Here is a 60,948-nt window from a genome sequence, read left to right on the forward strand (position 1 = left end):
ATGAACTGATCTGTTCTTCCAGCTCATGTTTATTATGCTTGATTCTGTAGCACGTAGGTGAGGTGCAGCAAAACCTTGATTGATATTGTTATGTTATATTCTGGGAATTGGAAGGAGCAGGGTTTCTACATAATAGAAGATACGAGAAAGACACAAACACTAGCAAAAATGCTCCTAATGCACGGGAAGGCTCACAATACTTGCAAAAGCCACAATACCTACTAAGCACATATTTTCAGCCCTTCGCAAAACGTGACCAAAAAAGGCACACTCCTGCTTGCAAGCTGTTCACTTTGCGAGAGGCAATGTTGTTGTTGATGGGTTACATACAAAGTTCATATTTGATTAAGCACTTCTGCAGAAGTTACTCATTTCAGTTGATATTTTCTTTCCTTTGCCCTCCTGTCATAACTGAGACCCCATATCTCTTTTTTTATCCCCAGTCCTTACCAACTATGGTGTTGCTATTTATAGCGTTATTGCTCTCTTATTATTAAATGCTTGAATCGCAAGACCACAAAAAGGCTTTGCAGCATTCTCACCCACAAATATGCTCAGTCCATGTGAGTTACTGACACGAGAGACAGCTTTTAATAGACCCTGCACCCTGTGTCCATGGATGGCATCCGAGCTCTTCTCAGCTCCTTAAGGTTGGCCTTCCCCCTTCATTAAGCCCTGTGCTCAGCTTGGGCTTTTCTGTTTTATTTTTTTTTCCACCCAACAGTCACTTACTTGTGGCACTGAAGCAAAACTTCATTCACAGTAAATGGTGCAAGAAAAAACAATGACATCTTCTAATCTGTATGAGGATTGCAAAACCATCAACGTGGTTGACAGTTAACTCATCATTGCCAAGGTTGTTGGCAGAGTTAATATGCCTAAGAGTTTACGAATTCTTTGCCAATTTCTACCTACACATATCTGAAGTGTGGATCCCTGATGGCACAGTTCCACGTTACCATCAAGTCAATTCAAACTGTGAGCATTTACCTTCCCTCCTCGCCTTGGCTGCACTACCCTGATCCTCCGTGGCACACTGCTTGTGCTTCTCTGAGAACCAGGGACTCCATTCAAGAATTAAAAGCAAAATGTAGCACAAAATGAATTACCTTTCCACAGGGTTAATTCTCTGCTGCTTTATCTCTATGAGTCTTCGTACCATGAAGTCAACAAGTGCAACTACCAGGGTGAAAGGGGAAGGGGGGGACAGCAGGAATATGCAGTTTAGGGCAGGATTGCAGGAATTCCTTCCTGGCAGCATGCCAGCCCTTAGAGCAACTGCGACCAGGGTCAGTTTAGAAAACATTACTGCAGAATAACGTTGGTTTGGCTTCTGAAAAGTAGTTCTGGATAAGTACTTTGAGTTTATGCAGCAAAAAGAGTGAGAAAAAACAAGTCTTCAAGCTTTTGTTTCTTCCTCCTTTTTCTCCCTTACTGCTAAGCCTCTTTTACTCAACTGCCCCCCAATCTTTACCAAAAGTGAAGTTCTTATTTTGTAAGAAACCATTTTCAATAAAGCTTTAGCAGCCTTCAAGTTTCATAAGAAAAATTATTCTGAAAAATAAGATATCAGCAGTCATATTAATATTGTGGTGTAAATCTGCATTAGCTACAGTCAATTAATTGCCATCAAAACTCTCTTATCTATTTCCAGAGTAAAATTTTGAGAGAAACATTTGTCCACCTGAAACATAAAAAAGTGCATAAGACTTCACCATCTTCACCTCTGATTCTGTGCTGCCCTGCATTTTATTAAGATAACTGTCATTGAAGCGTCCTCCGAAAACCTAAGAACCAAGTTTGTGCTGAGATTATAGATTTTTGTAGTAACATCACAAAAGTATCCCATATGACTTCTGTAGAAAAAAATGCCAGAAGACTAATAGCAACATTTTGTTCCAGTCATGTGCAAAGAAGAAAACTGTGGCAAGCATCGATCAGATTTACTCTACACTTTGTAGCTAAATATGTACTTTAATATTATTTTGAAACCATGTATTTTAAAATACACCCGCAAGTACTTTCTATGACATGTTTCTTAAATCTGGGTGGTTTCTTTATATCATTAGATGCTAAGAAAATGAATTTCCCTTCAATCTTCCCTGGTCTATTTTGGAAGGAAAAATAGCTTGAAATAGACACAATACCTTTTTTTAAAATGATAGAATTACACTGATAAAAATAATAGGAAACTATCAGCTTTTAAAATGATGTAGCTATTAAAAACCAACAGCTAATGCATTGGCAGCCAAGCCTCTGACACCCAGGACATTACAAATCAAACAATGCTGTCCTACCCGTGCTGGGTAGCGCAGGAGCTGCTGCTCCTGGTGCAAGCTGTGGTGAGACACGTCCACGTCTGCTCTTGGATTAGTGTCCTGAACAGGTATTCTGCCAGCAAGACCTTAACACTAGATATGAGGAGAGCAGATTTCAGGCTGCTCAGAGAAGTACTTAGTAAGATTCCCTGGGAAGAAGCTTTTGAAGGTGTTGGGGTCCATCAGTGCTGGTCATTTTTTAAGTACCACCTACTAAAAGCAAAGGACCAGGCAATTCCAAAATGCCAAAAATCTAGTAGGTGAGGCAAAAAGCCAGCTTGGTTGAGCAGGGATATTCTTGTTGAAATACAGTGAAAAAAGAAATTACATAGTCAGTGAAAGCAAGGTCAGGCAACATGGGAGGAGTACAGAGATACTGCTTACCACTGTAGGAAAGAAATTTGCGCTGCCAAACCTCAATTAGAATTGAAGCTGACCAGTACTGTGAAGGACAATAAAAAAGGCTTTTTAAAATATATTAATGGCAAAAGGCAAACTAGAAATAACATTGGCCAATGATTTGATGAGCTTGGTCACCTTATTAACAGGGAAATAGACAAAGCTGAGACATTTAATGCTTTCTTCGCCTCTGTCTTCAACACTGATGATGGACTTCGGGGGTCTCATAACCCTGGATTATAAGACCATGGCTGCGAGAACAATAAACTCCCAATCAATTTGCAACTCGTACAGGATTTGCTACTCCAGCTAGATCCCTACAATTCAATGGGGCCTGATGGGATTCATCCAAGGGTGCTTAAAGAGCTGGCTGACGTCATGGCCAGACCTCTCTCCATGATTTTTCAACACTCCTGGGAATCTAGAGAAGTTCCAGATGATTGGAAGCTGACAAATGTTGTCCCAATCTACAAGAAAGGCAACAGTGATGACTGGAAACTACAGGGTGTCAGCCTCACTTCTGTGCGTGGCAAAATCATGGAGAAGATTGTTCTGGGAGTTATCAAAAAAGATCTGAATGACAACGCAGTCTTTGGTCCCAGCCAGCATGGGTTCATGAGAGGAAAGTCCTGCTTAAGAAACTTAATTTGGTTCTATGACAAAGTTACCCAGCTGGTTGACCAAGGGAAGCCTGTGGATGTGATCTTTTTGGATTTCAGTAAAGCCTTTGATACTGTCTCTCACAGTATCCTCCTGGACAAGATGTCCAGCACACAGCTGGGTAAACACACAGTGCAGTGGGTGAGCAATTGGCTGACGGGCCAGGTTCAAAGGGTTCTAGTAAATGGGGCTATGTCGGGCTGGTGACCAGTCACTAGCGGGGTTCTGCAGGGATCCATCTTAAGGCCAGCACTTTTCAATGTCTTTATAAATGACTTAGACACAGGACTTGAGGGATTGCTTAGTAAGTTTTCTGATGACACAAAATTGGGAGGAGCTGTTGACACTCTTGAAGGCAGAGAGGCCCTGCAGAGGGATCTGGACATATTGGAGAGCTGAGTAATCACCAACCACATGAAGTTCAACAAGGGCAAGTGCCAGATATTGCACGTGGGACACAGCAACCCTGGCTGTACATACAGACTGGGGGACGAGATGCTGGAGAGCAGCTCCACGGAGAGGGATCTGGGGGTTGTGGTTGATGGCAAGTTGAACATGAGCCAACAGTGCCCTGGCAGCCAAGAAGGCAACCGTGTCCTGGGTGCATCAAGCACAGCATCGCCAGCCGGGCGAGGGAGGTGGTTGTCCCACTCTGCTCTGCACTGGTGCGGCCTCACCTGGAGCACTGTGTGCAGTTCTGGGCAACACAGGATAAAAAGGACATACTGAGTGTCCAGAAGGGGACTACAAAGTTGGTGAAGGGTTGGAGAGGAAACTGTATGAGGAGTCGCTAAAGTCACTGGGTTTGTTCAGCCTGGAGGAGACTGAGGGGAGACCTCATAACAGTCTACAGCTTCCTCACAAGGGGAGGAGGAAGGGCAGCCACTGGTCTCTTCTCTTTGACCAATGACAGAACCGAAGGGAATGGCAGGAAGATGTGCCAGGGGAGGTTGAGGTTGGATGTTAGGAAAAGGTTCTCCACCCAGAGGGTGGTGGAGCACTGGAACAGGCTCCCCAGGGAGGTGTCACAGCCCCAAGCCTGACAGTGTTCAAGAAGAGACTGGACAACGCCCTCAGACACATGATGTGAACTGTGGAGCTGTCATATGCAGGGACAGGAGTTATACTCCATGATCCTTGTGGGTGCCTTCCAACTCAGGACATTCTATGATTCTATGATTTCTGAAAAAGGCAGCAAAGTACAATAATGATGAAGCATTGTTCTTTCAAAAGAGGGAATGTCAGGCCATCAGTGATCTCACAAAGCATCCCATGAAAAAAACCTGAACCTTTTATTTTACTTAAAACAATCTCTTAATATGAAATCTGAACAAGTCTTGCTTTTTCTTGCAGCCTTTGTTAAATTCCTTGGTCACCGAAGACACATGTTAGTGACAGACTGAATCAACTTCAGTGTGCTATCCGACGTCTGCCCAGGTTAATTCAATAGGCAGAGGCAGCTCCATGGCAACAAATACTAGAGAAGCAGCCTGGTAGCCAGAGACCTAATTCCCCAAAGATATGTGGAGCATATTCTAGCACAACAGGAAGAAAAATATGTTTCAGACAGTGATAATTAGCAAAGCCTTAAAAAATTTCCTCCTCAATAATGGAAGCTGATCGTGGTCTTTGGTATCTAGTAATTTTTATGTACATTAGATGATTTTTTCTGAGAACAAAATAAATTCATGATGAGATTTTACAGCCTTCGGTCAATATTCAAACCAATTTCACTCCATTGTGGTTTTTTTTGCTCGTTTTGTTTTGGGGTTTTTTGATGTCATTTTTTTGTTTTGTTTTTAAATATAATCAGTGTGTGTCTATTTATTCATTCACAGCTCATGAAATCTTGAACCAGAAGTTACTATAAGAACAAGAATATTGAAGCCATTTATCATTAGGCTAGTACCTGTGGGCTGTTTCTATATAAGGAGTCAATGAGGATAGAAAAAATATTTTTGAGTGTCATATTAACCAATGTGAACATTAAAACAACCAAAAAAACCCCCAACTGTAAAATAACCATTGTTGCAGCTTTCACAGTAACATACATGAATACGTTTCCCCATGAGTGAATCAATGCAGAGTTCACTAAAGCAGGGAAACTCCATCATCAAAGTCTCTTATTTTCTTCTAACAATGTGGTTTTCATGAAATGGGTTTATTTCAGGCTCCCAAAATAACTAGTGAGAGGCAATTTTAAAGCATGGCTTGCTTAAGGGATTGTTGACATCGATAATATGTAAATTAACTTAGTTTTAGAGTTACATCAAAGGCATATGTGAAGGTTTGCTGAAATCATATAGTGTTTTCCAAATTAACCTTTAATCTTGTTGGCTTCCTAGCTGAGACATCTCTCAGTAGGATCACCTGTTCATTTGCTGACATCTAGATTTGGCTAGAGAAACTGGGTGCAATTTAGTCATGTCCTAGTGGTAAGAAAAGCAATTTTACATGCAACCCTGAAGCCCAGCTGTCGCTCCTAGTCCTACTGACTGCAGTGCAATCTTACATGCCCATGGGAAGACAGAAGCATCGAAAAAGAGAACAATTCATGTTCATCTGTTACTTAAGCCCTAGTTTTCCTAGATTTGTGAATGAGCTGTATGTAAAGACACCAAAAGGAGTCCTGCAAATTATTAACGTAAGTGGCTTCATTAGCTTCACAGAACCTTTCACGAGTTATGAGGTGCTCTACACTAGTTTTTAACTGGATACCAGTATCCCAAACAATAACTTTTCTTTTTCATTGGATATATTTCAGTATGGCTTATAAACACTAACGCAATTCTTCATGCAAGCGTTCCAAAGCACTTTACACAAACTAATTCAATATTTACTGCAGTAAATGCTTTTATATCTTCCAAATGCTCATCTACTATTCAACACATAGTGAAAAACATGTTTTCATTTCTACAGGCTGACACAAAATGTTTAGAATAGATCAAACACATATGAAAAAAGCCAACACTGTTTACTAGACTAAGTATAATATACTTATATAATTTTATATCTATATATACTTAAATAATTATAATATAATATTACATTGGTCAATGGCTACTTGCATAAGTAATATGGCCAACGTCATAGGAATTACTTATCAGTGTAAATCTCATTATTAACTGCTAAGGGATTTGCAGTTTTGTCCACTGTGAGGTTGTTTTCTTTGAGTAAAATCTCTACTGCATGCCTTTAACAAAAACAATACTGTTTTATTCAGTTTTGCTTTATATGTCACCCAGCATAAAGGAAACAATGACAGTAAACACAGTGAGATAGTCAGGACCATAATTTCGGCTGTTTGCAGCCAAACTATTGTTCATGAATCAGCTCCTGAACTCCTGCTGTTTCAAATCCAGTATGCAAATTTAAAACAAGATTAATTCTTAGTTCTCACTGATATGTTGAGTGCAATAGTTCTCCAACCAGTAAAATAATCGTTTGGCCATCATTATTGCTGACGCAGCAATGTCCTGAAGCAGCACAGTGGCCAGCTGAGAGTGGTCACCCATTCAGCGATTCCAACTTCATTTGCTTTATAGTTCCTTCTGGAAGAAACATTAATTTGACTGTAGTGTTTGTTCAGCCATTAGTGTAAACTAAAAGGGCTTTTACTAGGAACTTTTGCCAGTATAAGTATACCAGTTAATCCTCCTCCTTTTTTTTTTTTTTTTTTTTTTTCCCCTCTAAATAAACAAGGTTAAAGTGGGTTGAAGTTGTAATAAGGGCTTTCGTATGCCTTTCTTACCAATTAACAATGCAGAGTGCACACTGAAGGATCAGGCAGAACATGATCATGTAGGACAAATAAACTTCTCATATCCTTCTTGCCCTGAGACTTCAGAAACAGAAGATTAGGTTGTTGCTTGTAAGTGCTCCTCACAAAGTGCTGCTTTCGGAACGCATGCTACTCCACACTGCGCCCTCAGCTCACAACGTGGCTGAGTTTCTGTTCTCTTTTTCTGGGATTGCACATGTGCTGTTGTGCAATAAGTCTATAAACTCCATTCAATTAGCATTCATGTTGCTGTTTGCAGCTGCAATAAAAGTTTATTTTCCACAAACTAGTATAGTGTGTATATATAATTGCTTCCTTTACGTAGCTGAATTCTGTATATTGCAAGAAAATTCAGCAGATTCTACATTTGCTACCACACTTCAATTAGAAAGGGAAAACCAATTTCAAGATAGGTGTCTTTCATGCACAACAAGTATATGTTCTAGTACATTTACTGCTTTCATTATTCTTAAGGTCTGATAGAATTAGTAATTTCTCTAATTGTCTTGCACCATATAATTTAAATGCAATCTTTTTTATTTATGGTTTCTCGCACAGAAATAGACCATCTACAGATCCCAAATGTTGATTAGAAATAATAGTATAATAAGTCAGTGAAATTATAACTTACAGGTCAGGAAACAGAAGTACAGAATAGTTAAATATTTCCAAGGTGAGACTACTCTGGCTTTTTAACTAAAGTAGGCATTGGATAAATTAAAATGTCCTTTAAGAAATCAAATCTCAGGATTTTCCCATCTTCTCGTAATATTCAGCCATCAGATTAAAAACCAATATTTACTTTTCCCTTCATTCCTAGTCCCAAGGAATCTTGTTTTCAGAACAGACCATTCCTGATGGTTACAGGAACCTCCTAACAGATAAAGAACGTACATGTTTCTTAGGGAAAAAAGTTACCTGGTCTTTGCTCACAGGTGCAGCTCTAAAAGGAAATAACATGTCCATTCAGCTGAGTACCTCTGAGATCGCTTGGCATCCTAGGAGTGCTTTTTGGTTTTGCTCTTTGCTACTGCAGAACCTCAATTCAGATCACATTTTATGAGACTGATCCTAGTTTTAGATCAGACTTTATGTTTTAGAAGTAGCTTCAATTCCAGACACCATCTTTCAGAGGAAATCCAATTTGTTGTCAAATCAAAAAATATTCAGCTCAAAAAGAAAAATATGACAAATGGTGTTAAAAACACAAGCAGTAAACAAGGCTGATATTACTTGTCTAAGTATGTCCCTTTGTGGTTTTTAGGTAATAAACCAGACATTAGATTAGAAACCAAAATAGCCTTAAAAATACAAACCAAAACTCTTTCAGCACAGTTACTATAGGTCCAATTTGTCTATGCACATATATATTTTTACTGATAAGCAACACAAATATTAAAAGATAGAATGCTTGTAAATGAGCATACTAATACAAAAAATCTGTAACTGAAAAATGTTTGAAGAGTAATTCTTTTTCCAAAAACAATTCTAAAAAAAAAAAATAAAAAAAGAAACCAAACAAAAACAAAAAAACCCAAGTAAAATGTGAACAAAAACCAAATCAATCAACCAAAAAAAAACAAACCACAAAAAAACAGAACAAAACAAAAAAAGCACAATCACTTTGTCCAGGAGATAAAATTATATACTACAACTTATCAGTGCAAAGAAACTTAAAGCATTTACTAACATTTCCACATCTTCCTTAGTAAGTATAAGTTTCACTAAGGAAAGTACTTAAGAATAAACCTACTTAACAGATGCAATATTATGAAAGAGTAGTTTGGTTAGATTTTCAGAGCTTAGAGAGGTAGAAGTAGCATTGTTTTACATTGAAAGTTAACGATCAGATTGGGAACCATATGCACCAAGAGCATAGGATCAGTTTTATACAAAAGCAAACACACCCCCCTTCCAAAACGAAAAGATTGTCTTTCGAGGTTTAGTATCTTAAAATCGTCACTGTCATCAATGAAACAACTGGTATCAAACCTCTTTAGAATAATTAGATGCAAGTACTTGATAACAGTGTTTATCATTCATACAAAAAAGAGGAGGGCAAGATTTGACTGGCCAACTTTATTGACAAAAGCATATAGCAAACCCCACTTGTAATCCTTAGCTTAGATTGAGCTCTCTGTGATCCAAGGGCAAGTTTGGTGAAAAAAAAAATAAAGGAAAACTGCCAGTACAGTGAGTAAAAATAAAGGTCTTGCAAGACTTGAAAAGTGAAAGCACAGACAGAATTGTTATTTGACGAAAAGCTATTGTTTTCTATAGAACATAAAATATTTTCCAAACAGTTTTAGTATTTCCTTAGCCATCCAGTCAAGCAATAGTAAAATCACATTATTAACATGTGAAGTGATCTCAGCCTGACAGGCTGTGAACTCTACCAGGTCGTCTCATTTCTCTGGCATCGGAGCAGTACCGTAAGTCCTCAGAAAGTGTGAATCCCTGAGGCTGTGCTGCTGCAGAAGTACAATCAGCTCCTTCATTGTTCGTTAGATGTTTTGGACAAGGACCACACGATCTCTGAATTTTCTTCATTTCTTAGCCAATAAGAAATTACACTTCTCCATGGGACCTCTGATTAACAAGTATCAGCTTTGTCAAGAAGAATTTTCATAACCTCTGTATCAATTTACATTGCTCTCTGTAAAAATACCTTAAGAGGTTATTAATATTGTGAAAAAATTACACCTGCAGCTAAGTCGCATCTTCACATTTCTAGCAAAAAAAAGAATGAATTGTTAAATATTTGTCAGTCAGTGGCTTTGCTGAGAGCGAATTGCTGCAAATTGGAAATCCAAATTATTTCATCACCTTCTGTCCTGCTTCAAAATGCTTTTCAAACACCACTGCTGATCCACAAAGGTTTATGATGCCAACGCGAAATGAAAGCCTTCTGTGGAACAGCAACTGGTCTGTGACCACAGGGTTTAGGTAAGCGTGTGAGGGTGTCTCAGGTGTCTGTACTGCCAGTGGCCGAGGTGAGCCAGCTGGGCTCAAAGGAAAGCAGCAGGATTCAGTGAGGGCTGTATATTCAAGCGTGAGCAAGCTGGTGGTACTCAGGTAGCTGGCATGTATTTCACTCTGTCCTGCTCCACAGTATGCTGCTTCTGTGCTGGCCAGCTATTGTGAAACTAGCTCTGATTTATGGGTGCAGCCTGTGTGATCCGTGGCTATAGTGGGACACATGCTGAAACTCACAGGTAAGCTATGTGCAGGGCTCTCAGGGCACCTCTAACATTTCTGGTGTTTATTTTCCTTATTGTTTTAGAGGGGAGATGGTTTAACTAAAAATTGCTCCATGTGACTATGACTACATTCATGGAAACTATGAGGCCAAAATGCCCTAAGATTAACACAGCAGGATTTAATGAATGGGAAGTGATGCTTGGCTACCCTCTGGATACTGAGTGAATCTCACATGCAACGTCTGTGTGTGGTAAAATCCGTTCACGCAAAAGGCCATGTAACTGCAGCCCTTGAAGCTCTCCAGGAAATAATATACAGTGCCAAAAAGGCAACTACCATGTATACCACAAAGCAAGGACATCAGGACTGACTGGACTGATGATAAAGTTCCTGGAACATCTGGTAATTAATCTTAGTCTGGAAGGATTTTAAAATCTTGGCTTATATGACTAATTCCCTTTCACTCTAGTAAGTATATATACACCAAGAGACCTTTGTTTCTACAGCTCCTCAGTTGCTTTTCATGAAGTTGAAAAGAAAAATATGGTTAGAGCTGTACATCCCACTTAGAAAAAAAGGTCAAAATGTCAAAAAAACTACACAATGGTGATAGGTACCAAGGAAAAAGTTTTAACTATAAGGGGAACAGAATCAAAAAACAAGGTTCATTGACACAGATTAAGCATGATTCTCCATTTCAGAGTTTGAAATTTATCTGACGGCTGCTTATACATATCCAGCAGGTTGGCATATGAAGTACCAACCAATCAAATATATGTGGTTTTGAAACACTGTGGTTTGATGCAATCACAATTGAAGCCATCATACAGAATGAAATGAAAATGCATCACTTGTTGCCTAATAAACCTGGTCACTTTCTTGAGGCTAAAATTCCACAGTCTGCTCCCTAGTGGCTTCTACCTTTTCATCAAAGCAGCAATTGCTTTTTTACTCCATGTTGTTCCATGTTATTCCTCATTATTCCATGTTGTTCCATGCCCTTGTACTCTGGTATTTATTCTGACTTTAACTTCTGATATCAATACACTTCCACCTGGGAATTTTATTACTAGAGCCCTACAGAACTTGTATCCTGGTTATTTTAAACATATATGGGTTGTAGCAGTCATGGAAGCTTCTCAGATTAACAGTGATGTACTTCTAACTGCACTCGTCTCATGTGCAGGAGTGCTGCTGGTAAAAATGCTGAATATGAGAACATTTCCAAACACAACATTTCACCAGTGTTACTCATGAGCATAAAACCTTCCCTGAGAGACTTGTCAACACCATGCCCATGTTACCAGTGGCATGACAGAAAATCACATCATACTGCACCGGGTCTAGGCACAACTTTTTGAAAAGTTGGTATTTTATTTCAGCTCCAAACATGCAAATCAAGTCTAATAAAGGATATCTTATCGAGCAGACTAGAAGAATAACAACAACAACAACAACTCCTCTCTGTGACATCAGCTGTCCTAGAATGTCTACACCTTTACCAGCAGGCCAGCTGAATATAATCCAGTTGGGATAACTTATTTGTTATTTTGACTGATAAACTCCTATAGAAGAGCTCTGAATTGAGGCAGAGACCATGCATGCTTTACCTATTTTAGTAATAATTTAAAACAATCTTTCCTGACAAAAATCTTATATATTTTATATGGATGAACTATTTTGGAATAATTATCATAAATCTTTTAGAGAAAAGCAAAATATTAAGAATATAAATATGTGCTTTTACTTATAAACAATCATCTCCTTTACAGGCCACAGGGAATGTTTCAAGCTGCTATAGAATGCATGCTTTAAATCTATGCTAGCATCGTAATTGTCTTTAGAGTGATGAGTCACTTGGATTCCAGCTAAGACAGCTCAGTTTTTATAGCTGCCTGCTGGCATAATGAGAGAGGAAACAGACACAAGCCACCCTTTGCCCCCGAGATTTTATCAGGAATAGTTTTTAAGTGCTTTTGTCACATTTCATATTAGCATGAGTGCAAGAAGGGTTGCTGAAATTGGGTCAGGTTCTCCGAGCATTGCCAGATAAGTCACTCTGGAGAGGAGATCAGATTTTTCTAGTTTGATTGTTCCAGTGCTCTGGGCTTCTATCAAGTATTAAAACTGCCATAAGGTGAAGCTGGTTTATTGCAGTTCTCTGAAGTTGCTAGAACTATTGCTCCTCAGAGAATTTATAACACTGACAGCTATTAGATAGACCTTTTTGCACAGCAGCCTGAAAAACAGGTTTGGATACTGAATGGATATCTCTTCCCTATATGGATGCAATAATGTCATACCGTAATACTAAAGAATCAAAATTTGGCTCATAATTCACAAACATGAGTGACACATTTATCTAGTTCGCGTCCTCACGCAACTCCCCTGTACAGTCACATCTGGTGGAAACGTCAAAGCCGGGGCTGTAACGTAGCCGTGCGCTCCCCAGCCCTGAGCTGGGAACTCTGGGCAAGCCCATTGCGCTCACCCTGATATGCTGTTATCCTGCGTGCTGATGAAAAAAGCAGGAAATGCTACAGCTACGTTTGCTGCCATCTTCTCCATTCCTCAGTAGTAACTTCACATGAAAGCAGCTTAGCTTACTTTCTTTGTCAACCTTCTTAATAAATGAATAAATAAATACAAATCTCACTTTAAGATTTTGTACTAGCCACTGTTTAAAATCCTCAAACCCTTGAAATGAGATCAATTCAGATAGATATTATTATTTCCTGACAAAATAGCCTCACTGAAGATACCAGAAATATCAACCTAGTTTTCTAAACCTCTATATAATATTGGGTAGAAAACAAGTTCACAGGAAAATAACCTGTTTTCAATGGCACCTTCCAAATTTTCTCTTCCATTATGTTAAAAACCTCAGACAATCTGATCTTGCTAGGAATTCCCAAACAAGAAGCACAAATACAGTTAAAAGAAAGGAATGCTTTCAAATGAGAAAAGCTAAATATTACTTCAACATTTTTGAAGGTTTAAAGCCTTTTTCTCATTTGGTCTTGGCACAGTGCTTTGTATAAAACAACAAATGTAAATATTTATTAAGCCTGGTTTTGTATATCCAAAAATTTTAAGGATGACAGCCAAATGTCTTGTCAATTCACTGGAAGAACCCAAATAGAAACAGCTCTTCTTTGTTGTGATACCCAGTACCTAACAATGGAGTAAACTCTCCTGCCAGAAAATAGCTATTGATTTTCTTTTCTGCTATCTTGGATCTGGCCCACATGGGTAGCATGAAGTATACAGTATTCCTAAGAATGCATTTACTACCACTTTCATTATCTCCAGATTTTCTTCAGACCATAAATGTGTTCTGAGGGCAAACATGCAACACACAGGTAGGGGTCACTTGTCTAAAAATGTTAGTATTTTTACATCACTTGTGATATGAACTGTTATTTGCTATGATTTTATGAGCAATATGTACCTGACCCAGAAAAAATTACAGCATTTAGGAAACAGAGACTATTTCTTTACAGAAGCCATATCATCAGCTTCTGTTTTATATTGTTTATACCTAAAACATGTCAAGAAACAATATCTAAAAAATTCCATGGTGAAATCAGACTGGATTACAAACCAATGAGATTACAGTGGATTTTACACTAGACCCACTAAACCATGCCATGGAAAGGACGGGAATTACACTTCCTAAGGAAATTGCATTTTAGAGATTTCACATTAAATAAATTCCTTAATCTATTTATTTGGGAATAAATATTATTGAAAAATAGCATTCCTTGGGTGAATTTGGGTTCTCTGCAATTCCATAGCTCTTTATAGCACAAGAAAGAGATTGTCTTTTGTTTTACCACAGTAAAATATGAGTCTTAAGGCAAATAAAAGAGCTTTTTCTAGAAAAAAAAGTCAACGGGAACAAATATTGCTGCAATAAACTCACTGAATATATTCCACTTCATCTTGTAGCACCTTTGTGAAGTGTTAACTAGTTGTAGTCACCTGATAAACTTCTGAGAAAGCATGTGATCAAAGCACAAAGTATTTGAAACAGCACAGAAATGTATGTCTGTGAACTTCCAAAGAACTCATTTCACTGTTAAAGAAATCATTTAATTTTGTTTTTCTACAGAGGAAATGTTGGACAGGTAACTACGTTTACATCTACAAATGCTGATAAATTTTTGATAGCAAGTAATAAGCAATTCCATTTTTGTGGTGAAAGGATAAATATATGAACTGGCTGCTACACTTAGAAAGAGGCAATGTTTTCTCTCTGTCTTTTAAAATAATCTTACCATTTCATTAGCCTCATAATTTTCTGGACCAAAGCAAAACACCTTTTATTTTCCTGCCTGTATAATTATGAGGTTACCTAGAGACATATAGCTCCACTGAGAAGACGGGAGACTAACAGCACTTCATAAAGCAAAAGCAGTCTAAACTTACTTAGTGTTTAGCCCTCAGTCTACAAAATACAAACACTTACAGCATCAACACAGCACAAATCTTCACCAAAGGTTCAGCAAACACTTGATATTGTTATCATATTTTAGACAGCATGTCCCCTTTATGTTTTAGCCCGACTAGAAGTGCTCAATTTGATTTCTTTTAAATTTGAATTTTGATAATTTGAGTGTTGGTTTGGATACTGGTATGTTTGAATAGCATTTTAGAAGCCTGACTTACCTTTAAAAAAGGAAGACAGTAGTCTGGAAATGCTTGTTGAAACTCAAACTGTTGTTAAAGCTTTGAACACCAGAGTGAACTACATCCTACAGTGATTCTTTTAGCTTACTTTTCATAGGGTATAAAAGCTGTATGATCAAATGACCTATTAATCAATCTGTTCCCTGCTTCCTCTCTCAACCAAAGTTGACAGACTAAGTTGTAAAACCCCTTATGGAAAGACTGGATGGAGGAGCATGACCCAGGTGATTGCCATCCCAGAAAAGAGCAGGCTGCACCTGGTTGCTACAACACAGGCTGAAGAAGCCAGTGGACCAAAACCTGGTGACAATTTTCTCTCTCTGCTTTTGGAGGTAAGAGAGTCATCATGTATTCAGGAGATAAAGAAGATGTTGCTTGTGGGAGAACCATTTTCTTATGTACAGTCTGCCTTGTTTAACAGCTTTAGTCTTCTCACGTCCCATATTTTACCTGATTACTGTTTATCTTCTGTTCTGTTGAAATACTAAACAAGGCAAAAATCCTGCTTTCATTCTACCAATAAATGTCTGCGATCTTCTGAAGAAACCACAGGTCTGCATATTAACCATTTCTACTTCACCAATTTCCTCTTAGATAGGTACATATTTTTCTTATATTTGGACCCTTGAGGATACCAGAGGGAGCCCTGACATCTGACAGCTGATGTTTCTTTTAAAATGACTCCTTTGCATCCCTGCAAGGGTGCAGAACTCTTCTGTGTAGATGAATTTCAATTACTTCACGCAGGAGTCAAGCCTGAAACTGCTATAGAAATTAAGCAGAAGCTCTGAAAACTATTCTAACCAAAGGGTATATGACTTATAAAATTTGCATTAAATTAAATTATACAACTAAAATGGATTGAGATCACCTTTGAGATACATTTGGTTCATTATTGTAAGTCACTACTCATTTTCATCTTTAATTTCTTTCTGGTTTCTGTCAAGATGATCTCTGAAATGCAGGTGACTATCACTTTAACTGAGGACGCATTCACTCACATAAAGAGACATCTTAGTAACTTGGCGTTTTAAAGCTTATGTTCCAGAGTTATGAACAACTTTGGAAAGGCAAGAAGTGCTATCCAAAGATAAAATCATTATCTGATGGGCACATTTTGGGATTAGCAAAAGCACGGAAAGCTCCTAGTACAGTCAGGACTGTGCAGTGCAGGAAACCAAAGAAGTTTATTGATAGCAGTTAAACTGTTAACTTATGAAAATAAGATGTTATTCTTTGAATTTCAGATTTCCAAACAAGCTTATTGATGAACTGGTATTTGGGTATTTCGCATATTCACATAGCTTTGGCAGAAGTGGAGATGTCTGGAGATGATAGGTAGTAAGTACAATTTGCAATTTTTATTTTTCAAAAATGCTCACTTGTTTAAACTTTCAAACATAAAAATCTGTAGCTCTAAGACTCTTTGTACAGCAGAAGCTGTACTAATTTTCAGGGAGGTGGACGGGCTGGGAGTGTTAGGATGACATAACTATGTAATGTCTGTCTTGTCTCTCATTCTCCTCCTTTCTCTAGAGTCTATAGCAGTAGTTTGACAGTGAGTATTGTACACTGTGGGGGCAGTGCAGCTGGATGGAAAGCACAAAGTCAGGGTAAGGTTGCTATATGTCATATCCTTGGACCAAAAACTTGTGACATTTGCTTTCCCTCTTAACTCTAGACCCCATAGACTATGAAGAAGTTTGGAGCAGATGTCAAGCAGGACCTAAGCACCTAGTTTAAAAGTTTCAGTCCTGAGGCATCTACTCATTTGATGCATAATTTTTAGAGGTATATAAGCCCACTGAGTAACTCCTCTTTGACTTGTAAGCTCCCTAAAGTTCAGTTTCTGTCACATGAGCAAATCAGAATTTATCTCTTAAGGATTCAGGATCTACAAACTCTAGCACTCTAAATGAACTAATTTATGGTAGTAGGTCAAAGATAAAGCAAAGAAGGAGCATGCCTTGCAGGTGGTACAAAACTGGAAGGAGTGTCTGATACACCTTGGGGTTGTGCTGCCACTCAGAGGGACCTTGATAAGCTGGAGAAATGTGCAAACAGGAATCTCATGAAGCTCAACAAGTATAAGTGCCAAGTCCCGCCCCTGTGGAAGAATAACCCCATTCAGCAGTACAGGCTGAGGATCAGCTGGAAAGCAGCTTTGCAGAAAAGGCTCTGGGAAATTTGGTGGGCAAACTGGACATGAACCAGCAGTGTGTCCTTGCAGCAAAGAAGGTCAAAAGCATCCTGGGCTGAATTAGGCAGAGCATTGCCAGCAGGCTGAGAGGGGTGACCTTTCCCCCTGCTCAGCCCTGGTGAGACACATCTGGAGTACTCTGCCAAGTGGTGGGCTCTCCAGGACAAGAGACACATGGACATACAAGGTCAGTGAAGATCCACAATGATGGTTAAGGGTTTGGAGCATTTGCTGCATGAGGAGAAGCTGAGAGAACTGGGACTGTTCAGCCTGGAGAAAAGAATGCTCGAACGCATCTTATCCATGAATATGGATAGCTGAAGTAAAATAGTAAAGAAAATGGAGCTAGACTCTTCTCAGTGGTGTCTAGCAATAGGAGGTGATGTGCACAAATTGAAATAAAATAAATTCTACTTAAACATAATTTAAAAGGTTTGGGTTTTTTTGTGTTGTTTTTTTTTTTTTTTCAGTGAGAGTAACCAAGCAGTGGCATAGGTTACCCAGAAAGGTTCTGCAGTCTCCATCCTTGGAGGTTCTCAAAACCTAGGCTGACATGGCCATGGGCAACTAGCTGAGCCTGCTCTGAATAAGAGTGGTTGGAATAGACAATGTCCAGAGGTGACTTCCCACCTCAGCTCTTCTGTGATTCTGTTACAGTTCAGCCTGGTGACCAGTTTATCACTTCTGGACTCTAGTCTTTGCTCCAAGGACTGTTTCTGTATTTCCATTTCATAGGCCATGGGGAAAATATATAACAGTCTCTGGAATTGGGACTAGGTAGTTCTGGACTAGATTTTGAGTATTCTTATTTGCCATGCTCTTTTATAAAATTTGGCAGAACAACCTCCTGGTAGCTAACCTCCAGTTAGCCAGATCCAGATAAAGGATTGTCCCTGCAGTCTCAAAGGCCTCTAGAGAGAATGGCTAGATTAAAATACCTTACCACCTTTTGCATTAGCCAGCCTGAGAAACGTCTGGCTTCTGCACAGGATATTTGGGGCTTTTCACTGACAATTCCATTCTTTTCTACTGTCCTTGTGCTCTCTTTCAAAGTCTAGTGCAGAGATAAGACGATGTACCTAAGCAAGTGTCTTTTGTTGTATCTAACTACTGACAGACAAATTGAGAAATTTACCAAGCCCTGAGGTTTACTTTAAGCATCCACAGATGCTGCTTAAAACTGCTGGGAAATCCTGGATTTTGAATTTTCTATTGAACTCTTGTAGAAGTCTTGCCATTTTCTTACCTTTCTGCACAGCTCAACTGATGAGATAATGTGACAGACAAGGCATAGAAAAATCTCATCTCGGAATGAGCTTTCTTCTTCATTAGATTTTCCCTGAGAAAGCTTGATCAATTGTTTTCTCATTTAAGTAGCTAATATGAAACACTGTATAACTGGAACGGAAACAGTAGATGACTATGTAGGCAAGAGGCAGAATTGGAGAGAAGCAACCTAGTGCCAAAACTGTTACGTTGTCACTGATGATTATTATCTAGCAGTCACAGATATACTGAACACTTCATGGAGTTTTGCTCTGTCTTATTTGTCTTATCTTCACAAGGACCCATTTACACTATAAGGTGCAGTATTATGTCATTTAGAAGTTTACTTTCAACTCTTTTTTTTTTTTTTTCCTTCCCTCTTGGAGCAGGTTAATTATGGTGGAAGTATTTGCATCAGCCTATCTGTCACCAGAAAACAATAACATAAGGCAGCCAGAACTGTTGTGGCAGACTTATTGCAAGTGTATTACATGATCAGGTTAAACTTAAGAAATTAATTTGCTTCTGTTTTGCTAAAAATCAGTTCCACAATGGACTAGCTAACGAAATGTCATTGTGGTGACTGAAGGATGTAAACCAGATACAGGTTTGTCCAGTTTGTTTGTAGAAGAGATGTTTATATCTCACATTTTAAATAGATGTGGAGGATAAATGAACATGCAATGTGTTTTTCATCAAACATACTGCCTAGGAACTTTCAGTACTTGAGAAATGATGCTGGTTGCCAGCTGTATTTCAGATGATCTCCTTATCATGTAGATCTCAGCAACAGAGGCACTGTGCAGAGTTGGGTTTTTTGTTACAAAGAATGTAAAAGCCCGTCTGTTGATGTTATTGTTAATACAGTATAAAGGAGAAATTATTGCTTTTAGTAAAATTTCACCAGTATAAAACTAACCTGAGAATTCAGAAGTCGTTTATATATTTACATGCTATGAAGCAAGTCTCATTGATTAGAAGAGCATAAGAGAGCAAAGTCTTAATCTGAGATCTGACACTATTTTGTAAAATGAATATAGTGAACATGAACAGCTCTTCTGCCAAGACTGTTTGTTACCAGGTGAACCACCAGCTTCACTGGGAACAAGCTTGACAGGTAGCCATTTCTGAAATAAGTAGTGCAGAAGAGATGAAAGGGCCTCTTTACTATTCAAATAGCCATTTTGAACATACAAAAAAGTGATTCTTGGGAAAGCTAGGGACCTGTAGGTTTTTTTCTTACTGTCCTGAGTCTGGGATATGTTTTGCGTTGTGAGTTCTGGAGGAAGAGGGAATTATATGAAATATGCAGTATATGACACAGATACGAGAGAATCAAAAGTGACTCTTGTTAAGGCTGTGATTTATCTTCATACCAGAACTGTAAACTGCAAGAGCAAATTGCAAGTTGATTAGTATCTACTTCAAGTCACCAGAGATTTTCAGTTTATATTCCCTAAATCAAGTAACTATCCATTATTAGAAACTGTTTTTCTATGTCTTTGCATGTAATACTAACAGGCTGTAAAAGTGCAAGTGGTTAGGAATTGTTTTACTGAGAATTTGCAAAAGATTAGGCACATGCCCAGTGTCAGCTAACATGTCTCAGCTGGGAAAGAGTAACTTCAAAAAAGTGTGATTGAAGAGGTGCAGGGGATCTGTTCACTTGGAGTCTGATGTAAACAGACTGGTGAATACCAGTGTTGGTATTTGCACTGTGCCATTTAATTTTTTTTTTTCTTTAAAGCTGGAGCATGCTTCCTGATACCAACAAAAAGTGGGTAGGAACTGCTCTTACTCTAGTTATGCTTCGTTAGAATTCAGACAATCCTTTCTGAGGTCCGTCTTGTGCATAATCCAATATCTGCTATAATTATGAAATGTCTGGAAAAAGATCTTCTGACAAATTAGGTTTTCTCCACCAATACTGAAATTTAATACATAGCAGAAATTATATTGGGGGAGAAATGAAGGGAGAGGAAGAGAAGGAAACAAAAAACCCCACTTCACTCAAGTGAAGTACATTATAATTACTTCTGAAAAACATGATTCCGTGAAGGAGAATCAACGTCGAGAATGGAGGATTAATTAAGTGCAATCAGACCTAAGAATTTTGATGGCATATTAAAATATTACATACTAGAGAAGAATTTACAACAGTCATGTGCTTTCCTAGTCCACTCCAATAATACCAGAAACACTATGCCAGACAGTCAGCTATTCTGTTGTCTAGACAAATGGCATATTCTTGCTAATTGCAAGTACAAAAAGCCAAATTAAAAAGTAGGTTTTATGGCAGTAGGAAATGATAAAAAATGGACTATGATCTCATAAGCTTTTTTCCTTCTCATTACTTGAGATGAAATTGAAATCCTACACACAAAATTATACAGATTTCATCAACTATGAATATGTATTTTCCAAAATATATGGCTATGAACATATGGATCATATTTTCAATGCATGTCTCAAGCTTAAGAGTTGTTAAAACTCATCTGTTTTTTAATATTTAAACTATTCCCAGTGTTAAAGCTCAATTTCTTAGACATGATATTTTCCAGCAACATTTGCATAGAATTGTGTGGGTTCTGTGTTTACTAATGAGAATGAACCACAAGGAGGAGGAGGTAATATTCTTTACATATTTGTTGTTTGTTTTGGTATTTGCACAGTCATCTACAAGAACTTTCTGCTGGACACTTCCTTGTTCTGGCTTTCCTGTTAGATAGCTGTTTTGCCCTTTTTGTCTTGAAGTGGGAAGGGTGATGCTTTGTATTTGTGCAGGATGATGAATCGCTATGCCATTTAGAGTATGGTGCACTTGTATTCATATTCATTTTTCTTTACCGAATTACAGAATATGCCTTATTCTCCATCACATCTTTTCCTCTGAAGCTTGTGCAAAAGTGCACAAAAAAATTTCATAAGTGAGGTCCCGGAGTATGACAGAACGATTTTAATATTTATGGGACTCCTTATGTGGACAGTACCTGGGAAAAGAACTGCATTCACAGCTATAGCTCAGTTCTGAATGTCATGTTTTCTATGCTGTCCTGGGCATACAAAACCACCATATGTATATTGTCCACTTACACCTTTCTAAACTTGCTGGTAGTTACAGCTACTTGCTACTGAGCTGCTGTACCATGTGTATAGATGACTTTAGTTTGTATACTTAAGAAGTACAGTACTCACCCTCTTCTGGATTGGGATGTTAGCCATAAAGTAGGTGCATCTTTGCTCCAGAGCTCATAAAAAACCTTTGCACGGGAATATGAGGATGGCCTTTGAAATCCTGAAATTAGGACACGTGACCAGTTGCTAGTGACAAAACCATCCAAGGCCACCAATGCAACATCAACACACTTCAGTGTGGAATATGAAATAATTACTTGCTTGCACTTGTGTTCAGTACTCGTAGCAGTGTCTCTCAAACAAGAAGCGTAAAATTGCTGGTACCAGAGTGTAGATAGTAGTATCTCCTGTGTGGTTCTCAGTGAAAATTCCAAATCTCTGTTGCCCTTTCTGAAAATCAGAAGTCACAAATAGTTGCAACAAATTGCTCCAAACCCATCAGTATGCATGGTGGAGGAAAACAGTTAAGAGCCCATACCATATTTGTGTAGTGCGGACAAACAGGACAAATGCTAGAAAGTCCTTGTGCAATTGTCAGGCCTGAGATATGGCTGCTGTTCACCCACCACGTACCCTGGGGAGGACAACTGGGGCAGCTACCCAACAGACCAGTACAGATGTTGTCGTGGTGCCTTCCTTGCAGTATAAGAGTCCGTGGAGACACCGCAGAATTTGGTGTAGTCTTAAATTAAGACTGGAATGTGTTGTAATAATTGACTAGTCTACTCCCCTATGCATATCTATTGTCATCTCTCTGGTCAAGTTAGTTTCTGCTGGCCTCTGGGAAAAGGATTGAGGGAGGGTTCCCCAGCCAGCCACAGTGGGACAAAATGATGTCACATCTAGACACACCTGTAGCAGTAGATTAGCGGTTGGTCAGCATTATCTTGGATCAATACGTAAATAGTTGCTAGGCAGATTTAGGTTGCCAGTTAATCCTGTGTTTAATGCTCTGTGGCAATGTCTGAGCTGAGACCCTGGGGAGGAGGAACTGCCACACCACGCTCCATTTGGGTGCCCTGCGGCTGAAATGTGGAGGTGGACCTCCCTGGTCATGAATACAGGCCTTCTCCTTTATTTCTGAGAGTATCATGGGAGGTTCTTCTGCAGAGAAGGGGCATTCCCTTGGGTCACCCTGCCTGCTGTGGATTATTGCACTGTGGGAGACCGCATCCACAGGGTTATCAGCCAGATCACTTTCCCCATATCCTTCACGTCCAAAGCCACGACAGTGTGAACCGTCTGAGAATTTGCCCTGAAAAGAGCTCCTGCAGGATGCTACGGAGACAACTATAAAACCTTTGATCCTCCTGCTGCAACTGTTGAAGTGCTGCACTGCAGTACGCCCCACCAGCGTCCCCCTGCCTGCTCTGTCTCTTGTCATCTCTGCAAAAGGAAGCAGCGCCAGCCCTCTGCGATTCCTGCACCAGGAGGCTGCTCTGTGCTGCCGATGACGGGAGCTTGGCAGCGACCTCAACGCAGCCAGACGTCTACGCAGGGTCTCCCATTGTGCTCCGTCCCGTTATCAGAGACATAAAAGGAAGAAGGCACTTCTTACATTCTCCTATGTGACCCAGAGCAACAGCTCCGTGGTGTGGATTTTTTTGTTCTTCTGGGGAGAAGGGAATGAAGGTGGGTCTAGTAAAATAAATTGCAGAACTTTTTGTTTTGATTAAAGGCATTGTGTAACTACCACTTGTATTTTCTGCAGTCGCATTCCTATGGCTACGCTCACAATAGAACACAGCTTATTTTTAAGATGAGATGAAGAGTTGACAAAAGGTTACAGTAAAGCAAGAAAAGCTGACCCTTAGTATAAAATTATCAGCCCTAATCCTCACTTTGGTATAAACCTGGTTATGGTTTCTGGCTGCAGGCTCTAAATTGTTACAATGATAATGTGCTTTCTCAAATGCAATGGCAAGGTAAAAGAAAAACAATCCACAGATATGTATCCAAAGTAGCCATTCTTTCTTATATGAAAAAGACATTTTTTGTTTCTGGAGAAATGCCATATTCATGCCTAAAGCATAAAATACAGTGAAGGAATAGATGGCAGTATTTAAAACATGCAGATGAGCTCCAGAAACTTCTAAGGGCATTAGCATAGCTGGCTGCAAGGAAGGCACTATTTATCTTAGGAGTCACTGGGTAATGTGTAACATATACAGAAAAGAGAGGTACAAGGTCAGCTGTCTTATGCTTAGGAGCCCTGCTAGTTTGGAATTGGAGGTATTTTTTATGAGGCCGTCTGCCATTTAACTTCCAGGGAAAAATACTGTAGCAAACAAATCGTTTCAATCTTTCCTTTTCTCTCTCATTTTCTGTGTAGAAAAGCAAGATTTTTTTTTTCTTTTTCATCATGAGAGTGCCTGAAAACAGAATAGATGAAAGAGAGAAATACTAACCAGCTTCTTCCAGAAAAATTCCCATATCTATAGTTTCATATATTTTAGGGTTTCAAAGGAACATTATGATTATCTAGTCAGAACTTCCTGACAGGCTGTAAAACCTCACAAGGTAATCTTTCCATCAAGCACATAACATCTGTTTGAGTAATTGCATACCTCTTAGAGAGATACCCAGTCATGATTTAAGGGCTGCAATTGATGAAGTTCTGCAGTCCTTACTCAGGATTTGACTCAATGAAAACATTGGCATACTATGCTCTCTGTCTGTTAGCTTTGGAGGAACAGAAAGAAATACCTGGCTTTAAATAGAGCCTTGTTTGAAATCTGTATAAATAAATCCTACAGAATTTAAAACAAACAAAAAGAGAAGGCATCATAAGAATACTTGTGCATCACCTTCTCTTTTCTAAGGATGCAAACCCATATTTATCTCTCCTTCTTGGGCTTTTCAGGGATCATCAACAAAACAGATGAATCCTGTAGGTGGATATCTTTGGGTTTAAACTGATTTAGTTTTCTAATTCGGTGACCTACAGGAATAGTTTCCAGCCCCCTGTATGATGCATTGCTCCTAATACACAGTCTAGTCTTGTTTTACATATGGTAAGGCTCCACCTTCAGTATCATTTTAAAGATATTAATGTCAAGAGAATTACAGCAGAGGCACCAACTTTAGGTAGTGAAATAAGTTCTCTCATGGGTTCCATAGAAATCCAATCTTCTGTATGCTAACGAGACTTCAGGTGCTCAGACTTGACACCAGGGCAAAATCATGTTGAACTGTTCACTTACTGACAAATACTGCAAAAGCATCCAAATTCTGTGGCAGAAATAAAGACTAGCTGGCACCCAACATATTTGTGCCAGCGGTGGAAGCTTTATAAATATACTTGGTTGTTAAATGTGATCAAGAAACCTGGTAAATATATATAGCCAAAAGATGGCATTTTCTGAACAGATGAGGATGCAATATGTTCACAGATCATGTCAGGATCTGAACCTATGTTCATATGCAACTCTAAAGTACATACTGCCAGAAATTACTTGCCCTCTTTCAGATACATTAAAAAATAATAGGAAAACATTTCAGAATACATTAAATTGCTGAAACATGACCATATTGGTAATCCTGTTTTTTGTAGTAGTGAACATTATGCACACATAAACATTCAAATTGTGGTAGCTCTGTGAAATAACGAATGTTTCCAATATTCATTTGTACCGTCCAATACAGGAATAGATTTTGCTTACGTCCAGTGGTGTCCTGCTATTGCTTGAATTGACTGTCACAGCTGAAGGTCATGAAGTGACTCAGTGCCAATACAAACAGATGAAATACCAGGAAACCTCTTTTAAAAAAGCCTTACCTTACTAAAAGCAAGCACAAACTCCTTAAAAATCTAAACTTTGAAAAATGAAGCTTCAGTCATAGCTTCTCAGCTCATCTTTCAAAGCTAAATCAACAGAAAAAGCAGTCGTAATATTTGCACACCTAAATAAAACAAGCCAGGATTTTACTTTGGGACTTAAAACAGCTCAGTTCATTTCCCTAGTTAGATAGAGACTTCCTGCGTGACCTTGGATAAGTAGTTTGGGACAAGGTTTTTGAAGTATGTAAATGCCTAGATGTACATTTAGATGTGTACTGGAATATTTGCTACAGATTTTCATAATTAACGGGTGCTGAAAATCAGTGCATATCTGCCTTTAAAATTACCTTTTTTCCCAAGGGTAGTCTCTGGATGACTAGGGGTCCACAAGCCCATGAGAACTGACAGCCTTTGAGAACTGACAGTGCTCTAGGAGAGTAGACTCTATTCCCCTCTGTAATATGAGAATAATTGTACCTTCACTAGGAGCTGTCAAATAAACACAGGACACATTGCGAGACAGTCATATTGTGTCGTAATGTTGCCATATTTCACGCTTGAGTTAAGACAAGGAAAAGAAAATATCCACTTGCTGCATAAAGTATATGTCTTTGTTCTGTAACTTTCTCTGTTTCTACAGTTCATCAGAGGAAGGAGAAAGAATCCATCTCAATTCCCATATAAAAATATCAATTAGGTCGGGGAGAGTCTTTACACCAAAAATTGATAGCATGTAAGTAATAGAAATCACACAACTGAGTGTTGCTCAGTACCTCCTGCAAATTGCTCAGCATCTCAGAATCAGGGCAGAATTTATACATTTGTTTCAGGCTTGATTCAGCAATACTAAATTAAATGAGTCATCTTTAACTTATGCAGAATTCCCTCGAAATCAAGAGGACTAATTACACAAACATCACTCAAGATAGTAATGGGGCCCTAGGAAAGCGTGATTACATGCACTTTAGACAATTGAAAAAGCTCTTTCCACAATGCACATCACATTTGTATGAATAAGCTAATTGCCGACAGGAAGGCACTATTGCTGTTCATTAAACATGATGGCTCAGAAGCAACATCTGGCTCAAGGAATCCCTTGATTTGAGGAGCCTGGAAGGGATGTCAGGGAAAAATATTTAAACACATTTTTTATAATCGTTCATAAGCATTTGCTATGAGCAACCGTCAGAAGTGGGGTAAAGCAGAAGTGGGTTACTATAGTCCAATGCTTGACTGCACAGATTCCATCACACATTTGAGAAATGATATTACGGCCAGAAAAGTGCATTCTCAGATTTCAAGATCATAAACTTCAACATTTACACTCGTCATTTTTTACCTACCACAGTGGACCAATGACATATGACTATTTAGGATCTTTATGCTGGCAAAGTAGATAATGCAGATATTATAATGAGATTGTTGTATGTCATTTAACAGTTCAGTTTTACTATACTTTTCAGTTATAAAAATACGTTTATTCTTTGTACTAAGAGGCAGCAAACACTTCTGCTTCAAATTATTCAACTACAGTTAGTCCACTTTAATTATGGCGTATGAAAGTGTTTTATTCTTTTCTTCAATCACACTGGCAGAGATCACTTAGAGCAGGGGTGTCAAACTCATTTTCGCCAGGGACCACATCAGCCTTGCAGTTCCCTTCAAAGGGACAAATGTAATTTTAGAACTATATAAATGAGCTTGACACCCCTGACTTAGAGCATTTAACTAGAACAGTCTCAATAAAAACTACTCTAAAGCTCCTGTGAGTTTGAGCATGGGATCTGGTAAACTCAGTAACAAATAAAACATAATTCTAAACATTCATGTTTACAAAAAAAATATTACAAAATCTGAAGAATAAGTTAATAAAGTGAAATAGTTATCTACTATTCAGATACAAAAATTTCAGCAACTTAATTTATATATCACTATAGCAGACACGACAAAATTGTGAATAATCCTGTCCACTGTCATAAGTGGTACTTCGAGATTTCCAACAGAAAGCTTATATTTTAATTTTCTGTTCATATATAGCCAAAAGTAAGAGGCAAAGCCAGCCTAATAGTAATCCAAGGTTCTGTAGGAGAAACATCAACCAGGGTCGCTGTGTCTGAATATGAGTCATTTCAGGAAGCTAAAAAAAGAATAAGACACCAGAATGAGAGCCAGATATATTCATCTCTGGGAAAAAAAGTCTTATGGGAAAATGAGACAAACTTCATTAAAAAAAGACTTTCAAAATGACGGGTTTCTGAATATAGCTATTAATCTGTAGCATGTTTTGTACATTGTAAAAACACAGATCTTGACAGTGAAATATTCAAATGAATGAAATTCTACCCGTTTTCATTCTTTTACTAGCACTGACAAGAATTATAAATTAGATTCCAAAATTTGTTAACTTCTCAATAGTTTTTAGTAATTTTATACAGCTGTCTGTAAGGAAATGCTTGTTTAGTAAAATTAGTGATTTCCTTTTGTGGGAATAAACTAGTTTGAATTTTTTGTTTCAGTACTATATATAGGGTCAATCCTGCTCTTGCTGAAATAACTGGCAACACTCCTATTTACTTGGGCTTTAGTAAACATACAAGTAGAAAACACGATTTTTTAAATACACTTGAAAAATGACCTTTAATATTTTTCTCTGTGAGTTTTAAATCAAGTAAAGGAGCAGCAGCTGTTTATAATATTAAAAGCTCTCTACATTGATCTTCTGTTGTACATGGTCCTCTTTTATCAAAGGCTTAAAGAAAATGTATGTCGCAATAAAACCTGTGAAAATAACACCTCAGGCTCAGACTCTCTTAGTACTTATGCTGTATGTATTATAAAAACCAGGGGAGACACTAATGGCTGCTGATACTTTCATATCAACTTCAGAAATAAATATAGAGCAATGGCCTGGTACTGACTGTTGGTTTTGCTTAGGCTTTTTTTGTCTCTTTGTTGTGAACTTCAAAATGAGAGCGAGTGCTCCTGGTACTTTCCATCGTCCTCTCCTGCTCCACTCACAGCCCACACTTGAATGAAGCTAGTTAATTATATTCCCTCTGCTCCAAGAGCCTCAGCCACTGGGAGTCGGGGGAATGGTGCTGAGCGAGGTGGTGAGCTGGGGATGCTCATAGAGATTTGCTGTGCCTTGTCCTGCCCTCTGTCAGAAGGGATCTGCTTCTTCTGCACTCCTCTTTCTCTGGAGGTTGGCATAGCTCCAAAAAAAACTATAGAGAAAAACCTGCCTCCATGGTAAAGTTTTGCATAAAAACAACAGGCAATCCCAAACGTCCTGGATCTTCATAACAGCTAGGGAGAGGTTTAAATTATGGTACTAATTCACATCTTAGAAACTCATGTAGTTGTATTCAATTTGTATTTCAAGATCATCAGAAACTTTTAATCTAAAGCAAGTATAAACATCTCAAAGTTCGGATGTAAACCAGAATCTGAACTGACAGCTTGTAAGAGTTCAGAGGATGTGGGTTTGGTTTTGTATATAAGTAAAACCTTCTATGTAAGACCTAGGCCTGAATTCAGGTTTCCAGGTGAGACCATAGTTCTTTCTAGTTTATCCATATGATCAGTCTCTTTTGTCCTCTTCCCCAGCACGTGGGTAAACAAGTTCTCTAAACATGTACAATAGGAAATGTTTTTCCCCTCCCACTGCAAAAGCTAGTATTTTCTCTTACTGGTACCAGTGCCAATTTTTGTGTTACGCACATGCACAGTTGGTTGCTAAGAAAGTTTTAAAAAGGAATTCTCAGCAGGTAGTACCCTTCCTATGTCCAATGCAGATCTCTGCTCCCTCCGCCTAACCTATGTGCAGGATATCAAGTGCACAGATCATTTTTATAGCTTTACCTATTATGACATCCCTGATTATATATTTGAATATTAATGCAGAAACCAGTGAAGCTGTTCAGTTTTATTTAACTGCCACTTTCTTATTTAACTGCTGCTCTGACAAAGCCATGAATATGCGAAAGCCCATAAAACAAATACTGAAAATTATAGTTAAGCTTTGTACACCATTAAGTATGTGTACACTGTTGCCAGGAGCACTGGTGATTACTGTTTGTAGATGAGAATGCAGCAGAGAATAGAAGTTATTTTTGTGCAGAAAGCTGAAAAATATATAAAGCGTGGCTGATTTCCTTTGAGAGGTACTACACAAACATACGAAACTTCAGATCTATAGATCCTGTAGTGCTACAGGAATATTTTTAAAATAAAATAACCTCTGTGATATTCAACACTTGCACTTCTGACAAACATAGGTGAGCAACCCAATGCCAACTTTTTTGACAAAATGCAGAGAAAGGCTGAATGGAATCTCTATCAATAAAAGGGAGGTGAGAGAAATAAGATCCTCTCCTAACTCTCCCTTCTTTCTCCTCTTCACATCAAGAACGAGATTGTGGTGACAAGCTGAGAACAAGGGAAAACATGTTCCTGTCTCTGCCTGAAACTGTGTCATCTCTTGGGATTTACAGCTGACGCATTGCTTTAAAGACTCAGGGAAAAACGTCGTGTTGTTCTGGGACCTTGTGGATGGACCCTGGGACCCTGATGGATGCTGATCCTACACTGAAGGAGAAATATGCCTAAACCATTCTTAGACCCATTAACAAAAACATGCCTATTGAGGAGGTAGACAGCCTCACTTCCAGAATTCTCTGTGTCAGAACAAGATGCAACTTGGTACACAGTGTTCTTGCCTCTCATTTACCACATCAGTCAGGACACAGCCACAATCCTTACGCAGTTTCTTCATAAGCTCTTAGGAGCACTTTATGTTCACTTTACTTTTGTTAAAGTAGCAAAGGTAGACTAAAATACACTCAAGGTCTAAAATCAATTATTGTAAATAGATTATTAAAAAAGTTATAATACCTGTCAGGTTTCAAGTATTATGCTTGAACCTATTACATGATATCCCAGGCATGAAGTAGAGGTTGGTAGTGAACACCACAGAGAGATAGCCAGGCTTGGGAAAACCACAGTAATAATTTATGAAGAGCTAGACCTCCTTTCCCCCTGACCCCCTTGGTCTAATTACTCACAGTATTCCATCTTTATTCAGAAGCTTGCAAGCGAGTTTACATTGACACATGTTGGTTAAAGAGCCATGTGACAAGGCTGGCAAGGTAAAATAGTTGTGTGTTCTTACAAGTGTAAAAGTTAGCCATGTCTTCAATAAATAATGTGGCATGAGGCATCCGCATGAGTTATGATTCCACCACATTCTTCCACAGTCCTTAGACCTTCCTCCTAATGTATATCTTCACACTTTATTTTTCTATAGTCAGATCATTGCTATTGAACTGGGAGTATGAAAAACATAGGGCAAATATGAAAAAGGTTGAGGCAATCTGATGGGTTTTGAACTGCTTAAGAGCTCATTCAAACCTCTCTGAGAGAGAAAGGCTGGCCAGGAAGAGCACAGGATAAGTATCTTGCATTTTAGTTCAGAAATGCAAATTCATGTTGAAACAATGGATGAAAAACATATAAAGAAAAGGGCAGTAAAAAGAAAGAAGTAACAAACTTCTTCAAAATTTTGAAAAACCCCACAGATTTGAATGTTTCTTTGTGTTCTATTAAGTAACCCTATCTGACCTAAAAATATATATTGTTTACCTTTCCCCCTTTAAAAGTTCTTTATGCCTTTCTCATGTATTAACCTCTTTATTTCACCTTTTTATTACTTAGCACACCTAGTATGGCGGTGGCACAAAACAACAGCAGACTATTGTTCTAAGCACTGTACCCACACAGGGCAGACAACACGCTCTTCCCAAGAAGGCTACGAATTCTTTTTCTTTCCAGGTTCATCTATGTACTTTTGCCTGACACTCATCTGTGATATGGCTATGTTAAAAGAAAATATAAAAATAAACAGAAGTCCTCACCATTTCCGCTAAAGATAAATACAAGAACATTCCAGCTGTAACAGTAAAAATCCAGTTCTGAATGCACAGGTCAGTTGATACAGAAAGGCCAATATAAAGTCCTAAGAAGGCTGTTAGTGCACTTATAAAATTCATCAAAATTGCAATCTTTGTGGGGAGCCCCGTACTTAGCAGCACAGCAAAATCCCCTGCATAGAGAAAAAGACAGAAATTTTATTATTTAGCTGATAAATGTATTTGTAAGTCTCTTGGTAATAAAACATGAGGGAAAATAACTAAGATATGCACAAAGATAGTGAATGATGGAGGACCGCCCTTAGATTTCTGTAGAATTAGTTATAAACTTATCCTGTGGGGGGAAAAAAACCAAAAAACAAACCAAAACCAAAACCTACCAACCAACCAACCAAAAACCAAAACAAGACAAAAAACCAAAAACCCACAAAACCCATCAAAAACCAACCAAACAACCAAAATCAAAACAACACCCCAAAAAACTAAACCAAAACCAAACCAAACAAACCAAACAAACAAAAAAACCCCCCAAAACATAAAGCAACCATATTGACTTGTATTTGTTTAGCTGTTCCTAAAGATAGCATGCAGTATACAGGAGTGGCTTTCTGTTAGTTCTTGATGTTCTGTGACATTTCCAGCTTGGATACATGCAAAAGTGAATTCAGATGCTTTCCCAGAGTTTCTAAATCTTTCTTGGTTGGGAACTTGCCAATTTAAATCATGTGAGTATATTTGCAGCACGGTCTTCGACTGTTTTACAGGTGCTGCAAGTCAGAAAAACCTATGCCAGTCTGATTCCAGTTTGAGTTTAATCCCACTGATTTCATACCTAATTAACTCTGGTAAATTGCACATCAGAATCCCATGACAGATTTTCCTTCTAAAATAAACAATGTCATAACATGTCCACACTAAAAGACTTTGAAAATTCTTCTCCGTGAGTGTAGAAATGCCACTTTGACACTGAGGCACTACTGCCCCAGAATTAAGAAGGTCTGCTTTGGAGTTAGCTGTTCAGTACTTTGGTAATTTCTTTGCTATGCAAACAGGAGTTACCAGTTTTACAGCAATTCTCCATCCCACCTTTTTGTTTGGGGAAGTTTACTACGTAGACAGTACATGAAATCTCCAGTCCTTTAAGAACAGAAATGAGAATCCGCAGTTCTCATCTCATTTGTCAGCCTATATAAGTTCATCAACACAATGTATAGAGCAACTTCTTCCACACTGAAAGATTTACCACAAGGAGATAATTGAGGACTACGTTCAATAGAATTGTCTTCCTGTCCTCTCTGCTAGTAAAATGAGTCATATATCTTCTTTTGTTATCTCATTATTCTTGATTAGCAGCAGGAATGAGGGTAGCATGAGGAATACATTGTTAAATGGCTCTGCTGCATATTAAAGCTTTTGGATAGCCCATTGTGTCAGGCACAGGTGGCTCTTGCTCAAAGCTTACTATTTTTTGTTTCTGTACACATGAGAATAAAGGGCCACTCTGTCCTGATGGCATTTACATTTGGAGAAGGTGAGATGGGATGGTATCCAATAATGAGGGCAGAAGCTTCCTCTCCTTTTTGTGAAGGGAAAGAGAAGAGCATAACATCTTTACATATCCGTCTCATGCATTGATGTTATATTTCATAACGCTATAAGCAAGATTTCCCACTAACATCATACAGGAAAGAATTATTCGAAAAAGCTGGAAATACAAAGTCAATAAGGAAAAATACACATATATATTTCTTACCCATTTCATGAGGAATTTCATGGCATAAAATAGCAATAGTCGTGGTCACACCTGTTTCTGTGGAGGATGAGAATGCTGCTCCTATTACCAAGCCATCAGCAAAATTGTGAAGACTGTCACCCACCAGAACCATTATTGCTAACAAGCTAATTTTCTTACCTAGGAAAAAACAAACAAACAAACAACGAAAAAGCCCCAAAGTTTTAACACAAAGAGATCTTGTAACTTTTCCTATGGTACAAATGGTTTGCTGTTTCTGTGACTTCACATATAACATTATTGAAAGTCATAATAATCAGAGGACAATAGTGTTTATCTATTATATCCTTTTTATTACACTTCCTTCAATACATTTGAAACAAAAAAGTAGGTTGTAGAAGAAGTCAGAGATGGAAATACCAGGAAGTGTCTTCCTTGTTTTTACTAGGTAAACTATTAGACAAAAAATTAGAATCAGGTTTGAGTCCAGTCATATATCCTAAGGGTTTCTCTAATTGCTGAAATTCACACACATTTTCCTAGATGTTATTTTCTTCCTTTAAAGATGGGAGTTTTTCTACTGTTGCTCACAGAATTGCACAGCTATAGTGAACATGAATATTTGGTTTCATGCAGCTATCATTTTAACACTGTAAAGCATTCTGCTACTAGGTAATATTTTCAGGGTCTATTTTTTATGAGACTGTATTACAGTGAAAGACAGAGATGAAAGGCAACAGGCCTCCAAGTATCACTATTAGTCCAGCGTTACAGCATGCTTATTTCCAACTTCTGTTCCAATCAATTAATGCCCATTATGCTCATTGTACTTCTGTCTGCAGCATCACTCATGGATGCAGATGGCTGCTTTTCTTTCCCACACTGTTCTGTGACCTTGCTTTAGTGTGGAACAGTATATTGGATGTTCATGACCAGGCATCTGACATGAGTGGAAAGGTGCTACTAGTGAGACTAGTGAGTACTGAAATCAAGCTGGAGAATTAGGAACAGTCTCTCCCCGCAGCTCGTAACCCAGCCAGCCATGTAGGGTGCTGAACGGATTAATGGGGAGGTATTTTATCTCTCTACTACAAGTAGCAGTGAGACTCCATATTTGGGCTCAACATGTAGGTTTAGCAACATAAAATTGGCTCCCCTATCCTATACTTTGTTTCACCCATTTTATCCACAGTCTTTCAAGCAGGACCTCACGACACCTTTCAGGAAACTCATCCAGCTTTCCTCTACACAGCATAGACAGAACACTTTGCAAAGGGTTGCTTTTATGCCTGAAGAAGCAGGGTCATGATTTGGACCCTTAACATTATGTATTTTCCTGACTTTTGATGGCCCCACACAGACATAGTATAACCGTCTAAGGAGCTAACGTGGAGCTGCATAAAACTGTTTGAATACAGTTATTACAAGGTTTCATATCAGTAATGTTTTTCGAGAGCTGACCATTTTATAGAGATGGGGGAGATGTTTTTCTTACAGAAACTGGCTAGAACTGAAGTCTTCAGACTATTATAAAAAAACACACAGCACATAAAAGCCTAACAGCTGTATTCAGAAAATCCTCCCTAGTTGCCTGAGAGCTCTGCGGGTTCAGAAATTGGCAGGCTTGTTAAATTTTCCTGCCAGTTTACAGAGCCAGACGTGGATGTCCCCAGTTTGTACAGTTCTTTCTAAACATTATGGGCACTTTATGATCAATAGTGCAGAGCTTGAGTTACGCAGAAATAATAAATTGCTGCATTACATTAAGATTGTGATTTTTAATGAGCACTGGCTTATTCAAGTATCTGATTGTTAAAGATGTACCATGGTTACTAGAGCTCACTCCAGTGTATTGTCAGTAATATAACATAGGAATCAGGTTAACATTATGGAGCAATTGCAAATATAAGTTCTGTGAACTTACTTGACTGAAAGTTAAGAAGATGCATATATGAACAAATCTGAATATTTATTTCAATTTACCTTTAGCCTATTTTAAAGCAACTTTGTTACTAGCTATTATCTCACTTCATTATATTGCTGCAACAGGAACTACTCGCTACTAGCTTATTACCATATTTCCGCAAAGCCTCTTCCTCTTAAACAATCCTACATTTATTTTTGATAATTTTCTCTGCTTAAATAAGGGATCTGAACTCATAGCAAATTGTCTTCTCTCATTTTCATGAAGCTAATGGGTGCAGGACTCCCATCATAGATTATGCTTTTTAAGCTTTGAATAAGAGTTTAAAGCACACATTTATCCATAAATAGATCTTTTTTCCAATGTTTCCATTACTCATACAGCAAAAATATTTCTAGTTAATGTAAAGTCTCACTGAGTATACCAAATATAAAATGCTACTGTTTGATCTTTTCAGATATTGATAGAACAACTGTGGACAAATGAGAAGAGGGCCAGTGAGACATCTTTTTCTTCCCTCAGCTTCTTGCTTTCTGAGTTATTCACTGGCTGTGTGAGGTGACTGACTCCTCTCACCATCCTCCTTGACATGCATTTACAGTGAAGTTCGGCATTTCTGGAAATGTGAGGCTTCTGTCTTACAGAGGCAGATTCCATTTCATTTGGGGAAAAAAAATAAAACAACACTTAAAAGTTTAGCTCAGTATTAAGGTACGCAGGTATGTTTATGCATTTAGCTATTCATAAGAACCGTAACAATACAAGCTTTTGTAAATATGTATTCTCAAAAACCAATCAACCAAACAAAAAACCCTGAAACAAAACAACCCCCTTCCCTACTATGGTTTCACTTACTGATTTCTAATATAGAGGTAGAACTGATGTATGAGAAAAAATTGAACCAAAAAAGGAACGTTACTGAGAAACTATCCCAAATTTAGTTATACACCCGACTTAGTTATTTGAAACAAATAATATTGAGATCCTTAGAACTTTATTTGTTCTTAGTGGGTAGTGATGATTGAACAGAATGGAAACATCTAGAAACGGACTAGATAGTCACACTGAAACTGGCAGCAGATTGTGTACTGCTGGATAGGTGAAACTGAAGACACAGAAATCCAGATTTCAAATGCCTCAGAAATGAAAATGAAGCCCACAACAACAAAGAACAATATTTTAAAAAATAGAAGAAGATTGTTAAATAACATTGTTAAATAAAACAAACTGATGACCTGAGATCTGAGATCACAAAATTAAGGAGAGTCAATTATAGTAAATAAACCAATTTCAATTAAAATGTTATTTCCTCAATTGAATGATTGCAACTCTACTAAATTTGCCGAGGTCACGCAAGTACAGTCAAAGGCAGAGCTTTGTTTATGCTCTATTTTCCCATTTTTTGGACTAAGCAGAAACAAACCAGAGAAGATCAGATAATTTTGAAACACTCTGGAGAAAAGAGATTATCATAAAACTGAAAGCCATCATGAGCCCATAATTCCATACATGTAATAAATTATTACTGATTTAAAGAGGCTATTGCTTTACCATATAAGAGAAGATGGAAGCAGAATTATATTAATGTAGTAAGCCAGCAAAACAATCATTTCACTATCTTCTGAAATAAAAGCTCAAGCAATGTTTACAATTATAAAAAATCTGTTTTGTGTGAAATTTTGAGTATTTCTCTTTAAGCAAAGGCATTAAAATATGGTTTGCAATAACGAGTAAACAAACACTAAAGCATGGACAGTTTAAGATAAGGGAACTTCACAATTACAGGGTTGGCAGCTGAAAAGGTCTTCAAGCAGTCACTAAATTATGTAGCCAAGCACAATTAGCTGTGGTGATGTAGCACACAACAAACACAGTGCTAAACCAGCTTCACACTTTCAATTCCATCTTAGGTCTGAAGTCTTTTACTGTTGCTTGTCTAGTCTTTTTATTGATACTAACTTTTTTTGCTGATCGCCTTACTCTCTGGAGGAACTTCAGCAGACTCACAATCTTCTGGGCTTCTCTAGTTAAAAGCAAAGATAATGGATCAGTGTTAAGGGGCTCTTCCAACTGCTGCTATAAATACAGGAAAATTTCAAATAAGTTCAAGCTTCTTGTATTAAAAATAGATGCTGTTATTTGCACATATATCATTAGAATCATTTATTAAACCCTGGCAGTGTGATTGGTACTGCAGAAACACATAAAAAAGAAATCTTCCTTGCCCAGGAAAGGTTATAGTCTAATTCAGGTAGGACGAAAGACGTTCCAAACCACTGTTCTAACCCAACAAAATAATGTTTCTGCTTGAATACACAAAAATCTGAGCAAAATGCAGGACTAAAAAGGTAATTATAATTCAAATTGTATCTTTTGATCTTGTCATGAACGGATGATTGTGGCTTTCTGCTGGATTGGGTACCTATAGAATTTCCAAGGAAAAATGTGTAGGCGCCAGCATCTCTTTGGAGTTCATATTCTTCACAGTTACTCTGTGAAAGCACAAGACTAAAAAAGACGGTCATAGGTAGGTTTCACACCTTTTCAAAATATAGGGCTTCTTTCTTCAGGGCCTTGCCTCTTGGCCTTTAGTTAAGGCTTTGTCTTGGCATCAGGAAACACTGGCCACAGCAGCACATGAGTACATTCTACTGCGATGAGTGAAATTTACCTTTATTTTAAGTAAAGAAAGAGAATCTTTGTCCTTATCTTAGAGAGTTAATTTGATGCATCAGTCCTAATGTTTAATTAACAGAAACTACAACTGTGGGGAGAGAATGGAGAACATGAGGCATCTCTCCCTCCTCCTACTTCCCTGGGGCTTCGTTTTCTGAATAGAGAAATTACTGGGAATTTGTGCAAGGGTGAGATAAGCCAAAAAACTTGTTTGTTTGAAACTAGAAAAACTGAATTTATAATCACTATATTTTCTTTTTTTTTTTTTTTTGCCAAAAAATCATATTAAAGCTATTATGGCAGCCAGTGAAGAGTCAACAGCAACACGAAAGAGCTCTTTGTCAGGGATAGCAGCCATCACTCCAAAAATTATAGCAGAGATGTGTTCTGGCTGCAAAACAGGATATGTTCCTTGGCCAGTATTAGCTTGGTTGTGATGTGGGATATGTTGCTGTAGAGACATGAGGAAGGAAGGGAGAGGATTTGGTTTTTAAATTCTACATTTTAAATGGAAAATAAGTCCTTAATTTCCATGATTACAGCGAGTCATATGAATTCCAGTAATTGTTCCACTTCTGTTATATATTTATTCACATGCCACTTCTTTGAACTCTGAGTCAAAACTGCAAGACTAATCACTGACCTGAAGGATTTATAAGCTTTTCTTAGTCAACCAGTGTTTGCCTTACTATTACTCACATGATTCTGAAAAATTGGCTGCTCTTGTACAAGCTAGCTAAGCCAGTCTAGTTCATGTGAACTATACATAACTTCAGGGGGATCTTGCATCTGAGAGGAGTGACGAGGTCATTCATTATCATGAACAGGAAGCTATGACGTGGTTCATAAATTAGTAAACATTCTTCACTCATCTATTTGCTCTGCCTTCACTTGAGAGTTGCCCAACTGTGCTCGAGATATTAGCAGTGGCTCATGAGGCTCTTGCCCATCACAAGTGCTTTAGTAAAATAGAGTTCACATTACAGAAGACCTCTGGAGATCCTGATGTAAATAACCAGGAACCTACGTATCTAGATACTACATACAAGCTGAAGGGATTTGTTGGAAAAAGAGAAAACAGGTTAAAAGGTATGAGACAATTTCGTTTGCAAAGATGTATCTGACTGGATACTCTCCACAGACCAACAGAAATTTATGTAACTTCTTATAGGTAAGTACTATTCCCAGATATCCAGCTTGTTTATGTTACTGTCCAAATCTGTGGAAAATGCCCAAGAACAGTCCAGGATTTCATCTGTTCACTAATTATGCACTTAACTTTCACTGTAGAAAATCCTGAACTTTTTCCCATGGGAGAGTCTGCCCTTACACATGATATGTTTTTAAAAAGAAGGGAGGAGGAAAATCTTCAAGAATTTTATCAACAAAAGTAGTACAGGAAGTGTATTGTTATCTCAATCTGATATACACAGAAAAGTTATTGTAAAAATCTGTGTTCAAAATCTCTGTAAAAGCTCATTATAAACGTCTAAATCTAGAGATTCCTGATAATCATGTCGTGTAATAAAGGATGAATCAATGAAGACTGAAAAATAATACTGATTTATTACATTAATTTGGTTCATTTTTTGTGGTACAGAGGAAGAAGAATATAAAATTAGGGAAGTATGTCATACTGGTAACCTACCAACTGTATGGTTGAAGTAGATTTGCCTCTGCCTGAATGTTCATTTAATTCAGATTCCACTGGAGTATCATGGGAAGGTCCCCAGTGCCCATTAACTAAAGAAAGGCCCTGCTGAATGAAGATGCTTTGCAATTAGTTCTGAAACCAAATGAACACAGGTGCAGTCTTTCTCATCCTTTTGTGAAAGTGTAGCATTTATAAGAATTACTTTTTTCAAAACAAAACCTATTGAAAAAGATTTTTGGTTGGTACAAACATTTCCCAATGCTTATTTCATTTTAAAAAACCCCCCCAAAACAAACCATCAAAAACCACACATGCGTGAAAAGTGAATCAGATAAATCAATGACAACTATAGTGGTTTGATAAAGACTCTTTTGTTTTAAAACAGAAGATTAAAATTTGAAGCTGAGACGGATGTAAAATGTAAATTTTAGAATTCATCTAGCTCTCAGTAGAACAAGTTTAAAAATTTATGCGATGATCACATAGCCCTTCTCTCCAAATAAATAACAAAAAGGAATGCTTTTTATTGAACAATAAAAAATCACCATCATCAAAATATTCTCTTTCTACTAATCTCACATAATATTCTTACAACTGACTCAAAGATAGTGGGAATAGGGAGTCATTGCTACATATCTAAATCAGACCAGTCATTAAACAGTCTATAAAACAGAAAAAACAAAGGCTCAGCCTTCTTAAGTGACTTTAAGACAGCCTTCCATGCTGAGAAGCTTAATGAGCCATCACACTTCGTGTTACATTATCTCCTTGTGCATAATCATATTTTCATGTGCCAGCCACACTGAAATAGAGTGATACAATTACCATAACCATGGCTGTGAACAAGCAGATATTATTAATATAAGATGGGCTTCTACTGACAGCAACATATATATTCGATTTTCAGATCTATAGGGATAGGGGTAAAAAACAATTTGGAAATTTCAAGATATCATCTGTAAAATATTGTGTGCTTACATCTGTGTCTTCCTCCTCTTCAAACAGAGCCTAGAGTAAACAACTGTCATTGCTAATTCTTATGGATACATACTCTTCACCTGCTCCAGTGCTAGTCATCAAAGTATCCTTATCGAACACATTCAATTAAATGTTTCCTTCTGAGTTATAAATATATGGGACAAATTCATGAAGCGTACAAAATCCATAGAACAAAGCAAATCAGAAATTGAAGGTCAATCTTGTAGGAGAACTTTGGAAAGCAATTTTTAATGCTTCATTTGACTCATATAAATGGTAATTATTTTCCACAATCATTTTAACATTTTGTGCACTGTAAAATCTCAAAATAAATGAGATTTTTTAAGGATAAATTATACAAAGCTTTACCTGTTCACGTGGTGTTACCAAAAGAAAGAAAAACTTTTCTATCAGAAAAAATCCATGAATTCCTCCAATTATTCCCAGAAGTTTCCAGATATATTCTTTCCCTTCATAGAAATGTTCTACCTCTTGTGCTTCATGTTTATGTAAACCAAGAGTCTAAAAAAAAAAGAAAATGTTTTAATTTTTGCTAGAATAATCCATAATATGTGCATTCAATTTAGTCTGAAAATTTTCTTTTGCCATCTCTTTTAAATGTAAATTTTGTTTGAAGCTAATCAGCTGAATAGTATACGGATGAAATGAATTATTAGGAGCCTCTGCTACACTTCATCTCTCTAATGTTGAAAGTAACATTATTTTTAGAGACAGTTTTATGAAATTGCCCTTTATTATATACACATTCAGTATATTTTGGTTGGAGTATATTGATCTTTAATGTCTAAAAAGTTAATTGCTTCATCTTCAGGTGTAAGCTTCATATTGAAAATAATCCATAAAGCTTTCTGCTAGTGTGTGTGTTTCCATTTTTCCCCAGAGGTACAGCATGGAAGCCCTCCCTTGCTCTGAAAGTGGGAACTTTAAAGGCTACTGGATATGTCGCTTAAAACTGTTGAAGGAGAATACTTTCACACTAGAAAGGTGTTTCTTAAAAAAAAGTATTTGACTGATATACACTGAGAATTGCCTTCCTTAAACCACTGTCCCAGTTCTGCTTCCAGAGATGATGTATTGAGTATGAAGAATGTTTTGACCAAAATCTCAAGTGACAGTGTGAAGCTCTGTTTCAATGACCAGTTGAAGTCTACTCATAACAGTTGTGTCATATCAGAGGAGACTCAGCCAAAAATACATGAATTCACAACAGAAAGCTCGGTTCTGCTTTCCACACTATCCTATTCTTAAAATTTATTTTATTAATTTAGGTAAAAATCATAGCACCCATTTGCTTACAGTTCTAGGCAGCGAAATTAGGCTGGTAGCCCATGGTTCTCAGGAACAACATGTGGAGGGAACTGTGGATGCCTTGTACAACCTTTGAACAATTTCTCCTAAAATGCGTTACAGATCCTGCCTCATGAAAGAGTTTAAAAGGAACCTGTCTTGCACAGGACTTCTTGGTTTTCTGAAAAGTTTTTGTGAAAATAAGAATGTTATTTTCCCTGAATTCATAATTCATTGACTTCTCTTTCTTACTACTTGGAATCTCTCTCTGAACTACAAAGTGTAAATGTAATTGGAATGCTGGGTAGTTGATTCACAGATTTCATGGAAAGCTTTATTTTTAAACAGATGTACATAAGCCAGATTTAAATGAAACTTTTCTGTGGGATGTGTGTGCACGTGTGTGCATTTGTGTCAACATTGTAAAAACACAAAAGTGTGTATTACCTACCTGAGGAATAAGGTGTAGCAATGCATCTCCAGAAAGGGTACCAACAGCCAAACCAACAAACAGCTGTAAAATGAGTGTATAGATTTCTTGACAGGAGTTAAATAAAATGAGGGTTGTACCAAACATAGATCCAATAGTAATAAGTAAAACAGCAACAGTGCTGTAACCATATTCTGTAGGGAAAAACAAAGGAAACAAAACAAGGGCACCTTTAATCATTCAGTATTTGTATTTGTATGTATTTGTTTTTGTATTTGGTTTCGTATTTGTATTTGGTTTTGAGGCTGTGTTTTGCTACATCTCTGTACAGGCACACAGAGAAGTGATTCATTGTGCCACATAGATTTTTCTAGTCATTTGTGATATAGATGACAGAATTGGAAGCCTAAAAAACGTGTTTTTTCAGGCTTTACGAGTAACACAGTCTAATGCATCTAAATGTCAGAACTTAAAGAGCTAAATAGACTGTGACTGTGCAGATTAGAGACACCCAGAGCTGTACAGCGAATGCTGGTTGGTATTTGTTTCCTCTCTGAGCAGATTTATGCTTGCTGTTCTATGTCCTCCCATGCCACACCTGTGTGTCTTTACAGTCCACACCACATTATTAACCAAATCATACTCAGTAAACAAACCAAGGCCTAAAACCTCAGATGAATGTAGGCATCTAATTAAGGTTCTAAGCATGAACTATTTGGTCCAAATTATGTTTACAAATTTTCAGTGGACATGAAATGGGAGAGGTGCCTGAGGACTGGAGGAAAGCAAATGTCACTCCAGTCTTCAAAAAGAGCAAGAAGGAGGACCTGGGCAACTATAGACTGGTCAGCCTCACCTCCATCCCTGGGAAGGTGATGGAACACCTTATCCTTGGTGCCATCTTAAGGCATATCAAGGATAAGAGGGTCATCAGGGGCAGTCAGCATGGCTTCACCAAGGGGAAGTCGTGTTTGACCAACCTCATAGCCTTTTATGAAGACATAAAGAGTGCCTCAAGGGTCAGTACTGGGACCAGTATTATTCAATATATTCATCAACGACTTGGATGAGGGAATTGAGTGCACTATCAGCAAGTTTGCTGATGACACCAAGCTGAGAGGAGTGGCTGACACGCCAGAGGGCTGTGCTGCCATCCAGCGAGACCTGGACAGGCTGGAGAGTTGGGCAGGGAAAAAATTAATGAAATATAACAAAGGAAAATGTAGAGTCTTACATCTGGGCAGGAACAACCCCAGGTTCCAGTATAGGTTGGGGAATGACCTATTAGAGAGCAGTGTAGGGGAAAGGGACCTGGGGGTCCTGGTGGACAGCAGGATGACCATGAGCCAGCACTGTGCCCTTGTGGCCAAGAAGGCCAATGGCATCCTGGGGTGTATTAGAAGGGGGGTGGTTAGTACGTCAAGAGAGATTCTCCTTCCCCTCTACTCTGCCCTGGTGAGACCTCGTCTGGAATATTGTGTCCAGTTCTGGGTCCGTCAGTTCAAGAAGGACAGGGAACTGCTGGAGAGAGTCCAGCGCAGGGCAACAAAGATGGTGAAGGGAGTGGAGCATCTCCCTTATGAGGAAAGGCTGAGGGAGCTGGGTCTCTTGAGCTTGGAGAAGAGGAGACTGAGGGGTGACCTCATTAATGTTTATAAATATATAAAGGGTGGGTGTCATGAGGATGGAGCCAGGCTCTCCTCGGTGACAACCAACAGTAAGACAAGGGGTAATGGGTTCAAGCTGGAACACAAGAGGTTCCACTTAAATTTGAGAAGAAACTTCTTCTCAGTGAGGGTAACCAAACACTGGAACAGGCTGCCCAGGGAGGTTGTGGATTCTCCTTCTCTGGAGATATTCAAAACCCACCTAGACGCCTTCCTGTGTAACCTCACCTAGGTGTTCCTGCTCTGGCAGGGGGATTGGACTAGATGATCTTTTGAGGTCCCTTCCAATCCCTAACATTCTGTGATTCTGTGATTCTGTGATTCTGTCATACTCTCCTTTAGTTACTACATCAGGATCACCAATATATTTTTTCCAAAGGTACTGGGATTTTTGAAGGTTACTCTTATAATTCTTCAGTTACACGCTACTCACATTTCCAGCCTTTTGCACAACATGAATCCTGATTAATCTGTATGAAGTCTTACCAAGGGGGCAAAACACTGATGAGAAACAGATAAAGGAACTAATACCAAAACATTCAAATGTGTCACCTAGAGTTTGACAGTTCAATAGCACTGCAAGTGCTCAACACATCCAAATACAAGACTGTAGCAGATACTTACTGAAGGTCAGGCCTTGGCGATTTGGCCAAAACGGCACAGCCTCTCAGTAAAATAGAACTGAAAATAAAATTAGTGACCCTAGGTTTGGGCCACTAGGTCACACATCGGTCACACGTGAAGTCCTTTGTCTGTCTCAAGCCAGCAGAAGTGTTCCTGTGATCACGGAAACCTTCTTTTGCCAAAAAGCACAAGAAAAAGGCTGCAGAAAGGGCTCTTACTAATTCCATTCCATGTTTGAATAGTTCATCTTTTCTGATCTACACAGATCTCTCACCTTTATGAAATCACTATAATGTCATTGATTGGGCTGATGGCCTTAGACTTGGGAGAATCTCACTTAACTGTGAATTTACCATGAACCTTGTATATTACCTGGGTAAGTTGTAGCATAGAAACAATAAAAGCAAGAGAGATGAGATGAGAGATAACATTAGAAAGAGCGACTGTTGCCTTCTGAGGATCTATAGTGATTCTTCCTATTCTATATATTTCTTTCTCCTGTAACCATACTTAGAATATCCATGAGTGTCCTTCCATGTCCTTATCTAACATGTGTTTTTATTTCACAAGCATGGTCCAACTAAACTGTACACCATGGAATGATAGCTCAACTCATTCCCACAAGCTGTTTAACTTGTGTAGCTTAAAGTACAGACAGAATTGAGAGACGGAAGATGCTATTCCGTAAGGATTGTTAGCCAGCAGGATGTGGGGAAAGCTTACCAGCTCCTAAAAGAACTAGTCATCTAGAGCTGTCCATGTAGATAATAGGATAAAGGTATTGAAGGCATTGATTCATAGCCTAAAAGTACTGCTCTAGGTACAGGTGATTATGCTTAGATGCCTATTCCTTTTTGCTCATTCCTGGCCCTCTCTATCCCACATCAGAAATTAATGCCCCCCATAATATACCAGCACAACTACTTTAGTCACACTTCCCAGATACTGCTGGTTTAAAGTAAAAACAAAACCAGGAAACACATTAAGCCCTTAGGTCAGATTAGAATCAGATGTCTTTTTCTATAGGATGGAGTAGAGATTGGTTACAGGAGAAACTGAATCAGCAGAACAGATGGGGCAGTAATCCCTAGAAGCAGTGGCATGTGAGGGCTACGACCGCTACTGGAAATGATCTTGTTCTAGCTCTACCATACAAGTCCTGCTGCCTGTATGACTCGCGTTCTGGTTGTTTTTCTTCCTGCACTAGTATGCCCAAAGCCTCTCTGCTGTAAAAGATCACAACACGAAAAACCAGCAACATTCACACAGAACTTATCTATATCAACCATTTGTCATATCATGGTATAAAATGCCAGCTGACATAACCTTGAGGCTATATGTAAGAGCAATGTAATAATTCCAGTATAAACCTGGTGGAAATTTCACTAAATAAGCCATTATTGCCCAGCAACCCACTGATAAGGACCTGTCATTGCTCACCTGCTGCCTGCACCAAACAGCCTCTAAGAAATGAAGAAAATAAAGCTTAAAGACCTACACATTGACATAAAATTCTGTCTAATATAAAATTTACACATTGAAATAGAATTCAGTCCAATATAAAGTTGAGAAAATTGAATCCTCTCACTTCTCAATATAGTACTATTATCTGACATATATCTTGTGAAATTACAGAGTGCATAAATGTCATCATATTTTGGTTGGAGTTTATTAATGTATGAAATATATCCAGAAGTTAAGCCCCTGCACCCCTTTATCTGAATTTTCACAATCCTTTACTGATAACAACATAACTTACTTTCCAGAGTTGTTGGTGGCAGCTTTGTCTGCTTGGGGTCAGGAAGCTGACATGAACAACTTAATAGTTGTTGAATGATAGCCGGACTGATTTGCCTGAAGTGGTCCTTCGAAATGGAGGAAGAACTATTTTTAAAAAATATCTTCACAAGTTCATTGGCAGAGAAACAAGCCTAAGTAGAAAAGTATATGCTGTTATTGAATATGTTGCGTATACCTGCATTTAACAGTGAGGTTAACTATGGAATTTTAGAGGAACACAGGGTTATACAACCTAGAAAAAACTTGTTTTCCCTACACCTTTTTCTGGTTACATTACTTTAGTTCAATTACTTCTATTCATTTATTTTTTCCAATTAAAACTTGAGAGTACTATAAATCTCAGAAAGATCAGAACATTTGGGATGAAGTAGCACAATTTCTATTAAAGCCTGTTACCATCACAAGGATCTGACACAATAATATGTCTAAATATTTTATTATATGTGCTAACAAACATATTTTAATGCTAACACAAATCCCATTCTTAGCTATTCATGTAAGACTGCATTAATGGCAACAATATTGGTATTAATGTAAGATACTGCCTGTATCAAGGCAGTACTGAAATTTGTCCTTGTGCTGCATCTTTAGTGAGATATGGAGCTAAGTTGGCTGGTTTTTTTTGATTCTTTTAACAATGGCATGTCACTTTAAGGTCAGCAAACTAGATGTTACATAGACTAAATTCAGTTTAAATATTACTTCATAATTATGTTATTTTTGTTCTTGTTAGAAATGTCTCTGTCAAAAAAAAAGAACTTTCCTTGGGAACATTTTTGTTTTGAAAAATTTTCATGAAGAATTAATTTTTTTGTCTCCAGAATGAAACTTCTATTAAAAACATGGGCAGTTAACATTAGAACAGTTTTATTTGCAATTTCTGGAAGAACTTTTAAAAACAAGTCCAGATCAAGTATGGTATCTTACTTAAAAATTTCTTAATCTCATCAGATTAGTTGTGATTCAATTAAAACCAAAAATTATTCCTTTCATTTAAATTAGTCTGCACCTGAGAGTCAAGGGATTCATAAATATTCTTTTTCTAATGACTGAAGCTTATGTTTCTTTTGAAATAAAATTACTATTTAAAAAAAAAATTGTAATTAGAACAACTTTTATATAACCCAGTTAAAACCCGGCACATTCCTGCCTTTGTTCATCCATTAGTAAAATAAAATAAACCTTGTAGCTCACTAAGAAATGGAATGAATTGAGCACCAATACATTTATTTTGAATATCACACTCAAGTCATCAGAATAACAGGTGATCTTGCCACCTGGATCTAGTCTGTTCTGCCTCCAAGCAGAAGGAGAGCATGAAGACAATTCAGGAGCTACCATATTAGAAAAGACCTTCAGTTTGCCTGTTCTAGACAGTGGTTTTAACTCTAGAAGTAGGGAACACCAAAAAGAGCTATCGAGTTGGAAGTCTAGCTCATGGCTGGTTATGAGCAGTATTCCTCACTGGTCAGTACAGGGGCTGGTTTATTTAATGCCTTCACCAATAACCAGAGTGATGGAACAGCGTCCATCATATTGCATTCACAGATGAAATTCAACTGGGACAAATAGTCAATATGCTGACGGGCATGGCTGCTCTTTAGAGGGATATTGACAAGCCAAAGAAATGGGCCAACAGGACCTTTGTGAAGATCAGGAGAGACAAATTTATTGTGCTTTAAACAGAATAACCTGTGCGTCAATAAAGGCTGGGAAAAACTGACTGGAAGGTAGCTTTACAGAAAAAGCCCTCGGGATCCTGACAGACAACTAGAACATGAGTCACCAGTGGGCCCTTGTGGAGATGAAAGCTAATTGCATACCGGACTGCACGAGCAAGAATGTAGCCAACAGGTAATGGAAAAAGATTACTGCCCTGCACTCAGGACATATGAGTCCACATCTGGACTACATCCAGTTTAATGACCGGCAGTACAAGAAAGACATTGGCAACTTAGGTGAAGTCCGATGGAGGGCCACCAAGATGGACAGGGAGCTGCAGCACATGATATGCAGGGAGAGGCTGAGGAATCTGGGTTTGTTCAGTTTGGAGAAGGGTTGGGGGCAGATAGTCTTCAACTATCTAATGGGGATTATAGGGAAAACAGAGCCAGTCTTCTCAGAGGTATGCAGCAAAAGAATGAGAGGCAATAGGTATTAGTTGCAGCAGGCAAAAATTCCTATTTGCTATAATAATAATAATGACAAACAAATAAACCAGCCAACAAACAAAACCCACAAAAATAAGGGCAATAAAGCACTAGTACAGGTTTCCCAGAAAGACTGTGGAATCTCTGTCTCAGAAGACATTCAGAATTCAACTGGACACAGCCCTGTGAAACTTGATCTGACTTTGATGTTGGCCCTGTTTTGAGAAGTAGGATAGAAAAGATGAGATCTGGGATTATCTATAAACCAAAATTTTAATGTTGTTTTATTATCAGGAATTTTAAACAGAAAAAGCAAGATTTCATCTGGAAAATGAACTGTTCACCCATATATAAAAAAGTCTTAATGTTTATTTAGTAAAATGTTGTTGTAAGTCTTGAGGCATGAGGGCCTGCGTATTTTCCAGTTGCAGGTCCCAGCCTTTTAAACTTTTCAACATAAGGATGCAGAGTACTATGTCTCCATTAGTAAAGCAACTATGTATTTACTCCTGCAGGATGATACTGTAGAAACAAATAAATCAAATTTGCATATTCTCATATGGAAAACTGGATGGATGGATGATTTTGGTTTCTCAGATCCATGTTTCTTTAATGAGGAACAATAAATGAACACGGATATTGTGAAGTAGTTTAATGGAACTTAATATTATTGCTCTTATTAGGTCATCTGCTACTTACTTCTTTTATATGCATTTTTAAAATCAATAGAGAAAATGATGACTTAAAAAGAAAGCAGTGACCTTTTTCTGTGATAATGTTTCAAAATATAATTCCTATCATAAAATCAAATTACAGATCTTAATGTAGTTAGCAAACATAGGCCACAGATGAGTCAATGCCTCATATGTAGCAGCATCTGTTACTAATGGAGCACAATGGCTATCACAGATCTGTGCAGAAAGCAGGAGACAAAATTAGTAACAAAACACTGAAACACAAAGCCTTCTAATGGAATATGTCAAAGAAAAAAGACACAGCTAGAAGGAAGAGGAACGGAATAAAACTGGGAAACTAGGAATTAATACAGATGATAAATTATCTTCTCTCCAGATGTTTCTTTGTGATTTTTTTCATCTATACAGAATATTTGGCTCTCAATTTGACTCCCAGGCCTTAGATAGTTCCACTGCACACTTATCTTTTGAGTTACAGTTAGTCTCAGAAGTTAAAGAAATCAAAAACTGTGATTTATGAATTCTTCTATCGCTGGAGAACAATTTTACTTCTTGTACAGATAGTATCACTACTGATTTCTGTCCTTCATAAATTTTAAATTAATTTGAAACACATTTAAAATGACCTCTATTTAAAATGACCTTCATTTAAAATTGTTTTGAGACCTAACTAAATGCCTCACAATGCTCATCAGCATGATTCTTTTGTGGCCAGCTGGAAAGAAATATTGATAAAGTATGTATTCCAAATGCAGTAAAATTACATAGATGAATATCTATCAGAATGGTATTTAACAAGATCCCATTTGTCTCAGTTCAACATCATAAAATGACCACACAGCAAAAGTCAAGTGCACATCCCTTATTCTCCTAAATGGAGAAGAAAAATTGGTCTGTGAGTTAACTAAATTGTAAAGAACTGAGAACAATAGAAACATGTTATTTGAAGTATATATTTCAAATGTACACATCAAAATACATACAAAGTATATACTTTGAAGTCTTTTTTATCTAAGCAATGTCTTCCAGTCTAAACGACGGAAGCCAGTTACCATCTTAATCATTGTTACAACCAAAAATTATTTATTTTCAAATATTTAGGATAAGGATAAAATCACCTGCAATGAGCCGCTGTCCTTCAAAGTCCTCAAAGAGGATATTGGGTAGTAGCTGAAATTCTTTCTTACAGACTCAATACTTTCTAAAAGAGGCTTCTGGACTCCATAGATGGCTATTAAAACCTTTTGGAAGTGCCCACCCTTCAGTTTACAAAAGCCTTTTAAAAACAACTTATGTAGAAACCTTAATTTACATTTTTTGTTAGTACAGAACAGCCTGCTTTCAAAAACGTCACTTAAAGAGCCCTAGAAGCTTTGCGACACCAGAGCACAAGAAATCTCTAATAAACATGTGAAAACATTGAAGCCATGGTACTACAGTCCTCCGTGTCTTGAAGAAACACCTGATTCCGTGTAACACTAACCAGTCTGTTAGCTCTTCCCAGCTACGTTAATCACACGTTCAACATCCATAAAGTTCTTCACTCAATTAATACTTAAACAAATATAAACATATAAAAATCTATTGTTATCAGTATCTACATGACTTTTTGAAATTTATTAATTATACTCCAGAAATAATGCAGCGTTTGCAAACAGATTTGTACTTTCATCACTGAAAATCTGTGACTAATATTATAATAACATAAAAATAAATTAACCTTGTCCCAGTCTGTGTTACTTTCACCATCTTCAAAATAACCTTTCAGATAGTCTCCTTTTGTATGGTTTCCTTTGACTGTAATATTTTCGTTTCCAGTATCTCTGATTGCTATACCATAACGTCGCCTTTTGTGACTGTGGAACTCCCCATTTACAGTGCAGGTCTTTTTGGCTGTAAGCACATTTAGTAGTTGTTCTAGTTCTGGTAATTCATTAAAAAAAAAAGAGATGTTACAATGGGAAAACACACATTTAAAAAGATAAACCCAAAAGTAATTTTTCAAATGTTGTCATTTTTAACAATAATTCAACTCCTTATTTTTATACTATTTTCTCTCCTCAGTTTGGTACTGTAGGCAATTTCTGCTTAACAGCTCTAGAAGTTCAAGACACCAACATACTCAGCCTTTACAGTACCACACTTAGATATTTTTCCTATAACTAACACAGAGGAAAACAGATGTGGCTGGAAGGCAATTCATCGTCCATTTAATCATCAATCTCTGTCCAATCTATCTACAAATTACTGCTGAATAGCTTTATTATTCTTCAAATTTTCCTGTGTAAATGGAACAACATGCCAAGACACAATGGCATTTGCATAGTCCAGAAAGACCAGGAAGACAGATCCTTTATGGGGTGTCCTGAACGCAACCTTCAGGATGCTGCCCTGCCCTTCGCACTGCAAAAGTGGAACAGAGGGCAGCAGATTTTCCCTCTTGGTTGGTTAAATTACTAATCTGGAAGCACGCTTGTTTACAGCCCTGTAGTGGGAAGGAGGGAGCCAGAACCCCTAATCCAAACCTGAGACACTGCAGGGATCTATCCCATGACATAACCTGGGTGCAATGGGTGTGCCTGCTGTTGAAATGCTTGGCTATATGAGGGGGCATGTTCTATCCTATCTTATTTATCACCTTCCTCCACCCCTGCATTTTCAATTTGAAGCCATAGTGATCATTTTGGTAAACCTGAGTTTGTCCATTGGAAACAAAGGCAGTTCACAAATTAATTTTAAAGGGAGTTAGATCAATGATTAAGAACTTTCCCATGTGATAATCCTTTATTTTTTTAATATCATATTCAGAAAAAGCAAATGATATATTCCTCATGGCAAGTCTTACAAAAAAGGTTTGTGATGTTTGTCTGCTCTCTTTGTCTTGAGCAAACAGATCTGAACAGAGCTGAAGCTAGTTTTGTTTTCTAAATGTGGACAATTCTAATTTTCTTTTTTTTTAATGCTTCCAGTTCTTTGCACTTTCCTCCAGTCACTATTAAGAATTAAAATAAATTTAAAGGGATGATTTAATTAGCTTAGGCTTAAAATATACTTCCTCTGTAATAAACAGTTTTATTTTTTTGTTTCTCTGAATGACACCCTAACTCCACAAACCAAAAAGTCTTGCTATTGTCTCCACTGGGCCTGGATTTCACCATATATAGCTATTTAGTAGCACTGCGCTCAGACGGCTCCATCCACTCTTGTGAGTCAATTACTTCAGAAGATCTGGCTTGGGAATTTTAAAGGAAGGGTTTTGCTGCAAAACGGGTTTGTGCAAGTATGATCTCGGAGTCCAAATGTAAGGCTGAGGATTTCTTTTTTTTTTTTTTTTTTTTCCCTGTGATTCAGTGCACCTCTCTGTAACCTAAGACTACTAAAAATGTTTTTACCTATGCTTAATTCAACTCTTTAAGTTGCTTTAACCTATACTTAATGTAACTTTTTGAAACTGCTTTGAAAAGCTTGTAAAGTGTTGCTGTTAGCAGTTACCACAAACAAGGAAATGTCTTATAATAACCTTCTAAATCCACAGTTGGCCCCTGATGGTTTAATTTTTTACACTGCTAAGCATGCACAGACTCTTTACAGCAGCTGCTGCGAGTTCAGCACTTGTGTTTTCCCTTCTCAATTTTTTGACCACTTAGAACTTTCCTATACTTCTAATTATTTCTGGCTAAGTAGCACTTTTGGTACGTCTAGCAACAGAGCTCCTAAAGAAAAAATGAACTTTGCGTAGTACCCAGTCAGTGAGTCTGGAATAAAATCAGAAGGTGGGTAGGCAAGCACAAGTTATAAAGATGTTTTTGGGTACATTAGGCAGATATCAGAGCATTTGGTCAAAACAGAGTGGCCTGCCTCTACTTCATCTCTTTTGGAAGTATGTCTGCACTGAGATGTGGGTGACTAAGATGTCTAATCTGAATTTCCCATCAACCCCTAAATGAGTTTTGCAATGTGTCCAGGTCTGCAAAAAGAGGCAATATAAACTAGGCCCTGGTGCACTCTGCCCCCACAGCTAGATTGCCACTCTCAGAGCTCTCTTTGGTAGTCCAAACTGTGCTGAGCAATTGAGTCATAAATTAATGTGATGGTATACATTTACTAATCACAATAACAATTTGTTTTATACCTCTCAGAGAATATCAAAATAAGGAGGTTTTTTTTCCCCCAACCTTGTTTTTCAATTTAGAAGAGACTACTTACCAGCTCTAAAATGAAAAGGCATTTAAATCTAAAATAAAATGCAAAAAGTCCTCTAGGCATTTAAAGACAGTTTACATCAAATGTGTGTTGCAAAAGGCAACCAGAGACAAATAAATAGCTTACCTGTCACTTGGAGCTCAGTGGTGCTGTTTAGAGAACTGAAAATATATTTTATAAAGAATTCTGGGGAAGGCAAACTTGCTTTCCCCATACAGACTCCTTGGAGAGCCAGAGTAATGATTAAAGCAGCCAGGCGTGGAAGTGTGTTTTCATCAGCACCATCTCTGTCCATTATATCAGCATTTTTCTCCAGAGTACTCACATCAACACACTGAAACATCAGGAGAAAACAGCATGAAGACAGCCCTGATGACCTCCATTTAAATAATCAGAGTGACAGGAGGAGAAACACTTCCAGAGACAGCCAGAGTAGAAAAAGATACTAAGATTAAAGCTGTATTTGACAGCAGGACAGCAAATGCAAAGCAGAGGACATTTTCATGACAACAGACATAGAATAAAAAAGCCTGAAATTTTACTCAACATCTGACAAGGAAGAAGTACAGTCCATTATTCAGGTGATTTTTGCTTAGTGTTGTTTTCATGCTGTTTCTACCATTCCTGCATCCTCCTCAACTGCATCTACATCTACTTCCAGAAAGTGGCGGAAAAGGGAGGAATGACTCAACACAGATTTTAACTCTTCATCTCAAACTTCACAAAGAATTCTCTTCATATTTTTAGTTCCCCATCTTTTAAATGGGATCAATAAGTTATTATGGGGCAGTTGTCTGGGGACAATCTGGGCAGATATAATTCTGCAGAGAACGGGTGACTTCCCTGCTGGGTGACCGAACAGGAGCTGCAGTCAGTTGTGCACAGCCCTGTGTGTGGGTCTGAAGTGAGGGAGCAGGGTACAGCCCTCTCAGTTACCTGGAAACTTATCCCTGTTTTCTTCCATTTCTGCCTTTCTTGTTTCTTTTCACTGCAAATAGTTGGGGTTTGAGAGAAACAAGGAAAATTTGGCAAAAATTATTTACGTTTGTCTCTCACCCTTGTTAACTAAATTGAAAGGTCAAGTAGATGAGCCAGTGCAGCAGTTACTTATTTTAGAAATACTCCTCTTTCTATATATATGCCTTAAACACTACAGAAAGGGGGCTGGCATTTTTTTCCCATCCATCCTTTACACATTTACATTTCCATAACCCAAAATTTCACCTCTCATTTAAGATAATATATTAGCCGCTATGACTGTGAAGAAGATATTTTCTGTGAAACAAAAAATATAAAGAGCCACTAAAAATGCTTTTCTTCTATTACTACGCTGCATCCTTGGCCCTTTTCCATAACTCAAGTGTTGTGATTCTAAGCATTAGATATTGCATAATGTTTTGAGTACCTTTCATTAAAAAACCCCTTCTTTTCCCTCATGCCAGTGAGCGGTGAAGTCTCAGTTACTGAACAGGCTTGTCAACTGATTCTACTGCCAGCATAAACAAACAGACCGCACAGTCAAGCACTTTATGGATTGTTATTCTATCTTGACATGCCAAATACCCACCGATGACTCTTTACAGTTGCCCAGATACCATTGGAGTTCTTGGAAATCAGAATGTTCACCAAGACTCGGAACCAAAAGTACTAGTCAATGAATAATTTATGATGGGAAATGATAACACAAAACACAGAAAAAGGAACTGGAGGCCCTCAGCATTCTGCTCCACAGCCAGAACTGCTGGCTGTCTTCTGTTTGCATAGGAAAACCTACCACAGTATGGTGTAAATTAAAATCTAATGAAATGAAAAAGAAAAAGGCAAATTCAAACTTTGCAATAAACCAGATTTAACTTTATATAATGAACAGATCTAAGGGGCTTCTCCCAGTAGGTCAACCTGTACTTTAGGAGTTATCTAATCTGGCAGAAACTTATTTTGTTGCCCATCGCAAGGAAAACAGTTTTTCTTTAGATTGTGAACTCTAGAATATTATTCTATTATTTTATATACCCTACTTGAAATAAGAAATAATAAACAGTGGTGAGAAAACTCGCTGTGTGTTTCCTGATTTTAAAAGGATGTTTTTAGTCGAATATACTCAATATTCTTCTTCTCTTTTTTTTTTCCCACTTTAAATTTAAGCTTATCTGTATCACTTTTTCTATAAGACATATTCATGCTGGTAGATAATTACTCACAAATATATGTGTCCCAGCTGAAGGAAACCATCATATCATTGGACAGATTCCTTATTCCACCCTGCTTTGAATGGACATGGAAGTGCAGGGCCTGGCAAGGATCTCATCACAGCAAAATGCTTCATCATTTCTGCTATATAGCCAGATCAATTTTGGAACTATTCTGCTTTCTACCATTTAAATACAATCACTGCTAGGATATCTACATTAAAAGACACAAGATACGAGAAAGTACGTTCTGTCTTTGAAGTGCAAGATCTTGCATCTGCACAGCTATACCCTTTTCCATCTGCCCTAAGCAGGGTAACTGCATCTGAATTACCTCCTGAGAAAGGTCCCTTATATGTGCTACCTCCCCAACCATGTCTTGGTGGATCCTGTAGAAGTGTTAGGGAGCAGATGCCAAAAATAAGTCAAGGAGAAGGTTGGTATTAAACAGCACATACAACAAAAGACTGATGTTCAGCCTGTGCTCTCACAATGTATCTATCAGTTTTCTGGAGGACCATGATACTGAGACACTGTCTAAACTAGCTTAAAAGCATTCTATTGGTAATAAATATGAAGGTATTTTTAGTTATGTTTTCTTTACCTGGGTTTCAGAAGTTTTAAAATGTTGCCTTACTGCAACCAAAATATCTTCAGTTTCATTCCGTGAAAAATAATAACAGTCTTCATCGTGTCTTAAACTAAGCATACTCTGTAGGTAAAATTTATAATCCTTATTATTCAAGCTGAGTTCTGAAGAACACACATCTCTATGATGAAGAATGTAGTAGAGAAGAATAAGAGAAATTCTCTCAAATACTTCTTCGCTGAGATGGTCTTCTAAATCTCCACCAGCTACTATTAACAAAGCATCTGGTTCAAGGCACTGTGAAAAAATAAGAATAAATGGAAATTCAACATTGCCAGTCATCTGCAAACACAATTAGAGAGGAGAACAGGAGAATTCAACTCTTTTATTTAAGAGAGAAAACCTAAGCCACTACAGATACAGGCTGATGGATTGGCAGGAGGAGGGTGCAGGTAATTCATTGTAGTTATATGGCTGCAAGATCACACTATGGGTTGGTTTTTTTGTTGTTGTGGAGTTTTCTGTTTGTTTGTGGTTTTGTTGGTTTTGTTTGGTTTTTGTTTCTTTGTTTTTTGTGTGTGTGGCTTTTTGTTTGTTTTGTTTTCCAGAGCTCCTTCTGTTTTTAAGAAACATCAAGTATCCAAGGGATTTAAGATTTACTACGAAACAGGACTAACTCTGGTCAATAATTGTAGAGAATTGAAAGTCTTCCACTAACTTCAACAGAATCTATTTCTGGTTATAAATATATTAGACAGAGTCAAGGGCTATCTATATTTTCACCTGTGTGTTCTATATGTGTCTATATTATTAGACAAAAAACATATCTGGATTGTAGTTAGTTCAGGGTATGTAAACAGAAGTTATATCATATTCAATGCACTGAGAAGAGACCTAATTTACCCTGCAATCATACAAGTATTTTAATTTTTCCTCAATGGATTCTGTTAACTGGAACAATTTGGTCCAGTGTATAGACCCAGCACAAGGTCTCAACACCATTTAGTCCTCCAAATGCTTTTCAAGATGGACTGAAATGACATATTCACCCTCTGAGGCTTTCTATCTGAGCACAGGGTTCTCTAGATATACATATATATATATAAAATCTCATTTTTATTGATACAAAGACCCTTTACCGAAACTTTTACCAGCTCAAGCAAAAGTTAATCTTTAAAATTAGACCAGAAGACTAATAGAGCTCTATGTCAGGCTATGGAAAATAAGATACTGAATTCCAGAAAAAAAATAATGTTTATTGAAGAGATAGTCTAACTATTGTCATTCATTGTGTAGCTGGTGTTTTTTTGGTGTTTTTTGTTTGTTTGTTTGTTTGTTTGTTTGTTTCCAACTGGCTCCTTTCTAAACATGTTATAGGGGTGTCAGCTAATCTCAACTATTATGGTAGAGCAGCCAGACTGTTAATTACAGAGAAGAAACTACAACACATGGAGGTACAATGGGAGGATCAAAACTACTATCTAATAAATTCATGAATCCAGACAGAACATGGTTTGTCAGACTAAATTGTTTGTGGCTACAAGCATGATGCATTCGTTGGTGTAAGTCAGCTTGTATGTCAGTTTATTTTCCTACACAGAAGCTGATTAGAATCAAACACACATTGTCATGTTCAGGAGTTCCTTGGAGGAACTGAGAGAGCTGCTACTTTTTAATAGCAATAATTCTAACAAAAATTATCACAAATATTCAATCTAAAAAAAAGAGAACTGTGGATGGTAATTGCCCAATTAAATATTTATACTTGTAAATAAAGTAGATTACAGCATGATCCACTGTGCCCTGCATCCATTGTCTAACAAGATCTATAATTATTTTTTGAGTGCATGTCTCTGAGTATTAGTATTTGGGCTAGGAGGAATATAGTTATTCTGCTTTCTGTCCCAAAAGACCAAAAGTTAGTCAATCAGCCTTTTGAAACACTCAATAGTAGTACAATAAACATACTGCATGTAGTGGAACATTTTCAGAGACTTCTACAGGAGTTCAAAACCCAGTGAGGATAAATTACAACCAGCGAGGCAGCTGTTTGCTCTTGCAAGAAAGCTGACTGAAAAGGAAATTGCTAACGGGAAGGAAGCAGGTGCATTGTAAAAGATGCAGCTACTCCACAATATGTTGGTCGCCCATACAGAGTGACCCTTGGGGAGATATCAAGAGGACATAAATTTGTTCATCACTGGTTATTTGGCTGTTACTAATATTTTAGAGATGCAATCAACTGCATCACCTTGGTTTAGAAATGTTTAGTTGCTATAGAAAAGAGGCCAACTTTGAGCCTGGACACTGAACCCTGAGTGTCTTTTGTTTAAAAGGCCAAAGGTTAGAAAAAATTATCTTACTATTGCAAGAAATATATTAATTTTGTGTGCTTAGGAGATAAAGAAGTGTCAGATGCCATTCAATAGCTGCCATCCCCCACTGAAAGAGTCTTGGGGCCAATATGTAACAACAAACCAAAAAAGGGTCTAAAATGATGTTAAACTTCACTGCGTTTAGATACCCACTGGAGATATCATTAAAAAATGAAAAAAAAAAAGTCTGAAAACAAATTCATGTGGTATGACTGGATTCAGAAAGGTCTGAAATCAATTAGTTATTCTCAACAAGTATGGGAAAGAAAATGCCAAGCTAAGGTGGGGCATTCTGTTTCACATTTTGATGGACTTGAAGGATAGTGTTTCTTGCACAGTTTTGCTGGTTTGATTTACAAGATCTTGTTAAATCATCTTGGAAGATTTCAGCCCAGTGCTGAATAGGAGTGAAGATGCCGCCTCTCTCTCATAGATTTTCTGCAGAAAACAGTGTTCATGTGGCACCAGTAGTGCAGGATGTGTGCAGTGTTACTGACTCAGCCAACACCGAGAACTACTGCAAACGGTGAATTCAAATTCTTCCCATAGGAAAATTCCAAGATGAAGTCTAAACAGAGTGGAAGTCCTAACTAAAGTAAGACTCAGCTAATTTCACTTAGATTATTTCCATCCAAGGACAGGGGCATGTTCTCCACAAATGGAAGCAAAAAATATGGCAATCCAGAGAACCAAACAAAGAGGGAGAACAAGAAGGCCTACACCCCTGTTTTGTGAAGTTTAGGAGGACTCTATACCCATTACTGATTAATATATTCTCAGCTTTCGATCTGGTTTTATATCTGGTACATATGCATTGCACAGATGTGCAAAGAGAAAAACTGCACAATCTCCTTCATAAAAATTACCCATTTGAGGAATAACAGGAATCTATATTATTTATGTATGAAATTTCATTTTGGGGCTAATATGAAAAATGGGAACCTGTGCAGAAAGGGACAATTAAGTGAGTAGCTGTCTGCTGCACAGGAGAAAAAGATCTCCATTCATTGGCTTGGCAAATTGCCAAGAAGAATATGTTGTGAAAGCATCCACAATTACAACTATCCTCATCATTCTGATATAAAGTGACACTCTGGTGTATTTAGGTCACTGAACAATGCCAGAGCTAGAGTAACGTTAAGTAAAGACTCACCCAGCCCTTCGTAACCCCTTTCAGCTAAGTTGCACACTTATTACTTTCTCTGTCCTGCTATAACCTGTGATGTTCTTATACTTGTTCCTTTCTTTGTCAAATCAGGAATCAGTTTTGAAAATACTCTCAACTCTTCTAGACAATGAAAACTTCTGTGAAGCTGTACTCTGGACTGCTTCCAGTTTCAGTTTGGATTTGTAGATTCATCATTCTGCCTTTGATTTTCCTTTAACTGAACTGCTTACCAAAACCCTTCTCTAAATCTTGCATATTTCACTGAACAGGTACGTAAATCTGAGACAAATCTTTCTGGGTTTTATTTTTATGAACTAAAATCCAGAACAAAACTGAAGTGCCAGAACTGGTCCCCAATTTTTACCTATGTATTTCCACAGTGGAAATCCTCCGTGTCCCAAATTCAAGCTCATGTTTCTATAGTTAGATCAGGGTAAGCAGAAAAATCTTTGTTGCAAAAGAAGCACTTGACATCTTTTAAAGGAAAATTATTAGTGTCATGTGACTGAAGCATGGAGTTTCTAGAGGAATGCCTGTCATGTTCGGAATATCTCTTCATGAGCTCAAACAGTAAATATTAATAGTTAAGAATGAAATTATTAAAGCAGGGACTTTTTTTTTTCTGCAATAACAAGCTTTTTACATGTTTAGGTTTTGTATTCAGGAGAGTACCACTCTAATAAATAATTTTAGAATGAACTGATGATCCTGTAAAGACATCCCTCATTAATTGAAGCACTAACCAGGTTACAATCCTCTTGCATGCCATAAATCCGCTGTGGGCACTCAGCTCTCTCCAGTAACATTTTGACCAGTTCTCGTGAGTGGTTCATGTGGAGCTCAGTGTTGTCAGGTGAAAGAACGCGTAAAACTTCCATCAGATAGCCTTGGCTGGGAGCATAACTGCCATCCTGCCCATGCTCTTCCCCAGGCTGTCCTTCAGCAGTGAGCACGCTGAATATGAAAGCAGAACATACCACCCCAAGAGCTGGATGCTTGGTCAGAAAACACATCTCCTCTTCCTGCAGCGTGTGATCTGCACTGTATGTTGGATTGTTGTTTGCACTTCACAGCTTAAACTTCAAACCTGAGGAATCTGAATAGTAAAGAGGAAAAAACCCCAACCCTTTAATTAGTGTGAACGCAATATGTTTGAAAGGATTTATTAATTGGTCGGCTAAGCTGATTTGCAGTGACAAGCTGTTTTTGAACAACAGGAAGCCTGTAAGGGCTTTACAGCCCAGAACAGCAGGAAACTAAGACAACCATGGCCTTAAAACTTCTGTAGAATTACCAACAAGAGGTTGCTCAAAGTGCCTTTCCCTCCTCATAAAAGTAAAGTGTATGGTTTTTATTTCAGTATTATGTTATTGCATTCACTAATAATTCTCTTCAGTAAGAACAGGAAAACACCATAGCTTTCACT

At 37.8% G+C, this 60,948-nt stretch overlaps 1 protein-coding gene across 1 annotated transcript; it reads right to left on the reverse strand.

Annotated features, from left to right (window-relative positions):
* Window positions 1-27,441: 27,441 nt before the first annotated feature.
* On the reverse strand, window positions 27,442-60,535 carry SLC39A12 (solute carrier family 39 member 12). Its single transcript, XM_065629566.1, has 12 exons — window positions 60,266-60,535; window positions 55,995-56,276; window positions 53,328-53,535; window positions 50,719-50,921; window positions 46,113-46,284; window positions 42,084-42,256; window positions 40,694-40,846; window positions 39,341-39,451; window positions 36,976-37,039; window positions 33,114-33,272; window positions 31,346-31,533; window positions 27,442-27,570 (listed from the first exon to the last, which is right to left on the reverse strand). Exons 1-12 carry the CDS (start codon window positions 60,533-60,535, stop codon window positions 27,442-27,444), a joined length of 2,112 nt encoding a protein of 703 aa, XP_065485638.1.
* Window positions 60,536-60,948: the final 413 nt, after the last annotated feature.

The sequence above is a fragment of the Caloenas nicobarica genome, chromosome 2 (genome assembly GCF_036013445.1).
Source record: "Caloenas nicobarica isolate bCalNic1 chromosome 2, bCalNic1.hap1, whole genome shotgun sequence".
NCBI lineage: Eukaryota > Metazoa > Chordata > Aves > Columbiformes > Columbidae > Caloenas > Caloenas nicobarica.

Coding starts and splice junctions, on each gene's coding strand:
- SLC39A12 (XM_065629566.1), bottom strand. CDS start 60,535: ATGTGTTTTCTGACCAAGCATCCAGCTCTTGGGGTGGTATGTTCTGCT. Junction 56,277..60,265: donor TGCAAGAGGATTGTAACCTG/GTTAGTGCTTCA, acceptor ATTTTTTCACAG/TGCCTTGAACCAGATGCTTT. Junction 40,847..42,083: donor TGCTACACCTTATTCCTCAG/GTAGGTAATACA, acceptor TTTTTTTTTTAG/ACTCTTGGTTTACATAAACA.